Here is a 58,497-nt window from a genome sequence, read left to right as displayed (position 1 = left end):
CCTCTTTTTTTTGGAGGGTTTGCAAATCTTGTCCTATCAAACTAGAGGCACCCTTCCACAGTCAGAGCTGCCTTCCCATAAAAAGTTTCTACACAGAGCTTCCACCTGATGAATGACTCCTTTTGAGAGTGCGAATCTCCTACATAAGATAATTTCCTACTCCTTAGTCCATGTATTCACTACTACAAATACAGGCAACCACAACGGCCCTTTAACAACGCTTATTCACGAAAATCATCAAAACACGTTGTAGAATTTATTCCGCGAATTTTACCAAACTTAATTACAACGGTTATGTGTTGTTAACCGTTGTTATTGGTTTTAACAACGGGTCATACTTAAACAACGTTTGTTAATGAAAAAACTAATAACAACGGTTAAATTTTAACCGTTGTTAATGGTTTGGCGCCAAATTAGTGAAAAGTAATCACAACGGTTATATTAGAACCCGTTTTTAATACGTTTTAACAACGGTTGTAGACTCAATAACCGTTGTTATTAATATTATGAAAATCTTAAGAACAACATATTGCTTTATTCTCGCTATACGCTACAAACACAAACACAAGCTAATCTCGCTACTATATCATCCTCCATTCCTCCCTGATCGTCTCTCTGTCTTCATCTCCGTCACTGTTGTCACGTCTTCTCTCCCTCATCGCGCGTGTTTATCAATCAGGTATATATATGTTTCTTAGCAACGCTTATAACTAGATATAGGATTTTTTGGGTTATTATCTAATTTGTTGATAATTTAGCTTAATTGCTTTCCTGAATTTCGTTTATTTGTTTGCCTATTATTGTATTTTCTGAATTAGTTGGCTATTATTACGAATGTAGAATAATGACTCGAACTTGGATGATTAATGCAAATATGAGTGACCGCACCTACAAGGATGGTTTAACTGAATTTTATGAATTCGTTTCGAACAATTTGAAAGGTTCTTCTAGTATTGCATGTCCTTGTGAAAGATGTGGTAATATTAGCTATATGGCTTTTCCGGACGTTAAAATACACCTAGAAAAGTGGAGATTTAGTCGATCCTATACACTTTGGATTTTTCATGGGGAATCATTAGAGGAAGAGAATAACTCTGAAGAAGATGATGTTGAGGTACACGAAAGGCTAACTGATGATCCTGAGTTTGCCGAGTTTTTTGAGTTGGAAGAGTTGGAAGTAGAGAAGTTGAATGTTGGGTCTATAGATAATGAAGAGAATGATGATGAGTCCATTGCTTTTGAAGATGTAGGTGATGACACTAGTAATTGGGATGACTTTAACAACATGTATGAGAAGTTGTGTGAGTCTGAAGCACCTCTTTATCCTGGTTGTAAGTTCACAAAAATGTCGGGTGTGGTGAAGTTGTATAATATCAAGGGGGCAAATGGGGTGAGTGACACGTGTTTCACTAGTTTTTAGCCTTGATAAAGGAGTTGCTTCCAGATGGTAATGTTCTACAAGTTAAGACATATGAGGCGAAAAAACTAATAAGAGGAGTGGGTATGAAATATGAGAAAATACATGCATGTCCAAATGATTGCATATTGTATCGGAAATTATATCAAAACTTAACCAATTGCCCTAAATGTTTGGAGTGGCGTTATAAGGATAAGGAAGGGATCCGGCTAAGGTGTTGTGGTATTTTCCATTGATACCAAGAGTCATAAGGATTTATGCGAATCCCGATGATGCAAAAATGTTAACTTGGCATGAAACCAGAAGAATAAATGATGGAAAGCTAAGACACCCGGCAGATGGTAAGCAATGGAAATCGTTCGACGCTAAGTATCCCGAGTTCGGCAATGAACCTAGAAACTTACGTCTAGCGCTGTCCACCGATGGAATGAACCCACACGGAAACATGAGTAGCCAACATAGTACTTGGCCAGTAGTGTTGGCTATTTATAACTTACCTCCATATGTGTGCATGAAAAGAAAGTATTTGATGTTGTCGTTGTTAATTTCCGACCCTAAACAACCTGGAAATGATATAGATGTATATTTGGAACCTCTTCTAGATGATTTGCGATTGTTGTGGGATAGTGGGATAGAAGTATTTGATGCATATAAGAACGAAACTTTCAATTTGAGAGCGATGTTATTGTGTACAATAACTGACTATCCGGCTTATGGCGACCTTTCTGGGCACACAGTTCATGGGAAAGAGGCTTGTCCATTGTGTGGGGAGGATATCGAGTCTGAATACTTGAAGTCTTCTCGTAAGTATGTGTATATGGGAAATAGGAGGTTCTTGTCTCATGACCATTGTTATCGCAAGATGCAAAAAGCATTCAATGGAAGACAAGAACTTCGTCAACCTCCTAGAATTTTGAGTAGGCATGAAGTTTATCGAAAGTAAAGCATATTGAGATAGATTATGGGAAGAAGAGCGGCTCTAAATTGTCTACTCGTGGGTATAAGAAAAGATCCATATTTTTTGATAAACTTCCATATTGGCCGACACAAGGTCGCATTGCCTCGATTTCATGCACATTGAGAAAAATGTCCGTGATAATATTATCAATACCCTTCGAATGTTCCTGGTAAAACAAAGGATAACGCCAAACTAGGTAAGATATGAAAATGATGGGTATTAGGCTAGAGTTGGCACCACGAAAGAGAGGTAATCGTACATTTTTACCGCCAGCACTTTTACCCTTTCACGGAATGAGAGAAAAGAGTTACAGGCATGCTTGAATGGAATTAAAGTGCCACATGGTTATTCGTCGAACATCAAAAGCCTAGTGTCGATGCAAGACCTAAAACTCACCGGGTTAAAGTCACATGATTGTCACACTTTGATGCAACAATTACTACCTGTGGCTATTCGTTCCATTTTACCCGAAAAGGTAAGATATGCTATAACTAGATTCTGTCTCTTCTTCCAGTCCATATGCGAAAAAGTCATCGATCCCGATGACGCGGATTCATTGCAGGACCTCGTTGTAACCTCTCTTTGTCGGTTGGAAATGTATTTTCCACCCTCTTTCTTCACTATCATGATTCATCCGACCATTCACTTGGTTAGGGAGATTTTGTACCTTGGGCCCGTGTACTTGAGATACCAGTATCCTTTCGAAAAATTGATGAAAGTCTACAAGGACTATACATCTAATCGGTATCGTTCGGAAGGTTGTATTCTTTGAACGCGCTATTTTAGACGAAGTTCTTTCATATTGTTACGCTCATCTCTCCCCTGAGGAGTTGATTGGCGTTTCTAAGAATCGTCATAGTGACTGGATGACCGGAAAAGGTATTAGGGGCCGGGTTGAAAAAATTGTGACACGTGAAATGTTGCATTTAGCACACATGTATGTGCTAAACAACGAAGATGAGGTGCAACCTTATATTCAAAAACACAAAGATGAGCTCAAATACGATCACCAAAACAAGACCGAGAAGTGGATTGCGAACGAGCATACGAAGACGTTTCCAGTGGTTTAGGAATATTGTCTTACATGTCTTGATCAAACTGGTGATGACATCTCTCCTAGGTTACTACGTCTTGGTTTAGGTCCAAATGCCCGGGTCACCTTTTACAACAGTTTTGCCATTAATGGATATACTTTTTACACCCGCGAGCAAGATGAGGTGAGCACAATGCAAAATAGTGGTGTGAGTTCTGAATTTGAGGCAATGCACTTTGCTACTTCAAAAGATAAAAAGCCTATTTGGGAAAATGCCTTTATTATGGTGTTATTCAAGAAATATTGGTACTAGATTACATTGATTTCACACTGCCTTTGTTTCGATGTAACCGGGTTGATAACAACATCCATTGTGTCCGAAAGGATAAGATGGGATTTACGTTGGTCAATCTGGGTAAGGTTGGCAATAATAAGGATGATCCTTTCATAATGGCATCCCAAGCTAAACAAGTGTTCTATGTCACCGATCCTATGGATAAGAAGTGGTCCATTGTCTTGTCTATAAGGAAAAGAAGGAGTAGTCCATCCGATAATGATGATGATGATCGGGATGTCGTTTTTGAGGGAATGGATCGCCTCTACCACCGTATCTTATTTCGACGATGTTGACACTGATCATGAGGACACCGAAAGCATCTATATGCGTGATGACCATGGTGAAGGTATTTGGGTTAACGAAGAAACTATGACATCCAAGAAACGTCCCCGATCCTGAGATAGTTCATCAGGACACATACATGCATGCATCTTTGGTGTAAGTTGTCTTATTTTCTTGATCTTATTATTAGATGTGGATGCTGGTGTTGAAATTGCTTTGAATAATGTTGCGGTATGTATTGTTACAGAGTTTAGACCAGTAATGGAATTACTGATAATTTTAAAAAAAAAGAGGTTCAACAATAACAATGGTTATATTTAAATTACCCGTTGTTAATACTTTCAACAACGGGTGTAGTACCTCTACCCGTTGTAATTATTTTTTTTGACATATTTCATTTTGGCGCAAATTTGGTGAAAATATATTACAACGGGTATATTTTAACCGTTGTAATAAACTTTTGACAACGGTTTACTTTTATTGACCCGTTGTTATTAACATATAACAACGGTTCTTCTTTGAGCACCCGTTGTCAATAGTTTGTCTTAATAAAAAACTAATATAGAAACCCATACAACATGTCATACACAAACACACACAACATTATTATTAGTTCAACCGTTGGTATCCTGAGTTAATTCTCTTCTCTTACTCGCTTTTTACATTCTCGTCGCCGGCCGTCGCCCAGTTTCCGAAGCCCAGATTCCGTTGCCTTCCCTTATCATCCTGCTCGTTCTCTTTATCATCATCATCAACAGGTATGTTCACTTTAATTTTGTGTTTCGTCATTAGGGTTTTAAGACGATCATCTTGTTTCTTTTTCATGCATCTGTTTGTTTTTCGTCTTCTTTGTTATCTTTATCATCCCGCATCATCTACTTCACTCCTCTTATTCGGGTTTAGGATTTTAGAAGCTCAATCTGTTGTTTTAAATTTTCATTCCTATTAGGGTTTAGGGTTTTAGATAATACTCTGCATGTACGTTGTTAAGTTGTTCATTTCCAGCTATATCATTCATATTTGGGTTTTAGGATTATCATGGGTGAAAAACGTAAAAGAAGTCAAAAGAATAATGAGCCTGGTGATAATAAGCCTGGTGAGAGGGGTGCTACGAAGTGCAAGAAAGTCCTTGCGACTATAGCCGCTAAACAGTAGTTCCAAATAACATGGAGTGAGATGGGTTTCCCTCTGGTCCAAATGCGGGTCTTTTCTCCAGTTGGATTGGTGCTTGCACAAGACAGTTTGTGCCTATCCATTTAGATGATGTTAGAACTTTGAATCCAAAATTGGCGGAGTTATACTTGGCTCGTGTAAAGGAAGGCTTTATTATACCCGATAAAAGCCATGATGAGTATTTAATGCATAAGGCGGCGGATGTCCACGGCGGTGGAAGTGTGGCGTTGCTAGGGATTGGTTGTATGTGGACAAGGCAACGAGGGAGATGCGTAAGAGCCCACCGGAAAACAAGTGTCCCACCATCAAGCAGGAAGAATGAGATCTTTTCAAAAGATGAGAACTACGAGAAGTTTCAGTTAAATATCCTCGCCTTTTAACGATTTACCTATCATTTTTTTAATTAATGAGTCCTTTATATAATCTTTTTATTATCTCATCTACTTGCGCTTTTATATAATTATTTGAAGGCCGTTAGCAAAAGAAATCGTGCTAATATTTCATGCAAGAAGGGGAAATTCTATGGTTCTCGAGGCGATTCTGAGAAAGATAGAAGAGGACCTCGTAAGTAGCATGCATTATTCCTCAGCCTGTGAGACTTTATTTTTTTAATCACACTTGGACTTGCATTGATACACATTTACGTGTATAAATGTTACCATGTTAATGTGTAGGTGGCAAAGGGAGTGAAAGAGGTGGATCGGCATGTAACTTATAAACATGGGCACACGCCTAAAGGATCCCGATCGTCGCATGACAAATACGATGAGGAAGTTTTGGCCAACATAGTAAGCATTATTTTATTAAGACGAGTTCATTACTAACTTTATTATTTTAGTCACAAATATAATTTGAAGTTTATTTAATATATTATAGGATAACGTATTGAAAGAGGTAGAAGAAGGGAAATTCACTCCCGGTGGTCGTAATGACGTTCTTGCTAGAGCGATCGGCCGACCGAACATCCAGTCGTTTGGGGCGTCCCGTTACAGGTTGGAGTAACGAAATATTATGGGAAAACCGCCGAGATAAAGAAGAAAAGGAAGACTAAGTCCGAGAACGCCGACATGGTAACATTTATTCTATTATTTTCATTTAAGTTCAATTCACATGTTATTGTTGGGATAAAAATTGCTGACACATTACATTCTTGGCAAGCGACTTGATTAATGGCATCCGTACTACTAAAGTTGAATCTTTGGAGGTAAGCTTTCCGAAGAAGAAGTGAAGATGATGGAGGATGTCATTTCTAAAGGGGTAATAATAAGGTACAACAGATTGGTGAAGAGGCCGCTACTACCTTGGCAATACATGAGAAGGAAGTATCGGTCAACGAGATTCAGAAAGATCAGGTACCTAATAATGCTTCTGAAATTGTAACAACTAAAGCCGATCAGGTACCTAATACTTCCTTATTTTTTTTTTTGTTTTTTTTTTTTGGTAAGATCGGGGGTGTGTTCACTTTGCCAACTTCGACATGGTGCCATTGAATTGGTTAATTTTATTAGGTAAATAATGGGTCTGAAAAGGAGATGCAACTTGATGAGAAGACGGCTGATGGAAAATAAAGATACATCCCCTTCAAGTCAATTCCTGTTTTTGATAAGGTATGCATGAAGTGTTTAATTAGTTAAATTTATATGAATGCTGAAGTTTGTGCAAAAATCGGCCTGAGACAGAAAGCGTTTTTGCAAAATCTTTTGAATGCTGAAGCGTTTTTGCAAAGATATAATAATGTATGTGTATATTCTTCAGGCCGTAAACAAGAGGCCGATTATTCTTGCTTGACCCTAATAGAATCGAAAAGCCACATGTGCGTGTTGGCCGGGGTCTCGTAGAAAACAAATCTGCAGCGAGCGAAATGTAGTTCATGGCGAAAAACTTTTGCCGAATCATAGAATAGTAGAGATAACTACATCAATCCAGGCCATGAAAACTTTCAACCGCATGTCCCGATTCGTGACGACATTACCATTCTGGGAGATGCGCTTGGAAGTTTCATCCAATGGCCTGATACTCACATCTACTTGGCGAAGATATCTCCGCCGCCTGAGCAGCGGAAAGCAGTTGGGGTTAGAAGAAATACCTTTATATATATATATATGTGTTACATTTTTAATTGTTGAATGTTTTTATATGTTAAATTTATATGTTATTTTTTTTTTTTTGTAGGGAACAAAAAAGGCGGCTTTGGCGGATAAGCCTAAGTCCACAGACATGCCAACGACCTCGACTTCACAACAACTTGATGAGGTATGTATTTAATTAACTTCTCCATTTTTTTAAAAATTAACCTCGCTCCCTTTATTTATATTTTGTCTGTATTTATAAAAAGCATGGTAATTTTGTGTAGGGGACAAAATCAAAGACTCATTCTTTCCCGGACCAGAAAGTTATTAGGACTTTAAACTCCACACAATATAAAGGGAAGGATTACATGCAAAAAGTAAGAACGGTGACGATGAAGAGACTGCATGAGGAGGCTGGCCATCGCATAGCCACCGAGCAATTGATAGTTATTCCGCTCGAAGAGGATATTCTAGGGCCGAGCGCCAAGCACATGTATCATGGGATGTGCTAGCCGTATGGGCTGCCTAGACCAGTTGATGTCCAACACATATTTGTTTGGATGAAGTAAGTTTCTTAATAAATAATTTCATAGTCTAATATTCCGACTACTAGATAGTGTTTTAAATACCGGAATTAATACCGTAATAATGTAGGATATTGAAATTGAGAGTGATCCCAGAAGAATATTCCATCCGATCTATACTGGATTCTGTGCCCCTATGTTTTATCTTTATTTATTCCGGATTTCACGTTCGAACAACGGGTAAATTATATTGCTCGGAATTGGCGACAACCAAGAAGCCGATTTTTGGCGCTTATAATGAAAAAGGGTAATAAACAAATTAATATTACGTTTCCCCCTACAATTGCATTTTCATACCTAATATATGTACTTGTTATTAATAATGATGATGTCTCTTGATGTAGGACTCATTGGGTGCTAGCGGCCATCATGCCGACAAGGAATAAAGTTTTCTAGTTGGACTCTTTACATCATCAACCAAGCGAGACTTTTAAGCACTTGATTAATATGTAAGTTTATAATACTGATTTATTTATAATAACATTTTCATTTTTTATTTATAGGAAAAAGCTCTTTCATATTTTTGCCCCTAAAAAAATTAGTTTCTGCCTCCTTTTTTATTTTTTTTAAAAAAGGGCCTTTAAGAAGAAAAGAGCAAACGAGCGGATCAATCCACGGAAGATTCGATGTTGGCCCCGATTTTATTACGATAACAGGGGTACGTGCTCAAATACAATAACATTAAGTGCAAAATCTGTGTTTAATACTAATTAATACAATACCTAAAGTTCAAGATTCTGATGTGAGCCTTCTCTCGTCTGTTTTTTATGTAATAATAGGCCCCTCGCCAGCCAGATAGCATACAATGTGGATACTACGCTTGTCGGTTCATGTTGGAGATTATTAGGCGAAGATATCTCGTTATTCCAGACAAGGTTAGTAATAATTTAAACATGTGTTTATTACTTTTTTTAAATTAGAGCTAATGTTGTCTTGCTTTTGCTTTGCTATATATACCATAATGTTGCTAATGTTGTCTTGCTTTATTATATATACCATAATGTCTTCTCTTTGTTTTTTCCGATGTCATGCAATCAACCCGTCACAATTTCAAAGAGGTACTCAAGTGTAGATATAGACGAGGTAAGAGACATGTGGGGCAACTACGTCTTAGAATATATTTAGAAATGCATGATACTCAGAGTTTAGATCAACTTATTAGTAAATTTTTTGTTGAAGTTAGGGAATGATTATTAGTTCATGTAAATTCAACTCCTTGTAAGTATATATATATATGATGCAAATTTCTTTTCTTTTTTGTGGTTGAATTGAATCTATTGAGTTCGATGAACCCAACCGTGATTTATCTTTGTCTTTGGTGGTATATGGTGTCACGACATATGCAGGTTTTTGAATGACATGAAACAAATTTATTTTTTCAAAACATTAGGAGTTTGTAATAAAAACGGTTACTAAAAAAAACCGTTGTGAATACCTTTCACAACGGTTAATAAAAATAACACCGTTGTGAATGACATTCACAAATACCCGCGCATAATATTCAACAACGGGTATTAAACAAAGAACCGTGGTTAAAAGTCTTCACAATTTTGGAGGTAAAATTACAACAACGGGTATTAAACATAGAACCGTTGTTACAAAAAATTTCAACAACGGGTATGTACCATAAACCCGTTGTCAAAAGACTTCACAATTTTGGAGGAAAAGTTACAACAACGGTTATACATACGACAACCGTTGTTATATTATTCCCTCCAAAATTTTGAAACACTTTCCACAACGGAGAACACCCAACAACAACGGCTTTTAACCGTGGTGAATACTTTAGACAACGGTTTCACTAAATAAGCAAACCGTTGTAAATACCTTCTACAACGGCCGCTTTAACAACGTCCGCTTTTTTATTTTACAACGGTTTTTACCCGTTGTTATAGGCTGTATCTGTAGTAGTGATTATTTTGGTAGTCATGTCAACCAAACACAGACAATCCTTTTCTGTTAAGCCTAGTATGTTGTATAGGCATTCCTAAGTATTTGAAAGGAAGGCTCCATTCCACAAAACCAGAAATAGCTAGGATGTCCTCCTTAATAATAGCCTTAACTTCATTGATATAGGCATTAGATTTTGAGACACTCACCTTAAGACATGACGTTTTGGAGAAAGTAGAGAATGCCCTTAACAAAGTCATCATGAAATGTGCATCTCCCTTACATAAAAGGAGAACATCATCACCAAACATAAGATTGGTTAATTTGAGGCCCCCACACATAGGTGGTACCTGAATTGACTTTTTCAGTAGCATTGCTCAGTGTCTTAGTTAGGTAATTTATACACATTGTAAATGTGACACCCTTGATATTTAGCGTTATCTAATTACTTAAATGCGTAATTTCTACAGAAAAACTGGTAGGATATGTTTGTAAATGGTTCAACTAGTCCAAAAACCTGCAATTTCAAAAATTTTCTAACTAAACCATTCACAACCAATTCCAACTCAGGAAGAGTGTCAAAAACCCTGCAACAACTGATAAATTAATTTACATACATAGCTTAAGACGCGGAAATATAAAGATACAAACCAAAAATAGAAAGGGAGACATATGTCCCTTCAAATTATATACAAACCAAGAGTGTAAAAGGTTTACTAATAGAATAGCTAAAACTAGGTCCAAGGTTCCTTGCTCACTAGCCGCCGTGACCCCAACTAAGCATCAACAACCAGTCAATCGCATTTTATACAAACACGAAAGCCACAATTCAGGTGGGGAGTAACTTGAGTCCTCCCGGCCACGAATCGTCAAAATTAATGTAACATGTAGTGTAACATGTAAACAATTTGATAAACCATTTACTTATCATGTATTCTAACAAATGACCCCTAAACTGACCCAACTAACTATCATGTGAATCATATAACAAGTTGTAATCCAAACTCTATCAACCATAGCCGGCTTGCATCTCACCTTCTATGATTCATAGAATCATCAAACAAGAAAGGGCAATATATCAAAGACAGGCATAAGTTCTTAGTACGGTCAATAGTCACTTTGTAACTCAAGTCTATACCACGAGGTAGGGAAGGTAATCGAACCGGTATCTTGGCTCGGCGGTTACTATTAAGAAAACATGGCCAAGAGACAACACAACCCTAGCCTAAAATCTGCAGAACCTAGACATGCGGATACACACCACCGCACCCAAGACTCACAACTTTTTTTTAAAAACAAAGTGAAGTGAGTACCCTAAGGACACCACCGAAGGGTCGGCTAGTACTTAAGCTGACCCCATACTATCAAAATTAGTACCTGAGGTCATGCCCCAACTTGGATAAACATCCACTAGTCAGGAACACAAAGGCTATCAAGCAGTGAACATATACTCGTCAGAGACTACAAAGACCTATCTATGATGAAGGCCGAAATACTCACCTAGGACCTAGTCACACTAGTCCCGGCTTGAATATTTTAGCCCACACCACCCAAAACTCACCACATAAGTCAAGTAAGACACCCACTTAACCTTAAGAGGGCAAAAAGTCCTACTTACCAACATAAATTCTAACTTTCTATCATGTGAAAGCTATATAAATGTCTATCTACAGCATACAATCCCAACAGTTCCTCAATAAGAATTCAATACTAATTTCCAATCCTAGCAATTATAACAATATAAAAGGCTTTAGGGGAAACTAGGGCCATTACTACAAAATAAGAAGCTATTTAAATTCAACTAACTAAATAAGAAACTATTTAAATTCAACTAATTACACATGTGAAATAGAGATATAATAAATGGCCTAAAACAAGAAAAAGGCCGATTATCTAATTCATTCAACCGAATTTTTACCCGAACCCCACTGCGGCAGTGCGGGTCAAATTGCGGCCGACCAATCACTCAATTAATCGACATCGCATCGATCCAAAGGGACTAAGGCTCAGTTTTCGGCACAATCAACAAAACATTTCATTTATAGCTATAAAATTCACTTTGAGCCTATTAATTACAAATTTTCTTTTGTAAACTACCCTAACATGTGATAATTGTCAATATAACATAATTTTTCTACCATTAGCATAATTTTTAGCTACTTTTGTGATTCTCTTAACAACTTTAACCATGTATACTCATTCTATTTATATCCGTGATGAACCTAAAATGACGGACAAAGCATGGAAAACCGCGAATCAAGCAACGGACCGACCGGCCAACCCCAAGACCGGGGCTGCTGTGGGCACTGCATTCTGCTTGCCAGCACGCCGCACCATTTCTTCTCTTTTTTTTTTCATTTTTATACATTATAAGACCGTCTGAAAATTAATTAATCGTCCCCAATTCAATTTTGATAATTTAAACTACCAAAAGGCACAAATTAAGCTTGCATGCAACTAAGTTTAACATGTGAAAAATTACTACCCAACAAAAATTCACCAAACATACAAAAATCAAAAACATGTGACGATAATTCGTCGAGTAGCTCGAAATATGTTACCTTAAGCTAGAAAATGAGCAATTAGTCCTCAAAATCGAAACCCTAACCACAACTAACCGCTATCCTCTACAATATACGAGTCCCCGAACTCGTCTTCTAATCCTTCACCTAAATAAACAATTAAAACACAATAAATAAGCATCAAAACCGAAAATACCGAAATATAGTCTTAAAATAACTTAATGAAAACTGAAATTAGAACATACTAAGTCGTAGATCGTGGCGAGAGGATTCCGGAAAGGTAAATTTCGCGAAAAACGGACAAGAAACGAAGAATTTAGGGCGATTTTTGTTTAAAAAGGGACAAAAATGGTGTTTGGTAAGGTTTGATGTTGATGATGATAATGATAGAACAAAGAAACCAGAAAAAAGAATAAGGGGAAGGGGCTATCACGCGTGAGAGAAGAAAGAAAGGAGGAAAAGTACGTACGGAATTTTTAGTCGGGATTTTTAACGAGTCGGTTTTGACTCGTTTCAATAATAGTTAAAATTATATTTCTTTAAATTATTTTTACTTTAAATACTTAATTATCACTTTTATTTTGATTAATAAATTATTTCTGAAATATATTAACGGTCCGAAATTTACGGGGCGTTACAGTAAAAATCAAAGGAGATAAAAAAATCTCCTTATCTAAATCCCCTTTTATTGTTTAATCCTGTTTTACTACGGAAAAACCCAAAATTGTATCTCCATTAAGAGAAAACTGTAATACATTACATTACCATTTCTTTATTGCACAAATTTTTTTAAGGCATTCGATATTTTAGCCACAAAGGAAGATTCAACAATGTCATGTGCCTTTTGCAGGTCTATTTTAAATAGACATCTGGGTGAACAGTAGGCCTTTTATATAATCTTATATTCTTATTAAGTCTTGGCAAATTAAAACATTTTCCAATATGCTCCTTCCCTTATATAACCCTTAGCGGAAAAGTTACGTCGTTCATTTTCTATCAATTTGGTAAGGTCGTCAACATCTTACCTTAAGGAACTTGACTAAACAATGGTGTTTCCATAATTTGATTCATTGTTTGCTTATTTGTCTTAATAATTATTGTTGACTTGCTAGGTTTAATCATTGAATGATTTAATTATTATTACATTTGCATTGTTGTAAGTGATCGATTGTTCTAATTATAATATCCTCATACACCAAGGTGCCTTATCAAGATCACACAACACATGAAAGTGCTACCATTTCGGTTACCAGAAGCAGTGTATATCAAATTGACCATACAAGAACGTACTTTAAATAGATAAGCTTAAAGTGATTACATAACAAAATTCAAAACTGTAAAACTGTGATACAACTGTTCCAAATCCAAAAACCAACTAATGTAAATATAAAGTTCGACATAACAGCGGAAGACTTCTAAATGACTCGTGATGACTCAAGCCCAGTTATCCATCGCGCATCCGTATCATACCTTCTCAATAACTGCTCACCATCCCCGAATGGATCGCCACAGTTTTTAAAACAATTAAACGGGGTCAGTTACTGCTTACATAATATAAACCAAAACCACAGTAAAACACAACACATCACAATTCCCCAACACCATCACATCACCAATCACCTGACTAGCCCGAAGGTCTAGTCCTGCCAGATTAGCAGTCGCAACCAGTAATCCACTCCGCCAGTCGGGGACCGCAACCGTTCCCACCTAAGCCTCGCTCATCATTACCGAGCAAAACCCATGTTCCTTAATGTGCACATCCCCTCTTGTGGCGGGTTCCACAAGAGGCGAATCAAGGGCGTGAAGTCAGTCCCGCAAGTGACTCCACTCAGCCGAGTGCCCACCTCGCGAACCACAGACAACAACAACCAACCACAACATCAACAATACCAATTCCAATTACGATATAAACAATTGCCATTAACCATAACCAACAACTAACAATTACCACATGATCATGTAAACAATAACTGAGTAGGAAATCCTACCTGGAAATGCAATCACCACAACCGACACAATCATCAAATCAAAAGTACTCCTCTACGAAATCACCTCCTATCATCATATAATCATACTATCACAATCCATAATCACAATACTCCCAAAAACCCCCAATCAACCCAATTAGGGTCTAACCAAAATTAAAGAATCAATATAAAAAAACTATACTAGGATCTTAACCACAATACGACGGTCTCAACGGTGTAAAGAACTCTCGAATGCGACGACTCAAGTCCTTGGATTTGATAGCAATGCGAGAGAGGAAAGCTGCGTAACTTGTTCTCTTGTGTAAATATTTAGAATAGGGTAAAAAGTATAAAGAAACCGCCGAAAATTATTTTTAAAATATCATTCCCGCGTTGCTATCAAAACCCAGCCAAAAACCCGTAAAATCCAACGCACTCGATCGAGTAAGTGAGGTACTCGATCGAGTGGCCCCTACTCGATCGAGTACCCATCAAACAAAACAGTGTTTCGTACGCAAAACTGACTTACTCGACAGAGTATGCCTTACTCGATAGAGTACCCAACAGCTCGTAAAACCGTAGTATTACACTAATAATGTCTTCACCGTGTATGTCTATGCTTGGTGGTCATGAATCATGATGCTAGAGTAATTAATTTGTTACATGGTGATTATTATTCCTTTTGCCTCCCTTAATAATTTACATGTTAGTAGATTACTAACATTACACTTGCTTTATTTTCCTCTTAAAAAATAAAGTAAGTGTAAAAAATAAAGTAAGTGTAAAGCTCTAAACTATTCACTGAGACAAAGGTAAGATATAATAAACCGACCGGTTGCTTGTATATGGATGAATTGCTATTAAGTGGTGAGAGGGAATCTCTTTGTTTGTAGTGGAGTTATTATAAGGAAAAATTACAAATAACTACCATGTATTTACGTATTTTTACAAATAACCACCATGTATTTCTATTTTTACAAATAACCCCCAACCTTTTATGTATACTCCCCAATCACCACCGTATATTTGACCCGAACTCGTTTTTTATATTTTCCGACTCATTAATCAACGATTTATCTGAAATACCCAAGTTACCCTTATGAACTTATACAATCCAAGATTAACAAAACATTTCTATTTCTATCTCTATCTTTTTCTATTTCCTTGAAGACCCAAATCAATTAAAATTCATCTGGAAACCCTAAATCCCCCCAAATCAATTGATTTATCTGAAAACCTTAAATCCCCAAAATCCTCCCACATTTCACCAACACTCATCTCCATTCTCTACCATGCCGAATTCCGGTCACAAAGAACAACCCGATTCTGCGCTCAATTAAGCAACCAACAACGGCATTACCATCACAGCATTTGTGTGGGAGAATGTCGTTGCTGCCGCGAACATTGCACACGAGCAGGTTCAAGAGACGACAGTTGTCTCAATGACCATTAACATGAGGCCGCGAACAAACCCGCCACTTCCTAGAGACTCAATGGGAAATTGCGTGTTTGACATTCAAACAAAGGCAACGAGACAAGGGATGGCGTTCCAAGAGCTTGTCTGGGAAATCCATGGCTCCGTTTCGGAAACCAAATCCATAGTTGAAAAGTTTCAAGGAGTAAATGGAGCAGAAATGATACGTGAATATCGAATGGTCGCAAAGCAAAATGATAAAGAATGTCATTCGAATGTGTATGATGTATCGCGTTTGGATTGGATTGAATGAGGCCGATTTCGGGTTTGGGAAACTGAATTTGATGATACCAGTTGCTGGGAAAGCTCCAAAGACACTTAGGAATAAAATCGCCTTTAGGGATTATGATGATGATTTAAATGGTGAAGGAATTGAAATGTGGCTGTTCTTGGAGGAGAAAGAGATGCAAGTTTTACTGACTAATCCAAGGTTCCTTGAATTTGCTTCACCTAGTTAATTTACTGGTCTCTTTAAAGTTGGATTAACGATCTTGTGAGTATGAGCTGAACCTGAATTTATGTGAATGGGTCCAAGAATTATAGAAAATCACAAAGGGGTCATTTCAGATGAATTGTAAAGAAAAATTGTAAAGCATATTGGATCAATTGATTTAAGGGATTTAGGATTTCCATATGAATTAATTGATTTGGGTCTTCATGAGGAAATCAAGAAAGATAGAAATGTTATGTTAATTTGGGATTGTGTAAGTTGATAAGGGTAATATGGGTATTTCAAATAGCTTGTTAATTAACTAGTCGGAAAAAATAAAAAACGAGTCTCGGGTCATATATACGGTGGTAATTGAGGAGTATACGTGAAAATATGGGGGTTATTTGTAAAAATAGAAATACATGGTGGTAATTTGTAAAAACACGTAAATACGTGGTGGTTATTTGTAATTTTTTCTTATTATAATGTGGCAATATTAGTTGTCGGCTCTATAAAGTGGATGTAAATGAAGTCTTCTTGGTTTGATACTCGGAAAAGTAGAATTGAGCGATATCATAAGGGTGCTTCTATGGCTCATGTTATGTAATACTACTATGCTTGTTCTCAAATTTTACATTATATACTGGACCATGTTCATTTATGTTAATATATAATTCCGATTTACTTACGATTAGCATTTTGACAAATTAGAGCACCATGCCTGATAGAGCATGGTGCAACAACCAGTTATTAAAGGTTTAGGACTTGAATTACAAATTTGGTGGTTAAGCGGTACTTCCTTAGTTCCTTGTAATCTGATGCTGTATTATTGTGGGTGCTATACTACTATATGTTGTGTTATACGCTCAGAGCCTCAGAGACTTTAGTGTTTTACCGGTGAATACGTATTTCCTCGCTTCACCCAACTCTTACTTGGCTCTTTCTTTTCAGCGCATTGCGGTTCGGCCAAAATAGGCTCTTTTTGGTCATTCGGCGTAGTGTCAATTTTGGTGGAGTTAACCAAGCAACCCATGAACAGAAGTAGAGTTGACAACAAGAACTAAAAGTAGAATTAAGAAAACCAGCAACCAAGTGACATGATAATTGAACCAACAATTAGTCGATATTTGACCTGTCTACATCTAAAGTGAGAATTTATGTTTAGCAAACAAGAAACAAATACAACAAAGGTAGTATTTCCTAAGAAAAGCAGCAACCAAGTCAAAGTTGAAATCACTTGTACGATGTTGAGTTAATGCCATTCTCAGGAATAGAAGACTAGGTTGTTGAGCCATAGATAATAGAGAATTGAATGTGAGATCTTTTGTGTTTTATTTTTGATGATCTGATTTTACAAACATAGAGGTGTATATACATCTAAATTCTAGTTAATAACCAATGGACAACTAGGCTAGTCTTAATCTACTTTACAGCATTGTACTTCTTGTCTGCTGTCATCCAACTGCTTCCCTTTTTGTTCTTTGATGCTTGCTTTGCACTGTTGGACAATAACCACGCTTACTTGACTGTTTGCTTGGTTCTCTACACTCCCCCTCAAGATGAGAGTGGAGAGTGGACGAAACTCCCATCTTGGACATTAGGTATTGGTGCTGGGAGATTGAACAAGATTTGGTGAGAATGTCAGCTACCCGATCTTTAGTATTAACATAGGAAGTAGTGAGCAGTCCCTGTTGTATCTTTTCTCTAATGAAGTGGCAATCCACTTCTATGTGTTTAGTACGCTCATGATAAACAGGATTAGCTGCAATAGCCAAAGCTGCCTGGTTATCACATTTGAGATGAGCTGGACCCAGATGTTGCAAACCTAAATCCTGGAGAAGTTGAAAAAGCCAAGTGACTTCACATGTAGTCATAGCCAGGGCTCTGTACTCTGCCTCTGCAGACGACCTGGAAACCACGGATTGTTTCTTGGATTTCCAGGAAATGGGAGAGTGACCAAAGAGAATGCAATAGCCAGTGGTGGATTTGCGACTGAAAGCACAAGAAGCCCAGTTAGAGTCACAGTAAGCTGTGAGCTTTGCAGCAGACGCACTGGCAAAAAGAACACCTTGTCCAGGAGCAAATTTGAGGTATTTAAGAACTCTCCTTGCTGCTTGCATGTGGTCAGAGGTAGGAGCTTGTAGAAATTGGCTCAATAAGTGAACTGAGAAGGCAATATCTGGCCTGGTGATAGTGAGATAAATGAGTTTTCCTACAAGCTTCCTGTATAGTTCAGGCTGTGGTAGAGGAGTCCTTTTGCCTGGTTCTAATTTAATAACTGGGTTAACAAGTAATTTCAAGGTCTTACACTTATCCATGTTGAAAAATTTGTGAAGATCCAAGGTATACTTTCTTTGAGAGATGAAGATGCCAGCTGTACTTCGTTCAACCTCGAGGCCCAAGAAATATTTCAAAGGTCCTAGATCTTTCATATGGAAGAAGGAGTTCAAGTGTTCTTTGAGTGCTTGAATGGCAGAGGGGTCATCTCCTGCAATGACCATGTCATCTACGTAGATGAGTACAATTGTGGTGCTTCCATGATGTTGTCTAATGAATAGTGAATGGTCTGCATGTGATTGTCTGAAGTTGTATTGAAGCAAGACCTGAGAGAGCTTGGAAAACCACTGTCGTGGTGCTTACTTAAGTCCATAGAGGGATTTGAGCAACTTGCAGACTTTGTCTCCCATAGTAGAACCACACTCCCCTTGTCCACTAGGAAGCACCTTTCCATCACAGTATCTAGGTGGGGGCTTCATGTAAACATCCTCTTCTAGGTCTCCATGAAGAAAAGCATTGGCTACATCCATTTGACATGTAGTCCATTTTTTCATGGAGATCACAGCTAGGAGGGCCCTCACTGTGGACATTTTAGCCACGGGAGCAAATTTCTCCTCATAATCTAAGCCATATCTTTGTCTGAAACCTTGGATGACCAACCTGGCCTTGTGTCTTTCAATGGAACCATCTGGATTATACTTGGTTTTGTAAATTCATTTGCTGCCTATGGCTTTCCTACCCTTGGGTAAGTCAGTTAGAACCCAGGTGTTGTTGACAGCCAATGCTTGTAATTCAGAGTTCATGACATCAACCCATTTCTGATCTTGAATAGCTTCATGAAAATGAGTTGGGTCTGGAGTGAAGCTGTCAAGAGTGGCAGCCCCAGCAAATGATCTAGCCATGTGAAGCTGTGCCACATTGACAACAGTAGCAGGGGCCATGACAAGGTTGTCACATTCATAGTCCTTGGTCCATTCTGGTGCTTTTCTGTGTCTCAATGGCCTTACAGAGGGATCTGCAACTGCGGTAGTAAGAGTGGCCTCCTCAGCAGCTGGGATTTCTGGCATGGTGGAGGGAGGCAGGACTGGCTCTTCTGCATATAGTTCCTGTCTTGGAAGAGGCATTTGTTCAGACTGTAGAGTGGACATCTGTTGACCAAAGTGTTTAACCTTGCAGGGAAACATAGACTCAAAGAATTTGACATCCCTAGAAACAAATACAGTTTTCTTGACCATATCATAAACTTTGTAACCTTTTTGTGACAAATGGTAACCTATAAAGATGTAAGGGATGCCTCTAGGCTAAAATTTATCCTTGTATCTGGTTGGGTTATAGACCATGGCTAGACACCCAAAGACTCTAAGCATATCATACTTGGGTGGTTGTTTGAACAATAGTTCATATGGTGTCAAGTTGTTGAGAACTTTGGTAGGAAGCCTGTTGATGATATAGTCAGCTATGAGGACACAATCCCCCCAAAAAGAGAGAGGTAGGCCTGAATTGAACCTGATAGCTCTGCTAATTTCTAGCAAATGTCTATGTTTCCTCTCCACAACTCCATTTTGTTGTGGTCTGTCAACACATCTGGTCTGTTTCCAGATCCCTGTGGAAAGCAAAAATTTCTTGCTGGCTCCCTCAACAAGTTCAAGAGCATTGTCTGATCTGAATATTTTATGCATTTATCAAATTGAGTTTTAACAAAAGCATGAAACTGAACTAACAATTATGGGACTTCAGATTTATGTTTCATGAGGTAAACCCAATTAGCTCTTGAGTGGTCATCAACAAGAGTTAGGAAATATTTATGTTTATTTCTTGTTTCCTTTCTATAGGGTCCCCAAACATCCACATGAACAAGATCAAAAATTTGAGGTTTTCTGGTTGTTCTAGTAGGAAAGGGGAGCTTGGCTTGTTTGGCCATGGAGCAGGTAATGCAAGCAGTATTAAAATGTTTTAGATCAGTTGATGTAATGCAAGAAATATGTTTTAGTTTTCCAAGGCTAGCATGACCCAACCTGAGATGCCAAACACTACCATTGTTCTCATTAAAACTAGTCAGTTCATTACATTGACTGTCAGAGGTAGTACAAGGATTGCATAAAATACCCTCTGAATCCTTCAAGCCACTGTTGGCAACAAAATAAGATTTACCCTTACATGAGTTAAACTCGGTGATACTACCACAAACTCTAGGTGACCTAGGGCTATCATTATTTAATAAGTAGTAGATGCCCTTATCTTCCCTGCCAAATGCCTTAATCCTCCTGGTACGTGAGTCCTGTATGACACACATATGCTCATAAAATGTCACAACACATTTTTCATCTTTAACGAGTTTTTGTACTGACAAAAGATTGTGTTTAAATGTGGGGACATAGAAAACTTTGTGCAGTGTCATACCATTCTGAAGTTGGAAGGTACCACAGTGGGACACAACAGATGAGACTCCATTTGGTAAGTTGATTTTTGGTTTAGTAATCAAAGGTTTGCAGTTTTGTAAGAGTTCAAAGTCAGATATCATGTGATCTGAGGCGCCTGAATCTATTATCCACTCAAGTGATTTATTGTTCAGACAGTTTGAAGTAGAGAGGGCCATACCTGCAAAGTTTGCTTCCATCTCTTTTTCAGTGTTAGGATAGGCTATGTCCTTTCCCTTCTGATTTTTCATCAATTGATCAAATTGAGCAGTAGTCAGAGTGATTGCCCCAGTCATATCCTCATTTCCTCCAGAAGTCATAGTTGTAGCAGCCATCTTGCCTCTGTTCCCTCTGGTTGGGTGTTTCTGAGACCTTCCTCTCTGCATTCCAGATCTGTAACCTCTAGATGCACCTGCTGCCTGGCCTCCTGTTGGCTTCTCAGAGTTCTGAGAGTTCTGAGGTGCTGGGAAATACTGATGCATTGGATGTCCAACAGGATACCCAACAATCCTCCAGCAGCTGCTCAGTGGGTGCCCTTTCTGCTGACATTTATTGCAGAATGGAATGTTATCTTCATTCCTTTGACTGGCATAGAACGCAGAGTTGTCAACATCCATGTTTGCACTACTCTTATAATTTTTCCTCTGTGCTTCTTCCTGTTGCAGAATGGCAGCAACTTCCTCTACAATTGGAAGAGGAGTCATCATGAGGATATTGCTCCTCAGGGTGGAGTAAGATGGGTGCAGGTTATTGAGAAATTGAAACAACTTCCTTTCATCCTGCTCCTTGAGATGAGCTTCCAACCAAGCATTGATTTCAGCTGTCATTTGAGTGATTGGTGGCCAATCATTCATGAGCTCAATGTTCTGCCACAGGATCCTCAGTTCTGTGAAGTATTCACAAATACTTTTGTCTCCTTGTTCCAGATTCTCCAGCTCTTTGTTGAGTCTGAATTTTCGAGCACCATTGCTCACAGAGAACTGCCTCTGAAGGTAATCCTAGATTTCTTTTGCAGTGCTGAAATACATCACAGACTTCCTGATCTGTTGCTCCACATTGTGAAGAATCCAAGAAATGAGCTGACTGTTGTAGGTGATCCAAGCAGCTCTCTCAGTGGATCATTTTTGGGTTTCTTCACCACTCCTGTCAACATTCCCAGCTTCCTCTTGATACAGATGACAATCTCCATTTGACGTTTCCACTCAAAGTAGTTGTCAATCCCAGTGAGTTTGGTGTCCACCACTATGGGGTGAGCACTCTCAGCTGGGTGCAAGTACAGTGGGTCAGAAGAATCAAGGATGGCACTGGCAGAAGGTACATCATTACCAGAAGAGTTTAATATGATGTTGTCTTCTGGGTTTTCAAGGATTATTGTGTTGTTAAGATTTGCCATTTTGATGACTAAGATAAATTTTTAGAAAAGGAGAGGATTAGATGTGATTTCTCTTAACCACAAGCTCAGTTTATATAAGCTGAGTGAATTAAATGCTCAACAAGAACGATTGTGAGTCTCCTTAACTCTCATGGCTCTGATACCACGTTGAGTTAATGTCATTGTCAGGAATAGAAGACTAGGTTGTTGAGCCATAGATAATAGAGAATTGAATGTGAGATCTTTTGTTTTATTTTTGATGATCTGATTTTACAAACATAGAGGTGTATATACACCTAAATTCTAGTTAATAACCAATGGACAACTAGGCTAGTCTTATTCTACTTTACATACTTCTTGCCTGCTGTCATCCAACTGCTTCTCTTTTTCTTCTTTGATGCTTGTTTTGCACTGTTGGACAATAACCACGCTTACTTGACTGTTTGCTTGGTTCTCTACATACGAGCTTTCCCATTTTGCCTTCCTAGCAGCAATCTCTTTCCTATCTGAACGAAATAGCCACTCACTGCGAATGAATAGCTAGTTCATTAGAGACACAGCTTAATTCAATTGAGTATAATTTAACTAACATTAATAATAAGTCACCATACTTAATTAAAATTAATTTAATTCGACAATTTATTTTTAAACAGTCCTTTAGCCATAAACAAATCACCGGAACTGAGGAATTATAATTGACATTTGACACTAAAGTAAACAAATGGAACATTATTCAATCAAAGTTGGCTAAAGTAAACAAAATAGTAAGGGATATTCACTCGTGTACCCCTCAACTTTTTCATTTTCTATAATATACCCCTCTTTTTATGCAAAAAAGCTTTGACCGTCAATAACTCAAAAAAAAATCACTGACGTCTCAACTCGTAGTCGGGAATTATGGTCGGTCAAAATTTATTCGTTAAAAAATGTTTGACCAACCATAACTACCGGATATGAGTTTAAAATGAATTTTTTTAAATTGAAGGCCTTGACGAGATAGTTGGTTTGGAAAAAAAAAAATTTACCGTTTTCTGAACTCGTAATAGAGAATCATTGTCGGTCAAAGTTTTTTTGCGAAAAACGAGGGGTACACCATAGAAAACGAAAAAGTTCAAGGATATACGAGAGAAAATCCCAAAAAGTAACTTAAAAACCTAGATACAGTATTTATTATTATTATTATTATTAGCAAGGTAAAGAGAGGGAGAATTACTCACGACATCTTTAGAGTAGCAAGAGTTAACAATGTACAGGATACAAATAACTTGGTGCGAGCAAAAGGGGGCCGGTTGCACGTCTGCATCTCCATCGCCATAGAGACAGAGAAAGAGAGACACCAGTTTGGTCCTGACTCCTGAAAAAGCATGCGAGAATACAAATTAGGTTTAAAAATTAAAAAAAATGTATGCATGCATGCATAACAGAATATAACTATGTCTTAGTCTAGTGGTTAAGATGGAGGTATTGTGGATAATAGGTCTCATATTCGAATCCCCTTTCCTTTATTGTAATTCGATTATTTGCGCGCTTCGTGAGAAAAAAAAAAAACGAGAATATAACATCATCCAAATAAACTATACGGAGTATCAAGTAAACCATGAAAAATCCTGAACCCATGAGATGAATGGGGCTGAATTAAACTAATTAATTATAACTAGGAATAGAAATAATCAAATCAATTTCACCCAAATACGAGAGAAAGATTACTGGTAAACAAATAATCAACAAAAATACAACCGAAATTAATTAGTTAATTAATTAATTAACGCTAAAATAATCTCAAAACGCACAACAAATCTGATGGGGATGAAATTAATTAACTTGAAAACAAAAGTAAAATTAATCAATCAATAATTTGAAACAATCAAATCAATTTCACCCAAATAATATAAAGAGACGGCCGAAGGAGAAGAAGAATATTACCGGATATTTTTACGGTTTGGATGACTTTTGGTGCAATTTACCTAAATCAATTTTTATTTTATTTATTTGCCTGATGTTTCAATTTATACCATTTTTTTAATAATAATTATGGTCATGGACCAACCTACCCCTATCAAAACCTAATTACTCTAACCCGCATTACTGGATGATGATTGTGTGGTTCACACGACTATACCAGGTAAAAAAATGAAATTCTCCCATTGTATTCGTTTCGTCGAGACAAGCGATTTGAAAAAAAATCATCAAAAATGGACACACAAGCAAAAAGTTATGACTGTTTTAGGTTTTTTTTTTTTTTTTAAATCGTTATTATTTATCGTTCGTGTTATCAATTATTAGACAATAAATATTGTGTGAATATTTTTGTGTATGTTTTACATATCTTGTATCGGTTATTATGAGTAGTTGTATCATTTATATTAGGCTAGTATATCGTCTTACTCCTATATATACTCTTCGTATTATTCAATAATACTCAAGCATTACATTCTTACTAGGGGTGATCAGAAATATACGATACGGTTTTATAATAATACGGATATGATACGATATATGCAATTAAGATCCTCTCCATTTCTTTATCTCCATTTCCTCTCACAAACCCATTTAATAATACTTTCCCCTCTACACCCTATTAAACCTTTATTTCCTTACATAAATCGTGAACCGCTCGATATTAATAAGATGCAATCCGATCCGTTGATAGGAAATGGCCTCTCCATTTCTTTTTAGGAAATGGAGAGGATCTTGACTCCGATATATGGTTTGAGTTATACGGATTTCCGTATATACGATACGAAAATCCATATATAAAACTGTATCGTATATGGGTCGGGCAAAAACAAAACCGTATATACGATTTTCAACATGGTTTGAAGTTTTTGTATAAGAAAATTAAAAAAAAAACGTAAAGTTCCTCTTTCAACTTTCACTCCTAATGTTGTTGTAACTTATTTTACTAACTTATCTCAATAAATAAAATTTAGCCTTTAATCAAAGTTAGTCATGTTACGCTACAGGTAATTATCGCATCGGATAATGATACGGCGCCACCCTTTCACATGCATCCTTTATTATTAGGGTCCTAGTTATTTTATGGGTTTTATCCATTATTTTGGGGGTCCATATTTATTGCTTGTGAGAGGGTGGCGCCGAGATTGGGTGTCACCGGGTGGCGCTAACTCATTTTCCTTATCGCAATAGCTTGAGCAAACGAGCAATAACAACAAACCGATAAAAAGTTTTCCAAACGAGGGTTTACTCTCTCCTAGAGACTCCTAGGGTTTACTCTATCATTCTCTTAGATTCTTCCTCTTTCTCGAGGTCCTTTCCTTCGATTTTGATCGTAGGAAATAGGATTTTGCTTTGTTTTCTTTTGTGCTTTTGTTTTGCTATGCAGGGTCAGGATAATAGTTCGATGCGAGGCCTTATTCGGGACAGGAAACGGCCGATGGGAGAGGTTACGGAGGGCGAGGGTGGAATCTTTGAATGGGAAGAAGGCTTTGACGAGGAGAAGGGTAAGGAAAAGCTGATTCTTGTTGGGAAAATATGGGCTTCCAAATCAATCAACGCGAAGGCTGCCATCGAATCGATGACTCGAATTTGGAACCCTACTAAACCAATGGCAGGAAATATCATCGATGCGAAGGAGAAAGTGTTTGTTTTTCGATTTGGGTGCGAGCGCGACAAAGCTAGGGTTTTAGAGGGACAACCATGGCACTTCGACAAGTTCCTATGGTGCTTTAATGAACCAAATTGCGAAGGTAAGATTACTGATGTTCCGCTCTCTTTCTTTCCAATTTGGTCGAGGGTCTATGATTTACCCATTGTGGGGAGATCAAGTGAGGCAAACATACAGAAGATTGGTGCCATGTTAGGGACCTATATTGCAATGGAAACAGACCCAAATAACGAACTTGATAGGGCTGTTCGGATACGAGTGCTGCGAGATGTTCATGCTCCGTTGAAACCATCAGTGCCTATTAAAATGAAGGGGGGCAGGGTTATTGAATTTGATGTAAAATATGAACGACTTCCTTTATACTGCTACAGTTGCGGACACATTGGGCATGGTGAGAAAGACTGTGACGAGGGGCCATATGAGGATGGGGAATTGCGTTTTGGTGATTGGTTGCGAGCATCTCCATGGAAGGTAACAAAAACATCTACGGAGGGTCCGGGTCGAGCACGGAGGGATCTAAGTGCTGAATTCAAAACTGAAAGGCAGCGGGCAAGCGAATTGGATATTGCGAAGATGATTGACAAACTACAAGCGATTGCTATAGACCTGAAATTGAAGAAGACTAGTAATCCTGTGGGAAATAAGACAAGTGGAATTCACGGAGAGGGAGGGACGAGGTCACCAGAGGCAAAGCAGGGGGAGGGGGACGAGATGGCTCTAGACGCGGGGGTGCTTATAGAGAATGAGACTGAAGCAAGCAGGGAGGAGGTGGCAACGAGGAGTAATGTGCTAGGGGGGAAGGAGGTGGATGATATAAGAGGGACTAATCAGGGGGGGTGGAACAAGAAGGGGATGCGAGTGAAAAGGAAGGAATGCAGGGAATGAGGAGTATGCGTGCGGATATAGAAGGGGCTGGGAATAACATGGCGGAGAAGGGGTCTGGGAAATGGACGAGATTGGCAAGAGGGGTTATTGAAATGAACAGAGGCAGTGGGAAGGGAGAAATAGGGAAAATGATGCGGGATGAGGGGGTGGTCGATGAAGGCAGCAAGAAACTCAAACTTACTACAGACGGGGACGTCTTGATATCTGAGGCGGAGGTTGAGAGAGCTCAACCCCGCCGGGCCCAATGAATCTCCTTAGTCTCAATTGTCGGGGCTTGGGCAACCCCGACGCTGTAAATAATCTTCGTGCTCTTGTACGAAGGGAGGCCCCGGCCATACTTTTTTTGTGTGAGACTAAGTTGTGTGGTCGTGAGATGAGGAAGGTGAGGGAGAAGTTGGAGGGATACTATGGGGTTGAAGTTGACAGTATGGGAAGGGCAGGCGGGCTTGCTCTTATGTGAAAGAAGGAAGTTGATTGTACGCTGATGACGGCTTCGCTTCATCATATCGATGTGACGGTGAGGGAAGGAGAGAGGGAGTGGCGGGTTACAGGTTTTTATGGATGGCCCTCTGTTTCAGATAGACACCTATCTTGGGAGTTACTTCGACTTCTGGGTAGGCAGTCTGATCTTCCGTGGCTATGCATAGGTGACTTCAATGAGATTTTGTACTCTACTGAGATGAAAGGAGGGAGTAGAGCGCAGTGGCAGATGAATAATTTCCAATCAGCTGTGGATGAGTGTGGGCTAAAAGACATTGGATGGGAGGGTTACCAATTTACTTGGGATAATGGGCAAGCGGGAGAATCTAATAGGCAGAGTATGATTGATAGGGCGATGTGTACAACCTCGTGGCTGGATATATTCCCTTATGCAAAACTAATCCACTTAACGCGGGAATGGTCCGATCACGCGCCTATCAAATTGCTCCTTGATAACCGAGAGGGGGCAACGGCTGTTAGACGAAGTTTCAAGTTCGAGCAAATTTGGATTGGGGAGGAGGGATGTAAAGAGGCAGTGCGGCGAGGTGTCGATAAAGGGCGAGGTGTTTTGGGTGAAACTATCAGGGCCTGCACCCGTGAGCTACAACTTTGGAAGAAGTCGAGCATTAAGAAAATCGGGTATATGATTGAGCGTAAAAGTAGACAGTTGGCTCGGTTAGCTGATGGAAGCCGGTCTGAGGAGGAGGTTCGAAGTAGGAGGAAACTTGTAGCTGAGATTGCCACTCTTAGACGGGAAGAAGAACAATATTGGCGACAACGTTCGAGGGCGCTTTGGCTAGCAGAAGGTGACCGTAACACTAAGTTCTTTCATTCTAGGGCGGGGGAGAGAAAAAGGAAGAACCATATCGGCATGCTCATAGATGATAATGGGTTGGAACGTGCAGGACAGGATGAGGTCGCGGAGGTAGCCACGTCATATTTCCGGCATTTATTCTCATCATCACAGCCGCGTGATTTTGATGCAGTGTTGACAGGGTTTGAAGGACGGGTTTTGGAGCGTATGAATCTAACATTGAGACATGAATACCGCGAGGATGAAGTGGTCGAAGCCTTGAATCAAATGCACCCTCTTAAAGCGCCAGGACCGGATGGTATGAATGCTTTATTCTTTCAATCTTATTGGCATATTATTGGGCCGGATGTCATTGCTACGGTGTTGGGAATCTTACGAGGAGAGCTGGACCCGAAAGAATATAATGAGACAAATATTGTCTTGATCCCCAAAAATAAAGCGCCGGATAAAATTCGAGATTTTCGACCTATTAGCTTGTGTAACGTGGTGTATAAGCTTGTCTCAAAAGTGCTAGCAAATCGCCTCAAAGTCTTTCTGGGGGAGATTGTGTCCGAAAATCAGAGTGCTTTTACCCCAGGTCGTCTTATCACGGACAATGTGCTTATAGCCATATGAAGTGTTCGAACCAGGCTGAGGGTCATATGGCCATCAAATTGGACATGGCTAAGGCCTATGATAGGATCGAATGGCAATTTCTGCGACGGGTTTTGGAGATTATGGGCTTTGACCTCGGGTGGATTAGCCGTGTTATGGGGTGCGTATCATCAGTCTCCTTCTCGGTCCTCATCAATGGCAATCGGACGGAGGGTTTTAGACCAGAGCGGGGACTAAGGCAAGGTGATCCGTTGTCACCATACCTTTTTATCTTGTGCGCGGAGGCCTTATCTAATCTGATGCGTAGGGCTATTGAGCACGGTTCTCTTCACGGGCTTCGTATTGCGGCCACTGCTCCGACTATCTCACATTTATTCTTTGCGAATGACAGTATCTTCTTTGTTAAAGCAATGAAAGATGAAGCGGAAGTGGTGAGTGACATACTGCGAAGATACGAAGCTGCTTCGGGGCAACTAGTAAGTTTGGACAAGACCACTGTGTCCTTTAGTCGAGGTGTTTCACGACGGAGAAGGGATGGGGTGGTTCGTAAGTTGGGTGTGAGCGAGGTGGAGGTCCAGAAGTGGTACTTAGGCTTGCCTACGGTTGTTGGGATGTCCAAAAAGGTTCTTACTTATATCATTCGTGACAAGTTAAGTAAGCGGTTACAAGGTTGGCGTGGGAAAACATTGTCTAGGGCTGGTAGGGAGGTACTTATAAAGGCAGTTGCCAATTCACTTCATACCTATGTGATGAGTGTATTCAAAATCCCGGCGAATTTTTGTAACGAGCTCCGATCGATGGTTTCTCGCTTCTGGTGGGGACATGGGGAAGGGAAGAGAGGTATCTCGTGGGTCTCGTGGAAGCAGCTTTGTCGTCCGAAATGTGAAGGAGGGATGGGATTCCGCGATTTCGAGCTTTTCAATGATGCTCTCCTAGGGAAGCAGGCGTGGCGGCTTTTAGCGAAACCCGAATGTTTATGGGCCCGCGTAATGAAGGCTCGATACTACCACACAGGAGACTTTATGAGTGCGAATTTGGGCCAAAGGCCGAGCTATACCTGGAGGAGCGTGATGGGTGCACAGAGTGTTTTGGAGCGGGGTCTGAGAAGACGTATTGGTGACGGAAGGGATACGAGAATTTGGGGGCAGGCATGGGTTGCGGGGACGCATAGTGGGAAGATTATTTCACCATGTGGACCGGGTAATGAATTGATGACAGTGGCGGAGCTGCTTGATCCGAATGGGAAGGAATGGAATGAGACGATGCTAAACCATTTTTTCCTCCCGTTCGAAGTCAAGAGAATCCTTAATATTCGCATCAGTCCTAATGTGCCAAAGGATATGTGGTTTTGGAGTCTGGAAAGGGAGGGGGAGTATACAGTTAAGACGGCTTATGCGAGTATTGTTGGAGACATTCATGCTGCGGGTGGTCCGTCGAATTGGGAGAGAGAACGGTGGCTTTGGAATCGGCTGTGGAAAGTTCGGGTTTGGCCTCGCATCAAGCTTTTCTTCTGGCAGCTGTGCAGTGGAGCTTTGGCTATATTTGTTCCTTTCCCCTTGTTATTTTTGTTCGTCTAACCCTGAGTCTTCTTTACATCTCTTTCGAGATTGCAGTGTGGCTAGATGGGTTTGGGATGCGTTAGGGGTGGACTGGCAGGATGCGGGGATGGAGCGGGGAGTGTGGGGGAAGTGCGTGAATGGGTGGAGTGTCTTTGGAGGGGTTTGGAGATAGCGGAGTATGATAAGTGCATGGTTGGGTGTTGGGCAATATGGGAGCACAGGAACAAGGTGATTTTCGAAAATGAAGTGATGGACCCGGCACGGATTGTTCAACGTACTCGTGATATTCTCGCTGAATTAGCCACATGTGGAGTTGAGGGACAAAGCAAGGTGGGCAGGCGAGGGGTTGACAGACGGGATCGAGGAAACAATGGATGGAGGCCGGCTATGGGAGGTGTTGTTAAAATTAATGTGGATGCAGGAGTAAAGGAGGGAGAAGGGGTGTGTACGGGGGTGGTGTGTCGAGATGATCTTGGGACTGTGCTGTGGGGGCTTACGGTGGCTCGGGAGGCGGATTGGGATCCCAGATATGCAGAGGCGATGGCGGTATACGACGGGCTCGAGGAGGCAAAGAGTCGTGGCCTTCGAGAAGTGGTGGTAGAGAGTGACTGTCTGCAAGTTGTTGATGCGCTCAAGGAGAGATACAGCGGGAGGAGTCTTTTTTCTCTTTTAGTTGACGACATTTTATTGCTTTGTAGTAGTTTTCAGTCGGTAGTGTGGTCTCATACAAGTCGTATTAATAACTCTGTAGCACATGCGTTAGCACATGTCGTTCCTAGGACAATCGGTAAAACTGTGTGGTCAGCTATGTTACCTCCGTGTGCAAACTCGGCAGCGGTCTATGATTTATCATTAATGCATTAATACCCTTTGGGGTGTTTTCTTCAAAAAAAATAACAACAAACCGATTTAAAAGTTTTTAAGCAACAACCGCGCAGTTGACTGATAATTAAACACAATAAGTAATTAAGCAAACAAGAAACAACGACAACTGAAAAACAAGGAGTCGACGACAATCCATTGGTTATCGATCCTCCTTACGGTTGGCAGCGGCTGTCCATTTGGTTATCTTCTCTTTGGCTACCTTCTGAGTCCACGGAATAACTTTTCCGCTGCGAACGAAGTGAAGAATCACATAAGATAAGAGGGATAAGAGGGAGTATTACTTACTCAAAACGGTAAATACAGGGAGAATTACGAATTACTGACTTAAGATAGTGACCAGCCCAAAAGGAAGCTACACCAATTATAAATAGCTCCGGACGACTGAATTTAACGTCTGTAAAGGAGGCGGCCATTGAGAGATCAACAACTGGATGGGGTTCTGAAACCAAATAGCTAACCAATTATTTAGGGATACAAACAATCTAATTAAATCAATTGAAACCTTAATTAATTAATTAACCCTAAATTATCTCAAAACCCCCAGAACTAATCTGATGGGGATGAAAGTAATGCATGCATGCATACGACGAGAATACAACAGTAAAATTAATCAATCAATCTCAATAATTAGAAACAATAATCAAATCAATTTCACCCAAATAATATAAAGAGACGGCCAAAGGAAAAACACAAGAATATTACCGGAATTTTTTTACGGTTTGGATGGATGACTTCTTGTGCAATTTACCTCGATCAATTTTATTTTATTTATTTGCTTGATCTTTCTATTTATTACCCTGTTTTAACCATTTAGTTTTGGGGTTTTTCTAACCTATGGCCTATGGGTTATGCCTAGACCTGTCAAATAGGTCAAACGGGCGAGTTACGGGTTCGGGTAAAATACAGGTAGATTTATTTAGGGTTTGAAAAATACGTGTTTATATGGAATTCGGGTTGGGATTTAGGGTCAGAACGGGTTAGATTAAAGCTTTATAAAAAAAATCATTTTCTTTAATTCTGCTTATAAACATATAATTATTCTTAAATTTTTATTATTATCTAATTTAATATAGGATATTAGTAAGATTAAACATTTTTTGCTTAATATTTTTAATATCACACCATTATACGAACGGGACGATATGGGTTTTGGGTCGGGTTCGGATAAAAAAACGAGTCGATCAACATTTTTTTTTTATCATTTTTTGAAAATCTTTTTTATATCGTAATTTCTACCATTTATACGTTTTTCCTCTTCTTGACCGTGTTAGTCAACTTAATTGTCACCATTCTCGCAATCACCACCTCGTCATCCTCATCATTACCCTCACCAACTCGCTAAGTACGACAGTGAGACTCAATAAGATGACAATGCTGATGTGGCATGTGACCTAAGGTGATGAGGTGACAGTGCTGAAGTGGAGTGCAGTTACACGCAATACGATGAAAATGACGGTGTGGGACACACTTTGAAGTGATGACATGGCATGTGATGTAGGTGATGACGTGGCAGCGTTGACATGGAATGCTGTTCGATGTAACACGGTGAAAGTAATTGCGCGACACACACTTCAAGCTGATGACATGGCATGTTGCCTGAAATGATGACATAGCAGTGCTGACGTAAAATACGGATCGACCTAATATGTTGAAAGTGACGGCGTGGCACACACTTTGATATGTTCAAGGTGATGACGTGGCCTTCTGTATATATATACGTATCTTTCCTTAAAATTTTATAAGTCAATACATATTTGACATTTTGACATTATCAATTTTAAGGAAGGTATGTTGCCTTGACCCAACGGTTAACCCGTCACGGGTCGGGTTTCGACCCGATATTTATGGTTATTTTTCGGGTTCGGGTTGAAAAAACTGGGTTATTTACGGGTCGGGTTAAGGTCGGTTTTCGGGTCGGGTCAGATTTTGACAGGTACTTATGCCCAATGAGCACAGGATAAGAAACTAAAACAATTTTATGGTAAAGAGAAGTAAAAGTGATGGAATATTTCAATTTTTCATAAAAATCGTTTTGGTTTGGTCATGAACCAACCTACCCCTATCACAATCTGATTTTTTCGTTCTTAATCATGAAAACGGACACCTGAGCGTAAAGTTATGACCATTTTAAGTTTTTTCTTTCTTAGTCGTCAATTTTTTTGTCCCACTTTTTAATCATCAATTTTATTGTCCTAATTTAAATCGTTATTATTTATTGTTCGTGTTATCAATCATTGTCAAATAAGGGCATTTGAGGAAGTACATATATTTAGGACCGTCATACGAATTTAATTAGTTATTTTAAAAAATCGTCTCCAAAAATCATTTACTATAAAATGATATTTAAGGTTTTACAAAATACTTTGCAATGTATAAATGGCGTAATTGGAAAAATAAATAAATTAGAGGACGTAATAAGTAAAATAGGGAGCGGGATATAGCAGTTCTCAACAGAAAACGATGTGTGTATTGTGTGTGAGGACTGAGGAGTTGGTTGCGTCGTTCGTGTTATAGATGCATTTTTAAGTATGTCATGATAAATTAATAAGATGATGGTCTAAGTGATGTAGAGAAATGTTCAATGCCAAAACATTGTTCAAGATCGATCATATTTATTGTGAAGCTAATGCGTGTGCAGATTGGTTAGCTAACCAAGGGGTGCTTCTGTCACAACAATTGATCGCATTTGATCTCTCAAATATGTCGAATAACTTTTCCGACTAGCTCAACAAGACATGGGTGGTGTTGTTTGGCCTCGCATCATCCCATTTTATGCATTTTAATTTCTTTCTTTTAGTTTGTATTTCGCTGTTGGGTTAATCCCGCTCCTTTCTACCCAAAAAAAAAAAAAAAAAAAAACTCATACTCAGTTTCAACCATCTTGTCGATATACAAGGTTATATGGTAGTAACTAGTAGACTAGTACATCGTCGTTTAGAAATTAGTCGCGATTTCATGGTAAAATGACTACTTTTTAACCCCAAACGCAACCGCGTGTTCTTATAATGTCCTTGGGTTTACATGAGCATCGTGCATTGTTCACCGGAGTACAATTTACAGTATACAGAAAACCGCCAAAAACAGACCTACAAGGATATTAATTCTTCGGTTTTTGCCTTGAATCTCGACAAACTCATTAATACGGAGTACAACAACAACGTCGTCATGTACAAATCATACACCTTGCTTTCTGAAGCAGACCCTTGTGCAAAACTTGGAAAGAAAAGAAACATGAAGCCGAGGTGAATGCAGTTAACTCTTGAGTCATCAGCTAATAGAAAATGAACCCTCTACTACTAGACTATTAGGCTTGGTTCTTGGTTTACTTCAGCAAAAATGTCGTCGTAGTTTAGACTTCTTGCAGTGTCAAAAAAATGAGCAACAGCTTCTTCTGGTGTTCCTACTAGAACTCCATGTCCTAGATTTAAAATGTGGCCTTTAGGCCCGGCACATCTCACAACCCTGCAAAAAATAAGAATGTCAAAATTTTAACTCGCTGTTTCGAAAAAAATATGTTTTCTTCTCCAGTGGACGCAAAGACTTGCAATTTTTTTGCCTTTTGAGTTTCGAGTACAATGTGATGTGTATCATGGTTAGCAAATTATTTATACTTATGCTATAATTTTCATCATGAATCATCTTGAAACATCATCTACATCAACACCTCTTACCTTGTCATCGGCTGGAGCCTTTGCAGCACTAATTAGTCTCACTATAGACGGATATACCCGTCTAAAGTGAAAGACGGGTCAAATATGCTTAAAGTGGTGAGATTTTTGGGCCCCACCATACAACTTGTTGCTTGTCTTATGCTTAAAGTGGGTGGATATTTGGCCCGTCTATCTATAGACGAATATCTCCGTCTATAATGAGAATTTGTGTTGAAGGACAAGAATAATGTTGTTAGGAAAAGATATACAAACTGTGATGCTAATAAAGGGAATTTACGGTTGGTTTGACAAGACTACATGAAGGACGGAATTTCAATCAGTTTTTGCATAAATTTAGTAGGAATTCTCCATTTAAATTTTCTTAGCTATGCTAGTAAATTAGTAATCTAGTCCGTATTATGCAGTTTGTCACACGTTTTTGATTCGATACAAAATGACAAACCTGTGAATCTCATCAGTCAAAGCTGGAAGAGTTGAGAATAAATAAGCAGGATCAACATTTCCCTGCACACTAATTTGTGGTCCCAGCCGTGACCTTCCATCAGCCATATCTACAGTCCAATCAAGCCCAATCACGTCAACCCCTACGTCTTTCATCCTCTCTAGTAAACCACCATTTCCATTGATGTAAAGAACAAGCGGTGTGCCAGGGCATCTTTTCCTTACTGCATCTACTATCTACAGGCAGAAAACACCAAATGAGCATACATGATCAAACCACGATAGATCTAGCGCAGCTCTTCATAGCGCGCAAAAAAGGCAGGAATGAAAAGAACAACCATAATTAGATCAACTACTCCTGGCAACAATAAAAAAAAAAAAAGGGTTTTTCTACGTGGTACCCTTGTACTTCTTCGAATTCTACGTGGTACCCTTCGCTTTTCAAAAATATCAGAGGTACCTCTAAACTTAATGAGAACATCTTACAATACCCAAACATCTCTAATTCGCCTCTTTTAAATGCTTAGTTTATGCATTTTTTATTGATTTTTCGACAATAATTTGTCATGCCATTAACATAAACCTAGTTTACTCAATCGTAAACATATTCATTACAAAATTTAACTTATTAAAAACGTAATTTTTAGTAGTTTGGGTATTTTAGGAACATTTTACCAAGTTTAAGGGTATCATTGATGTTTTCAAAAACGTAGGGGTACCACGCAGAATTCGAAAAAACACAGGGGTACCACGTAGAAAAACCCAAAAAAAAATTATGTTAGCTGAGTGACAGTATAATAGCATTGTAGATTTGTAGTCTCACTGCAACCATCTTTCTTCAAGTGGGAAGAATATAGCTTAGCATTCAGACTGCAGTAGCAGAAACTTCAAAATTCTAGACCCAACAGTCAGCAAGTTAGATATCACACAAGACGAACATCATACAAAGTTAATGCTTCATTATCATGAAAGACAAACGAAACATAAGGTCAGATGCTATACTACTAGCATATTGACTAACAAGTCAAAAGATCAGACTCACCTGTTTAATATAAGGCTTAGACCAGCGCTCCCACATATTAGGTGGAAGTTGCCCGCCCCATGAATCAAATATTTGAATACAATGAGCGCCGGATTGCACTTGAAAAACAATGTACTCAGTAATAGCTTCCGTTAAATGTGAGAGAAGTTTTTGAAGCACGAGAGGTGAAGTGTGGCACATTCTCTTTATCGTAGTATAGGTACGAGTAGTTCCTCCTTCCACTATGTATGTCGCAATAGTCCAAGGTGCACCCACAAAACCAAGAACTGCAGCCTTGTCTCCAACCTAAGGAAGTAGAAATGAGTGAGATTCATAAGTCATAAAGCATGTGATTTTCAGGCAAGGACGATTTGTGTTGCTTCGACTCTTTACTACTAAGGTTGTACCCATGATTGACAGGACACTCAAGAATATGGTTATGAAATGTGTACCCGAACCTTAACAACCCGACACTTAGCCTAGAAAAGCCAAAAAGGGAGGCCCAAGTGATAAAAGCAGAGGAAGAGACTTAACATAAAGACTTCGGTATAATATTAAAAATTTCAAGACTGATTTCTCAAACATCTCCCTATTTCATTATGGAAAAAGAAAAATATTTTAAATTTGAAATATACTTTGTTTTGAAAACGTGTTATCATAGCATCCATATTTTCATTTTAGGAAACAGTTCCCATGACCCAACTACTCAAGTGACCGACACTTGGATATGTACCCGTATCTGACAATCGTACCAGAGTCCAAGTAAAAATGGAACTCGTAGAAAGTAGTAGTCACCTCGTGTCGCAAAATTTTAAGAGATTCGCCAACAAAACTTAGTTTCTCCAAATCAATTGCATGCAAAGCTTTCAAAGCATCTTCATCCCGAATTGGAGATTGAATGACAGGACCTCTCACTTCTTCTATGTCAAAAGGAACTCCAAAGGCAGGAAGAGGGGTAAGTATGTCAGAAAAGATGATGACTCCATCGGGGTGAAATGCTTCCCAAGGTTGCAAAGAAATTTCTACAATGAGATCAGTTTTCTCTGATCTTTCTCTGAAGGACGGGTGTTTCTCTGCAAGCTTTCTGTAAATAGCCATATACCTTCCAGCCTGGCGCATCATCCATGCTGGGGGCCTACTAACAGGTTCCCCTCTTGCCGCCTTAACTAATAATGGTTCTGAATCTTCAAAAGAAAAACAAAGTACAAGAGAGCAGTCAGTTGTTACGCACTCAAAACTCAAAAGCACCGACAAGAATTAAACCATCAAAATAGCTTTCTTGCTTTTGATTCAAAATTTATTAACAAACAAGAGCTTATAACCAACGGAACTGCCTAGAAACTTCTCAAAGTCTCTTGTGTCTTGCACTGATGACAATTAGCCTAATTACTTTGTGCCCACTTGAGTTAAGGTTAAAGATCACTGATCATACATGTGCATGCTCACATTGAATGGTTCAATGCACCATCAATAATATGATAACAATCTTGGGTTACGCATAGTCATTAATAACCACGACTATCATTCATATCCATTCACAACTCTCACTGAAGTCTCCAAATGGTAGTGACAATAAGATGGAACTGCATTCAGTCTCGCATGTTACTAATATCAACATGATCCTTAAAAAAAAGGATTTTCTGCAACTACCAATTACCAAACCATCTTTGATTGAGGATCAGACCATTTCCATAATTCCATTAGCTGAGATCAAAGATTTTAGCCATAGCCGCTCGACTCAGAATATCATACTAGCCCTTAACTGAAAACGTTTACCAACGACCCATGGTCTATAATGATCTAACCCAAGTTGCTTCAAATTTTGGGGTGAAAAAGAGGCAAATAGGGCATCTGCATATTTGAACGAGTAATTACAAGTATAAAATTAGCAAATTTAGCAAAGACTGACTGGCCAGTTCTCAGGTTTGCAGTTAACTGTGCCAAAAATCCCCCTACAAAAAAACCGACAGGATAAATTCCCCAACAAAACTAGGTACCTTTATTCGTTCATGAATCCGACCTTAGAAGGCTATTAAATCACAAAATTCAAAAGATCAACAATACTAAAAATTTTTAAAAAAAATAGGGGCGGAGCTAGAATTGAATTTTCGGTAGTAAACTGTAAACTTTCCTCTTATTGTTTTATACTCCGTAATATTTATGCTAAGGACTCATGTTCGGAGATTTTGGCTAGCAAAAATCGATAACCTTAACTGATTTTTTGGGGTTTGGGGTAGCGAGTGGTACCCCTTGCTACACAAGCTAGCTCCACCCTCCGTAAATCACCAGCATTTCATTTCCTTCATATACAAACCCAAAAAAAATCAACTGACTACAATCAAAACATCAACATTTTACAGAAAACTACACAAAGAGGCTGTTTCCGAATGACCCAAGATGAAAATTGCGTCAAGAACTGCATCAAATGACTAATGTGCTTCACAATAAAAGGAATTGAAGCGAGTTTAGTGAGCCATTTTGCTCACAACATGAACATTTTACAGAAACTAAACAACCCATCAACAAAAGATGAAAACTTTACACCAACAAAACAAAATTAACAGAATTTGCAAAGGGAGAAATTGAGAGAGATACCAGAGGAAGCACGAGGGCAAAATGGGAAATTGAGCTTGGTGATATGAGAATTAATGGGTTTATGATGAGATTTGGGAAGAAAAGAGTGGAGTCCAGAGAATAAACTTGAAGAATTCCAACCAAATGTGTTACACCCACTGTTAAATCAAATGTTTAATCGCCATAATTGAGATTAATGAGAATGCGAAAGTAATTAGAGAAGATTGAAAAGGAAGAAAACTAGCCTGGTGAGGGAAGATAAACTCATCTCTTTCTTCCTCTTATCTTCTTCAATGTCCTGTCTTTTGCTGTGGGACGAAATTTGGAGTCTCACGAAACTTGAGCACAGTTTATGAGTTTGACTTCTTGTACGGGCTTAAAATCGAGACGTAAATAAATGACATCGTTTTTTTTTTTTTTTTTTTTTTGGTACATAACAGGGGCAAAGCCCGAAACTAACTAGAAACAATATGTGGAAAAGAGACGCATGAAAACAATAAATCGTGATAGACTTGCAAACGATTGTATACAATTTTTCTTCGGTAGCGGAGGGTGTAGTGTCGTCTGGAATTCAAGTCCCTCTTTCATTATGATGTATTTTTATTTACGTCTTTCGAGTATTTACAATTAATAATCGACTTTCGAGTCCGTTCTTTTGGGTGGAGGGGGGTTTCAAATGAGCGACATAAGTATTTACAATTAATAATCGACTTTCAAGTCCGTTCTTTTGGGGGGAGGGGGGTTTCAAATGAGTGAACTATGTCGCATGAGATGAGAATCAACACCCAACTTCATAATTGGGATAAGAGAAGCTTTCTTACCACTGAATCGCTTCTTATTCTCAGTTCTTTACATTTTTTAGTAAATGTGTCTCAATCATTCATTTACATAGACGCGTTTTTGCTATACCAATTAATTGCGAGTCCTGACATAAAGAACCCATACTCTTAGGCCTTAGCAAATTTATTTTAAATCTTACAAAAAAAAAAGTCGGATAAGAGTCAAGTTCCGATAGTGGAATAAATAAACAAACAAAAAAAGGAGAATTCATAATTAATGGCTATGTTAGCCTGGTTCTCAAATCTGATACAATTAATGCTTACACAAACTCGTAAAGACGAAGAAAATGAAGGAAATATGGTTACACCCCAAATCTTTTACAACCAAATGAATGCCCATTGATTATGCATCAAATATGAGATCACAGTTCCGTCCTGGTTATGGACGGAGCACATTATGTACATAAAAAGCAAGTGGAGAGAGATGACACGAAGCATACAACAGGCAAAGACAAATTCAGGTCTCCTACTCTTGAAGAAACTCGGGATTAAATGCAAGAGCCTCACGGTAGATCAGTTCCCTCATTTGCTCTTCGGATAAAGCGTGTTGCTCAAAATCAAAACTAAAAGGAGTCATGCATATTGGTTCATCACTGATGTCATGAAGCGAATTCAGGTAGGGATGTGCTAGTGCATCTTCAACTGAAAACATGAACAATATAAATATCAGAAAACTAGAAAAGATTAGTTGAGTAGAGGCGCGTGAACAAGTGATTTGCGGCCGCCACAATTAATATGTGAGACCAGCCCAACATTTGTTATGTAGTCCTAGTCCTCGTTTAGTTATAGGGTTAGTAAATGCTTCTTGACCACAAACAACATAATCTCCATGCCTCGAAGAATAGTCTGTGATGGTCATTGTTTTGATTAAAAAAAAAAAAAAAAAAAAAACAATATTGATCATGGGAAAAACTCTCAATAAACAAGAAAAACTCTCACCAACTATGAGAATTGCGAAGAGGGGGTTAAACTTTAGAGAGGGCTCTCCTCACTCGAAAAAATAGGTTATATCCTGGAGAATTTGCCCCCTGGAGATATTTGATGAATTGTTTTCCCTTTTTCTTTTTTATCAATATATATACAAGTATTACAAAGTACTGTGTATTACTTGTTCAATATTGTAACAAGATAGAAACCAAATTTATGTTTATCAATCTATTCTTTCAGTGTTCAACAGCAATAATTGCAGTATCTCAATTCTGTCAACTACGGCATGCACTGACACTGTTTTGCCAGGCAAACATGCTTATACCAAGGAGAAACAATTTACATAGAACCGTGCTATAGGGTTACCTAGCTCTAACAAAACCATCTACTCAACCACGTTAGCACTAGGTACTTTGCTAAAAGCACTACGACCATTCAAGATTACATAGAACCGTTCTATAGGGTTACCTAGCTATAACAAGACTAACTATTCATTCAACTTAGCACTAGGCAGTTTGCTACAGCCATCGAGACTACAAACTCCCAAATTCACTTCAGAATTATCTTCGTAAAAAAAAGCTTTCTCCAATAATCTATGCCTAGTTCACCCCCTTATATCCCCTTCAATCACCATCTCGATTCTCTCAGATAATACTGCACTTTTCTCATGCATTCAGTCTGTTTCATTTACCTAAAACTAGTTCGTTGTATCGAGGAACAAAGAAAAAGACAGAGATGGGCTAACACTCTAGCACGGTAGCACCTCAATAACACAAGTCCCATTTCATTGGGTCGCTAAATTTTTCTCATGGCGTGAGAATTGAGGCTACAACAATGAGTAATTCATAGTTTCATACTTAATGCTATACGCATGAGAAAAATGTCTATTGATAGTCCTTTTGCTTCTGTAAACCATCATCAGCTGAGAAATAGAGTTTACCTGTTAGTCTCTGTCTGGGATCAAATGTGAGCATTTTTTCAACAAGATCAATAGCTGCAGGGTGAACATTTGGAAACTTCTCACCAAGAGACTGCCTTCGATATGGAGGTAGTTGTCGAATATATCTTTTAGCATTTTCATTGAGAAATCCTAGATCATGTTCTGAAGGGGTGCCAATCAGCTGCAATTCCAATGACAAATCTATTAGACACAAAAAAATAACAAAAAACAATAATAACGGACCAACATGCACAGAGAGCCAAGACTACGTCAAATAGAAGATAATCTAACACAGAAGGGTAAAAGCCCGCTATTTAATCCGCAATTTGAATCATAACTTCACTTTGTTTAATAAGGATATCCAAAAAATTGTCTCCAAACAAACTAGTTGAAAGCAAAATAAAGGTCTCCCAACAATCCAACAGTGAGTTGAAACGAAAAATGTGTCTCCCAAGTCCCAACACAACATATATATTTTTAAACATCCAGTACGATAGAGATTTAAAGATACATTCATTTTTCAGCAGAAAGAAGCTGTCATGCAAGACGAATTCTAAAATCGCACAACATGTAGTTTAATGTCATTGCAAATATACCTCCATAAGCAGACGCAGCTGGTGGACATGATCTCTTCCCGGGAAAAGAGGCTTACGGTCCATCAACTCCATAAAGATACATCCCACAGACCATACATCAATAGCAGCAGTATAATCTGAAGAATTTAGCAGCAGCTCTGGTGCTCTATACCACCTAGTCACCACATACTCGGTCATAAAATCCGATTCCGATGTCACACGAGCTAGTCCAAAATCACAGATTTTCAGATCACAATTTGCATTAAGCAGGAGATTACTAGGCTTTAGATCCCTGTGAAGAACATTGGCAGAATGTATATACTTCAATCCTCGAAGTATCTGGTAGAGGAAATACTGCAAGTAACATTCATTACCCATATTAGCGTAAAACTAAATCATGGATTGTGATATATATCTTGTTTTTTAGAACAGCAACATCATCATCATCAGTCCACCACCGCAAGGCATATTGTGAGGTAAAAAGAGGTGGCTGTACGTAGCCTTACCAGAGAGGCTGTTTTTGTAGAACACAAACGTACGAAAAGTGGCAACACGAGACAAGAAAATTGCCCAGATTTTTCATGAAGCAGTTCATAAAACATTCAGACTTTGTCTGAGATGGGTATTCATTGTGATTGAAAGAATTTATCATGGAACCAAGACTAAAAGCTTTATAGCATGATCAGAGGTCGTGGTCAGATGTTTAGAAAAACTCAAACCACATTTTCAATCATACAAAAACGTGTCTGACTCATCAGCAGCATCAACTACATTACCCTAGTTTTTAGGGGCTCCCGTAAATGGCGAGGGAGGGGGGAGGGGTGGTTGGATGCACACAGGCATACCGCTATTTTAGCAACAAAACAAAATGACTGCAATTATTAAGTATGCTATGAACAATAAGAACCTAATTCATGCTCAGTACAAAGCAGCTTTCATTACCAAATACTTATAAACAGAAGAAGGGTCAAAGACAATCCTCATCTGGGGCCCTTTCTATCTATATGCTACCACAGTCAGCGAGGACACTCAAATACACACAAATTCTATACATGCTAGGGAATAATATAAGATATGATAAATAGCCCACAAGGACTGAAGGACATCAACAACCAACTAATATGCAGATACATAGAATGAACCATCTTTCAGTTATAGATCTTAGCTAAGACCGAGTATTATTAGTCTAGTACCTGGCAGTGCTCTTCCGATAACCCCTGGTTAGAACGAATAATTTGATGAAGATCAGTGTCCATAAGCTCATAAGCAATATATACATCATTAAACGCATCCCTTTTGGGCGGTGGTATAATATCTCTAATGGCAACAACCTACAAGACAAGTGCAAGGCCCATTAAAATGATGGATGTAAGAAATAGAGCCACAAAATAATCTGAAGAACCCATGTTTCCTTCACTGAGGTAATCACTAAGTGAAGGTACATAGAAAACAACAATAAGATGGCAATCGGTGTACAGATAAAAAACTTCGAAGACAAAGTAGCACACTAATGGCTGTAAATCCATATAAAAACCAAAAATGGCATGGATGCACCTTAGGCCAGAGCATTAAGCGAGTAAAAAGGTCAAGATTAACTAGATTAGAATGATCCAAACAACAGGTTTTCGACCTCTTGCTGTAAACAACAAACACAAGAGCAGACAAAGACCAAATGCGAAGTGTTTTTTATCATATTAATATTTCAAAGAAAACCAACTAAACACTACTGAGATCTAAAAAGGGTAATTAATGGCTATCTAAAATTACAGTTACTAAAAGCTTTTAAAAGTTGAGTTGATTTGAGTTTTCAAATTTTCTCTCTAAATACTCCATATGCAAATAGCCAACAGCAATACATTCATCTCAACTTCTTTTCTCCAACTAATAATACTAAATACAGAAATAATAATACCTAACTTTAACCTAACTCCAATTTAACAGAGTTTATACTCATTCAAGATTCTTGCGAATTGCGTTTAAATCCAAAAATGTTTAAACATAGATTGAAGAGAATAACAAATATTCGAGTACACCTCAAGTCCTCAAGCACTAAAGTGAAAAAAAAAATATCTGACTTCTCGAATTTTCGCCTCTTGAACTTAAGCACTATGTCTACTTTATTTCTAAATCAAGCTGGATTTAGGTCAAGGAACAAGTAACTTATCACTAAATATGGATAAATCATGCATTTATTACACTATTAAAAAACATTAATTCAGCCTTAAACCTACAATACTACTCTATTTATCACTAATTGCAAATAAATGAAACAATAGAATCCAAATATTAAGTATAGAACAAATTAATCACTCACTAAATATGATTAATCCACTAAAATGATTGCAAATTAATGAGCTCAGATCAAAACCTAACTAGATAAAGTTTACATATCAAAATAATTGCAAATAAATGAAAGAATAACATCCAAAATTTAACTATAGAATAAATAAATCACTCACTAAATGATTGCAAATTAATGAATTACGATCAAAACCTAACTAAACTTCGCATATCAAAATAATTACAAAAAATAACAATAAATGCAATCATTACTCACTAACATTTTCATGATCTATATGACGAAGTAACTTGATCTCACGCAATGTCCGCTTCGCATCCACCTTATTATCAAACGCATTCGCAATCTTCTTGATCGCAACATGCTCATTCGTGTCGGAATTCAACGCCGAACTAAATCAATCAATCAATCAATCAATCAACCAATCAATCAAACTATGCAACTATAACCTCCAAAATTCACACAATAAGATCAAAAATGAAGGTAATATACCATACGATCCCATACGCGCCTTTTCCGATAGGCATAATAGGAGGTTTATACTTAGCGGTAACCTCAAAAACGTTGCCGAAAATGTTGTATTGAATGAATCGACCGTTATGGCTGAGTGTCGCCGGAATACTGACTTGTTGTTGGGGTGGAGGTTGTTGATCTGATGGCGGTGGTTGTAAGGCGTCCGACATCTCGGAATCGGGAGGTGGAGCTGCGGAGGTCATATCCATGGCGGAATGAAACCCTAGAATTTGGGGGAAAAGGATTGATTGTTGGAGATGTTTGTTTGTTTTATTTGGGGAACTGGAAGTGTTGGGATGTGATTTGTTAATGGTAAATACGGTGTATTTAGGATTATGAGTAAGATTAGATTAATGATTATGATTAATGATGAAATGAGTACCATCTACGAGTAGTATTTTAATGTGTACGGAGTATTTAAGCCTTTCTTTTTCAACTTAATTTCGATTGATTGATTGATTCATTCCATTCCATTCGATTCGATTCGTTAATTCAAATTTCAATTGATTCGATTCCCTAATTGTTTACGGCTTAATTATTTTTTTATTTTTGATAAATACTCAGAATAAATGGAGTATAAATTAGAAGAATAACAGTCTATACCTATGTTACTAAATTATATTCTGTATTGGTTTGAAAGTGTAACATGTAACTCGAACAAATTAAAACACTCAAAATAAACATAAAAGAATTACAATAGACAAATTTAAAAGAACATTAATGATATGCTATAACATTAGTTCATGTAGAGTTAACATATACGAAGTACTATCCTTTAATTGGTACTCCCTCTCATTTTTACAAGTTGCTCGATTTAATTTTGCACAATGATTAAGGAATCAAGTTAGCGTGAGTTGGTACTTGGTAGGAGTCTCAACTCTCACCATCTCGATGATGAATTTTAGTCACACAAACTATAGTCAAGTAAGAAATGGGACGATTTTATAAAATAGATCAAAAGTAGAAAATGAGACATTGTTTGAGAATTAGGTGTAATAATTAAGATATTAAACGACAAACTGATATAATTCTTAAGCCTATGAATATTTCACATCTTTTAATCATAAAAATATATGTTGACTTACACTTCCGTTTCATCTCTCATAATATCATCTTTATACCTGTACTAGTATAGTTCCCCTGCTACAGCACGGTATTTTTTAGATTTGTTTTATAAAGAAAAATTCTTATTAAATTAATTGTATAAATTAACTATACTTGGAGTTTAATGTTATAATGTACGGAATACTAAATATAATCTTAGTAAGAGGTAGAAAACGAAAGTTTACTACCATTAAAAGACACTTTAAATTAAGTTATTTTTGTCTGAAACTGTTTTTACTTTGATGGGGCATATTCTGCACCGCTGACCAAGTCAACATATTGAGCAAGGTCGAAGATGTCCACAGCAAGTCAACAACTTAGATAGCCTAGCCGATGCGGCCCATCGACTGCAACACTGGTCCCGCATGACAACCCGCCACCGGGACACATATCCGCGTACTCATATCCAAGACCCCTCGGCGGGTCACCAGCGCGCCCGGCCACCATAGGTCCCTCGGCCGAGGGGTAGATCGCTTTTCCACCGCTAGCCACTTGGCCACTTGGCCACTACGTGACAAAAGGTGAAGTCTATAAATACTCCTCAACCTTCATTGAGGAAAGGATCATCCAATCCAGAAATACACAACTTGACCTAAATACACTATTCATCTGGTATAATCTTCCTTATCTCTCTACAATATATTCCTAGCCAATTAGCACACAACTTATACATCTAAGTTTACTGACTTGGGCGTCGGAGTGGGTACGCTTGGCTCAAAGCCAAGCCCTCAGTTCGTTTATTGTTGCAGAAGAGGCCGAGAGGAACGATTAAGACCAAGGGAGAATTCAACTCAAGACATCATTCAACAAGCCACGGTGGTAACTATACTTGCTCGGAATTACACCCGAACAATTGGCGCCGTCTCTGGGGGAAGCATACTAGAAGCTAATAAAATCCCTCAAAAACACAAAACAAAAACCCACCCAAAAAGTCGAGAAGATGTCGAAAAAGAAGAGGTGTTCGTAATCGACGAGCCCTCCACCCGGATGATACCTTCAACAATTGAGTCATGCGCCCTCCACCGCGGAGTAATCCAACCGGAGTTCGGGATGCCAATAACACCAGATGCGCCGCTACCCGCCAACCAAGTCACCCTCATGGGACATGTGGTGGACGTGGCATTACTGAAGCAACTTCTGGATCTCATTGGTAGTACGTCGGCTCACACTGTCACACCGACAAGAGCGGCGGAACCCGCACAAGAGACCAGGGCCCGGAATGTGACTCCAAGAGACTTGGATAGAGCACTAGAAGAAGTTGGCCCCACAAAACGCCTAAGAGCCCGAATGCAAGTGGTGGACATAAGTCCCGACCGCGCTCGCGGGAGGACAAAGCGTCACCGCAGCGCCCACGAGGCCCGCCCGGAGGAATGAAAGAAGTCCGACTCATCAGAGTCGGAGAAGAAGAAGCCCGACTCACCAGAGTCAGGGAAGAAGCCCTTCTCGCCACGAGGGGAGGAGCCGAACTAGGGACGTGAGGAGCCGATCGCCGCGTGCCGTTCGACACGTGGTCAGACAGCCCCTCAGCGACTACGTCCTAGAAATCCCGGTACCAACTAAGCTGAAGTTGCCACCCATATCGTACTCAGGAGAAGGCGACCCATCCGACCACGCGGAGGCTTTCGAGTCCCACATGTCGGTATGGGAACAAACTGATGAGGTCTGTGCCGTGTCTTCCCAACGACCTTGCATGGGATGGCACAAAGTCGGTACAAAGGACTCCCGACGGATCGATATACGGGTATGGCGACCGAGAGAAAGATTTTTGGCCCAAATATTCCCGCAATAAGAGGAGGGCCGTCGAAACATCGGATCTCCCGACTATCAAGCGGGGAGGGAGGCGAGACTCTCCGAAGCTATGTGAAGAGGTTCGACGCCAAGGTTCAGCGAGTTCGGGATCCGAACAAATGAAATGGCCGCCGCCTTCGCCGATGAAAGGTCTCCCAAGAGGGGACTTAAAAAATGAGCTCATCAAGTGCGGCGGCCAAAGGTTAGACTCCGCCAGGAAGATGGCCGACCAAGCCATTAAGGTGGAGGACTACCACAAGACCTGGGTAGGCCCCAGCGAGGCCGAGCACTCAGAAAAGAAGAGCCGCCGGGAGGAAAACCCGGATGAAAGACGCCGTGACAACAATGGGTCACGGTCCGATGAACGACGCCGTGAGAATAATAGGTCACGATCTGATAAATCTGCCAGGAAACAGGACTCGGCGGGCCGGGTGGAGTTCGGGAACGTACCACCAGAGGCGGTATGATAATAAGACCCCTCTCGTTGTGTCAGCCGCTGAAGTCTTCGCCCTGAGCAAAAACGAAGGCCAGAAGTGAGAGAGACCCCCCAAGACGAAGAGTGACGGTGACACGAGCCAGTACTGTGAGTACCACGGCCACACCGGCCATTTAACCAACGACTGCCGACATCTGAAGAATGCCATTGAAGAGCTGATCCGGAAAGGGAGCCTCGGCAAGTACGTCGCCAAAGACCAAAAGACCGATGCCAGCAGTTCAGATAGGAAATCCGTCTTCGAACGGATAGGAGTGATCCACGTTGTCATCGGGGGTAATAAGAACGGAGGGTCCGCTCACGGGTACAAGCGGCACTTGAACGAACTGTACCAGGCCATCAACTTCGTGCCCAGCACAGCGACCCCCGCCTCCAACATCCCCGATATGACTATCGGAAGGAAGGACTACGAGGGAGTCGTCTCTCCTCATAGCGACCCGCTGGTAGTCAATTTGGACATATCCAACCACCTGGTCAAGAGATGCCTGATTGACACGGGTGCCTACACGAACATCATGTCCAGGGAGTGCTTCCTCAGCCTCGGTCTGAAGGTCAAAGACTTAAGCCCCTGCACCAGTCCACTGTACAGCTTCTCTGGGGCCGGCCTAGTACCGCTCGGGTCAATCAGGCTGCCGATGATGTTCGGCCGAGGGAATGCGGCCAAAAATCTCCTAGCGGAGTTCGTGGTCATTGACGGCTCGTCCGCCTACAACGCCCTCATAGGCCGAGTCACCCTGAGCGAGGCTGACGCAGTGATGTCTATCCTGCACCGCACCGATGTATGTCTCGACCGGGGAAGCGCATAAGCTCGTATCCAAAGACGAGAATGACGAGGTGGTCAACGTCCGGATAGGCCGCCGAGGATGCAACATGCAATCCCTCAAAGTGGCAAAGAAATCAGAGAAGGGGAAAAGTCCATCCTTACAACAGGAGGGCGACCCCATGGATGCAACTAGCAGCTGACTGGGAAGGTGAGCCCTTGAGGAGCCATTAAAACACTGGGAATCTCGGATGTAATTCTTGTAGCGGCGGAGGTGTCCGAAACAAACAGGGCACCCCCCGACGCATGTTTTCATCTGAATAAAAATTGCCCAAGTCTTTCGTCGAAGAAATCGCTCTCCCCACGGTCGCTAGAGAACAAACGGACGCCGACTCACACTGTCATATCGACAAGAGCGGCAGTCCCTATCAGCAAACAGACGTCGACTCACACTGTCATATCGACAAGAGCGGCAGTCTCCTTCAAGAAACAGGCACCGTCGCAGTCACTCCAAGTAGTAGACGCCACGGGAGTCTCCTTCAAGAAACAGGCACCGTCGCAGTCACTCCAAGTAGTAGACGCCACGGCAGTCACCCCAAGAGGTGTGACGCCGTCGCAGTCACTCCAAGTAGTAGACGCCACGGGAGTCTCCTTCAAGAAACAGGCACCGTCGCAGTCACTCCAAGTAGTAGACGCCACGGCAGTCACCCCAAGAGGTGTGACGCCGTCGCAGATCCTCCAAGTAGTAGACGCCACGGGAGTCTCCTTCAAGAAACAGCACGATCGCGATCACTCCAAGTAGTAGACGCCACGGCAGCCACCCCAAGAGGTGTGACGCCGTCGCAGTCACTCCAAGTAGTAGACGCCACGGAGTCTCCTTCAAGAAACAGCACCGTCGCAGCACTCCAAGTAGTAGACGCCACGGCGGTCACCCCAAGAGGTGTGACGCCGTCGCAGCCACTCCAAGTAGTAGACGCCACGGAGTCTCCTTCAAGAAATGCAGCACCGTCGCAGTCACTCCAAGTAGTAGACGCCACGGCGGTCACCCCAAGAGGTGTGACGCCGTCGCAGTCACTCCAAGTAGTAGACGCCACGGCAGTCTCCTTCAAGAAACAGGCACCGTCGCAGTCACTCCAAGTAGTAGACGCCACGGCAGTCACCCCAAGAGGTGTGACGCCGTCGCAGTCACTCCAAGTAGTAGACGCCACGGGAGTCCCCTTCAAGAAACAGGCACCGTCGCAGTCACTCCAAGTAGTAGACGCCACGGCAGACGACGGCTCACACTGTCATACCGACAAGAGCGGCATGCACCCTAAGGAAGCAGACACTGCGACGGTTATAACCAGCGCGGTTGATACTCGCTGAAACGATCAAGATGCCTTGGAAGCGTTAACACAATTAAGACACGCACTCTAGACTGCCTCGGCCAAGCCGAGGCGGGAACATAAGAGATACTCAATTAATAACGGAAGGAGACAACCCGGACAAAGACGGAGACGCTAAAAGGACAGTCGAAGCTCGAATACTAGCGCAAGGAAAAGAAGTGAAGTAAAAACGAACTCTTATTAAATATATTCAACGAATCACAAGAAATTACAAGGATGAGCCGAAAAGACAAACGATTCTGAGATGTTATCTCCCTATGTCCGTTGTTGCTCGCCATCGCGCAGCCGCACTTTCTTCGATGGGTACCCCAAGCTCCTCCTCCCGACCTCGGCTTCAGCGGCCTCGGCTTTAGCCTCGGCGGCCTCGGCCGCCTTTGCCCGCTTGGCTTCCTCCCGGGCCTCCTTAGCCTTCTCGGCCCGGCTGCCTTCTCGGCGGCCGCCTCCTTCTCTCGCTTCGCCCTCACCGCCTCTTTAGCCTTCTCCGCCACGGCTTTCTCCTTGGCTTCGAGCTTGTCATCAAGCGACTTGTCATAGCTGTCCCACGGAAAGGAACCATCAAGAGGGAAGAGCTCCTCAATCACTTCCCTAGCGACTCCTTCGGCTAAATCCCGGAATTCAAAGACACATGTTAGGGAGCATGACGGTTTGGAGCATCTCAATGTCCTTCTCCTTTTGCCTAATGACGACATCTCCGATCCGAACCACCTCCGCCCGGGCCTTAAACAGTCCCCTGGATTCATTCCTCTGCTGGAGGTAGAGGTCGGCGTGCCTCGAACAAGTGTACACTTCCCCGGCGACTTAGCGGCTTCGGCCGCCGCGCAGCCTCGGCCTTGGCTCTCTCAAGAAGGACCTCCTTTTCAACGTCCCCGCCTAAGTTTTCTTTCGCCAAGAGCGCCCTCTCGGATCCCCCCGAGCCTCGCTCGTTGAGAAGATCCTGCTTTGCCTTCACGGCCACCTTCTTAATGGCATTAAGCTCAAAAGCGGATTGAGCCAAGGCCTTCTCCTGCTCTACGATACGAGCACCGGTAAGACCGTTCCACCTCGCCAGCTCCTTGATAAGCTCCGTGCCTTCATCTATGAGCTGGGAGAAGGAAACCTTCTGGGATGGACAGTGGTGACATTTTGATCACCGGCCTGCAGATGGGGGAGGAAAACCTTCTGGGATGGAGAGTTCACGGTGACGTGTTGATCACCAGCCCGCACAGAACTCCCCTCCACTTGCTGCCCAACAGGAGCGGCGGACGACTGCGGCCGATCTACAAAATTTAAAGTAAGCATAAGTATCGACATACGCAGACATGCCGAAGAGCCTGTCACAGGCAGCGCCTAAGGAACCGGCTAAATCTGAAGCCACAGAAAGAACAATACCGTGCTTGGCCTTCTTGGCCGAAACGCGCGTCTCCTCGTCAGCAGCAGAATCAACGGTCGCGGTAAAGGCCGTCTGCTTTCTTTTACGGACGAGGGGCGACCCCTCCTCCTCGTCGGAGTCATCTCCGTTAGAGATACAAATGATCTCCACCGTCTCCTTCTGAACAGGGGGGATGGAAGGCGGAGCCGATGTCGACGCCACCACCGCCGAGGACTTCGTTTTTCGCGTGTGGCGCGGCACGTTACTAACAACCTTCGCCTGGGTCTCCACCGCACTCAAGCTCTTCACCCATTTGCTCTATGAGATCGGTCGGCGACCTCCTGCGGTCATTGGGGAGAGCTTTGGGATGTAAGTTAGCAACGGTCTTATCTTTGTTCACCCCATTCTCCGGAGGATATCCTCGATGTCCGGTCCAAAATGGTCTGCGAAGGAAACGAAGCAAGAGTTAAGTAGAAGAAATAAATCAAAGTTCAAAGACACAACGAGAACGGTGATGGGCCTCACACCGACCCCACTCACCCCGCGCTAGGGCCGGTATGAGGCCGACATGGCAAAGCGGCTCATCCCGAAGAATGATCTCGCGTTGGAGGAATCCATCTTTTCGGCAGCCCCACCCTTGTCTACCTCAAAAAGCCGCATTGCCGGCCTCTCGTCCTCCGAGAGAAGAACCCCGCCAAAGATCCATTTTGAGTTTCTTCCGGGAGACCCATCTATCATGCTCCGCCTTAGTCTCACACCGCAAGTTAACTTGATGCTTTGAAAAGAGCGAGGCGGCGGATAGTCATCCCAAGACCTTAACGTACACCCACCGACCCCCGGCCCTTGCAAGAGGAAAGTTTGTCGGAAGAGACATAACCCTTCTCCGTGTGCACACCGAACCACCGGCGCGGCCGGAGTGACGGCCGGAGGTAGTGAAGTCGGCGAAATAAGTTCACCGTTGGGGCCTCCCCCTTGAAGAGACACGACCCGGACAAACCCGATTATGGTCCTCATAGCCAACGGGTGCAATTGGGCAACGGCAACGTTCATGGCCTTAAGGATGGCCACAACATACCCATTCAGCGGAAACCGGAGCCCGTACTCCAAATGTCGCATATATACGCCAGTGTGGCCCGGTGGAGGGCAACAGACGGCCTGGCCCTCCTCAGGGATAACAATCTTGTATCCCCTGCCGAAGAAGAAGTGGCCCTCGAAAAATTTCTCACCGGAACAGCTGGCCAACTTATGGGTCCAAACTCGGTCAACGCGTGCCTTACAGGCGAGGCCGTGATCCATAACGTACCGCCTCACGGTATTAGGACGAGCCTCCTCAGCATCATCACCAAAATCGTCCGCGTCATCATCGACATCAGAATCATCCTCCCATTCCTCCAGAATCCGAGGATCGACTTCGGGAGAAGGAGACCTAGGGCCCGGCTTACTAGGCCCGGCGTCGGCAGAAGACATGTTTACAATGAACTTACAAAATTAGAAATTGGAAAGTTTGTTTGTTTACCTTGAAGAAAGCGCTCGCCGGAGTAACAACTCTGGAAATTAGAAGACAAAGAAACCCTTGGAAGTTTAGAGAGAAGAAAATTTTGGAGAATGAAATTGGTGGCCAATTTTTCGGAGCAATTACCCTATTTATAGGGAAAAGCCCATGAAGCAGGACCAATCAGCAAACAGCCCATGAAGCGTCAACCAATCAGCGTGCAGACACGTGTCGGACATGCAACCACGGGATGTCAATCGTTGCAACAGTTGTGTCAATCAATGCAACAGTGACGAAACGTCTTCAACACGCCTATTCAAATCTCTCCGCCTGTTCACCTTCCTCAAACAAATTCCCATGCATCTGCTCTCCGCCGGCCACACGATCGACCAAGCCAGACACCGCCGGCCGGGGGCAATCAAAAATAACCGGCAGTCTCAACCCCGGTCTCGGCCAGCGTCCCTTTCTTATCCACATCGGATGCCCAATACACATCCATGTGGAGGGGGGATATGGTACGGCCTAAGAAAGACCAGGCAGAGGCAAAAGAAGCCGCCGCAGAAGAAGCCGATGTAGAAAATTTTCTACAAACTACTTGCGCAGAATATACGCTCAGACGTACATCGAAGCCCATACCACGGCATAGACTACGCTGGGGGCAAATTGATGGGGCATATTCTGCACCGCTGACCAAGTCAACATATTGAGCAAGGTCGAAGATGTCCACAGCAAGTCAACAACTTAGATAGCCTAGCCGATGCGGCCCATCGGCCTGCCAACCTGGGTCCCGGCATGACAACCTGCCAACCGGGACACATATCCGCGTACTCATATCCAAGACCCCTCGGCGGCGGGTCACTAGCGCCCGCCGGCCAGCCATAGGTCCCTCGGCCGAGGGGTAGATCAGTCTTTCCACCTGCTAGCCACTTGGCCACTTGGCCACTACGTGACAAAAGGTGAAGTCTATAAATACTCCTCAACCTTCATTGAGGAAAGGATCATCCAATCCAGAAATACACAACTTGACCTAAATACACTATTCATCTGGTATAATCTTCCTTATCTCTCTACAATATATTTCTAGCCAATTAGCACACAACTTATACATCTAAGTTTACTGACTTGGGCGTCGGAGTGGGTACGCTTGGCTCAAAGCCAAGCCCTCAGTTCGTTCATTGTTGCAGGAGAGGCCGAGAGGAACGATTAAGACCAAGGGAGAATTCAACTCAAGACATCATTCAACAAGCCACGGGTGGTAACTATACTTGCTCTGGAATTACACCCGGAACATACTTTACTGTTAAAAATAACACTATAATGTTATATCGTTATATGATATGACATAAAATAAAATTAAGTGATGTAAGATCTAATTAAATGCGTATTACCTTATAACGAAAACAGGTAAAAACAGTATACTACGCATTTAAAAAGACAAATTACAAATAATTAACTAGTGGAGTATTTTTTATTTTTATTTTTTATTTTTAATAAAGAAAATACATAAAAATTTGTTACGTCATTTAGAAAGCCATATTTTGAGTTTAACTGATGAAGGATAATATTATAAAAAGAAAATTTGCGTAATTTTAGAGTGTAACTGATGAAGGATAACATTTATGGAAATGATTATATACTAATAAATTAGGGATAATAATTGTTTTTTGTAAAAGAGGTAATTATAAATGTAATATTGTTTCCGTATATAGTTTTGAGAGTTATTTTCTTAGGCGGGAAAACTACTAAGAGTTTTTATTCTCTTAGTAGTAGGGGGATGCCTATATTGAATACCTTTAACTCAAAAATTCACAGTAAACCACCATATTAATATTCATGTGTCATATCCATGTAAAATAGTCTTTAATATAGGCATATTGTGCTCCTCCGATGGGTTCAAAAAGTTATTCATATATATGTGAGTAACTATATTAAAATAATTTGAGATTATTACTCTTTAAATGATAGCAATACCAATAATTTGATAAGTGTCGAAATACATTGTAAATCACATAATACAGCAAATAACTTTTACTTTGTATTCGCTATTCTTTCACAGTTTAATATTCCATTCTTCTCGATCATTAGTTTTTATGTTTGGAAAATATATCACAAAAAAGACAGTAGATAACTAATTATCTATTCAATGAGGATAAGTGAAGTTTAATGTACACAAATGCATGTAAACTTAAGATTTCATGACAAAAAGAAAAAGTAGACAAAAGAATTCGATTTGTGCCTTATAAATTAAATCACTTTAAAATTAGATCAATAGACATAAAACATCTATTTATCTATAAACTTTACTTAATACGGAGTAGTTAATAATGAGCTTTAACGCATTTCATAGCACATTTAAATTTGTTTGTTCTGACTAACAATACAATGGGATTAATACACGAACTACTAGCACAGAATGACATCTAGTCAACCTACATGTCTAGCCTAATCCAGCCCGCGTAAACACTTGAAGCCTGGTCCAATCTAGACTCCTTTAGTACTCTGGCCTAGCTCATCTGGCACGAGTGCACGACCTGATAACCACCTTCAAACCCAATTTCGGGCTACATAGCCTACATTTGACTTTTGAGTGTCTTCCAGTCTCCCACATAGACCTGACAAATGAGTCATTTGGATCGACTTATTTTCGGGTCTCGAATCAGGTAAGTTTTGCCAGATCTAGTAGTCCTACTCCCACACACCCAGCTCAACTTAATGGCCACCTATATAATTCTTGCAAAACGAATCTACATCACAAAAATACTCCCTCCAATTTCTTATCATATTCCTTCTTTCATTTTTTCACACAAGTTTGATTATCTTCTCTCTTTTTTTTTTAGAAAATGAGATAGTAACACCCGTTGTAACCCAAACTCGGTAACACCCAGGGTATTTTTGTAAATTAGCTGCATTTTTTAGTTTATTTTTAAACTTTTTAAAATTTGAACATTTTAATAAGTAAAGGGTAGTTTCGTAAAAAAATTGCAAGTTTCAACACCATATATACTTCTAAATTAATTGAAAGCTTACAAAATCGATTCATAGTTTTAGAAATTCGATTTGTTGATGAAAATTTTTATATAATCTGTTCATTTGTTCAATAGATTATCCAGTATATATTTTTTTTCTATCGTAGGACAATAGTTTGTTATATATTCATCTTCATTGTGTGTATTTAATAGTCCTGATTTTGCTGAAAGGGAACATAATGGTTGATACTTGATAGTGAAGAAATCAATAGTAGTACGCAGTTTTCCAGTTCTCCTCCTTGAATTTGATGATATTGCAGAAGCTTGTTAAATTCACCATCAATTGATTGATGAGATTAATCCCTTTTTTTGTATAAAAATCAAATTAAAATTACGGTTATAGCCATCAAAGTTTGGCGCAAAAATTAACCCCAATTTCACACATTAAATTTTTTTTCCATTTTTTTATTACGGTGTTACCGAAACTCGGTAACACCCGGTGTCGCCCTAGCACTTCCCTTCTTTTTTTGGTAAGTTTCATTCATTTTTTTATTAATTTCTCTCTCCTAAAAAATCAACAACTCCTATTACTTTATCTATTCTTTATTCATTATTCATTCTTTATTATTCTCTCTCCTCTATAAACTTCACAACTTACAATACTTTATTCCTTCTTTCTTTCCCTTTCTTAATTTTTGTGCCCAAAAGAAAGGGGAAGATAATAGGAAATTGGATGGAGTATTAACTCAATAACAACCCAAATCAAACCAATCCAACCAAACACAGTAAGAGGATTATACATCTGATGTGCTACCTCTAATTCTATAGTTTTTGAGCATTATAATAAAGATTTTGAGTTTTGTTTTAAAGTTTCTAAGTTTCACTATGAAGTTTCTGAGTTTATTCACTTAAATATTAAGCTCTAAAAAATACCAATAAAACTCAAAAATATTACATATAAGTTTAGTTAAATTTGAGTTTTGATGGAAAAAATATTAAAATCTAACTTAAAAACTTTATTATGCTAAAAAAAATACATATATGCTCAAAAACAAATAATGTTTGAGGTAATAAGCTAAAAAAACATACATATATGCTCAAAAAACAAAAAAGTTGGAGATAGTACATCCGATGTATGTTCCTTTTTCTGAACCAAACCCGACCTCACCAAATTATCCTCCAAATTTAATTGCCTCACGCCCTCACCTAAATGACCAAATCTAAAGTTATGATCCGACTAGTCGGCTAGTGTTCAATCTTCACCCGACCCTCGTAGCTAATTCCACATATCCTCATTTCAAGCCGCCATTTATACACTCTTCCTTCTTCCTCCATTAAACCTCCCCAAAAACCTTCCACAAATCTCCAACAATGGCGACCACAACAACAATCCCCACCATCTCCAAACTCTCCTCTTCTTCCTTCTCCTCACCTCACAAACCAACCACTCTTCTTCCCAAAACACCCTTCATCTCTTTCCCTTCCTCATCCCAATCCCCATCCTTCTCTCACCTCTCTCTCTCCTCCACCTCATCCTCCCTTACTCCACCTCACTGCAACCCGACCCCACCGCCACCTCCACCAACCCGACCCGAATACCACCCCGCCTCCATCTCCGACCCGAATTACATCCGAATATTCGACACCACTCTCCGCGACGGCGAACAATCCCCCGGCGCATCAATGACTCCTAATCAAAAACTCGATATCGCTCGCCTTCTCTCTCGCCTCCGCGTCGACATTATCGAAGCCGGTTTCCCTGCCGCCTCTAATGCCGACCTTGACGCCGTCAAGGCAATCGCGCTCGAGGTCGGTAATTCTGTTGACGTGGACGGATACGTGCCGGTGATTTGTGGACTGTCGAGGTGTAATAAGGCGGATATTGATGCTGCTTGGGAAGCTGTTAAGTGTGCTAAGAGGCCGCGAATTCATACTTTTATTGCTACCAGTGATATTCATTTATTGCATAAGTTGAATAAAACCCGAACCGAGGTTATCGAAATTGCTACGAGTATGGTGAGATATGCACGGAGTTTGGGGTGTGATGATGTTGAGTTTAGTCCTGAGGATGCTGGCAGGTATACCGCCTTTTTATTTAAATATATGAGACGGTCTTACATGTGAAACCGACTTTATTTATGTTATTGTGTTTGATTACAGGTTGGATAGAGAGTTTTTCATTTAATGAGACGGTTTTACACGTGAAACTGGCTCAATTTTATTATGTTTTTGTTGTGTTTGTTTGATGACAGGTCGGATAGAGTTTTTCAGTTAATGAGACGGTTTTACATGGGGGGTAAACTAGCCCCTTAAGTTT

The 58,497-nt window shown here is 40.2% G+C and overlaps 5 protein-coding genes and 2 long non-coding RNA genes across 7 annotated transcripts in view; 2 read left to right on the top strand and 5 right to left on the bottom strand.

The window, feature by feature from the left end:
- Positions 1-19,126: 19,126 nt before the first annotated feature.
- On the bottom strand, positions 19,127-22,223 carry LOC141620915 (uncharacterized). Its single transcript, XM_074437661.1, has 4 exons — positions 21,915-22,223; positions 20,429-21,828; positions 19,920-20,075; positions 19,127-19,619 (listed from the first exon to the last, which is right to left on the bottom strand). The coding sequence occupies exons 1-4, from the start codon at positions 22,221-22,223 to the stop codon at positions 19,127-19,129; spliced, it is 2,358 nt and encodes a 785-aa protein (XP_074293762.1).
- A 186-nt stretch (positions 22,224-22,409) lies between these two features.
- Positions 22,410-24,208, bottom strand: LOC141622357 (uncharacterized). Its single transcript, XR_012532941.1, has 3 exons — positions 24,126-24,208; positions 23,420-23,556; positions 22,410-22,728 (listed from the first exon to the last, which is right to left on the bottom strand). It is a non-coding gene; the product is annotated as an uncharacterized LOC141622357 (long non-coding RNA).
- A 6,014-nt stretch (positions 24,209-30,222) lies between these two features.
- Positions 30,223-31,023, top strand: LOC141620914 (uncharacterized). The gene has a single exon (XM_074437660.1). It carries the CDS (start codon positions 30,223-30,225, stop codon positions 31,021-31,023), a length of 801 nt encoding a protein of 266 aa, XP_074293761.1.
- A 39-nt stretch (positions 31,024-31,062) lies between these two features.
- On the bottom strand, positions 31,063-31,832 carry LOC141622356 (uncharacterized). Its single transcript, XR_012532940.1, has 3 exons — positions 31,747-31,832; positions 31,369-31,483; positions 31,063-31,271 (listed from the first exon to the last, which is right to left on the bottom strand). It is a non-coding gene; the product is annotated as an uncharacterized LOC141622356 (long non-coding RNA).
- Positions 31,833-34,137: 2,305 nt separating this feature from the next.
- On the bottom strand, positions 34,138-39,182 carry LOC141618863 (uroporphyrinogen decarboxylase 1, chloroplastic). Its single transcript, XM_074435927.1, has 6 exons — positions 38,997-39,182; positions 38,773-38,909; positions 36,973-37,361; positions 36,199-36,483; positions 35,158-35,393; positions 34,138-34,506 (listed from the first exon to the last, which is right to left on the bottom strand). Exons 1-6 carry the CDS (start codon positions 39,017-39,019, stop codon positions 34,341-34,343), a joined length of 1,236 nt encoding a protein of 411 aa, XP_074292028.1. The 5' UTR covers positions 39,020-39,182; the 3' UTR covers positions 34,138-34,340.
- A 593-nt stretch (positions 39,183-39,775) lies between these two features.
- LOC141618859 (mitogen-activated protein kinase homolog MMK1) lies at positions 39,776-45,208 on the bottom strand. The gene is made up of 6 exons (XM_074435924.1): positions 44,824-45,208; positions 44,594-44,723; positions 43,226-43,363; positions 42,054-42,386; positions 41,458-41,638; positions 39,776-40,232 (listed from the first exon to the last, which is right to left on the bottom strand). The coding sequence occupies exons 1-6, from the start codon at positions 45,051-45,053 to the stop codon at positions 40,057-40,059; spliced, it is 1,188 nt and encodes a 395-aa protein (XP_074292025.1). The 5' UTR covers positions 45,054-45,208; the 3' UTR covers positions 39,776-40,056.
- A 12,168-nt stretch (positions 45,209-57,376) lies between these two features.
- The window catches only part of LOC141618855 (2-isopropylmalate synthase A-like), a 6,198-nt gene continuing 5,077 nt past the window's right edge, over positions 57,377-58,497 (top strand). Inside the window, exon 1 of the mRNA XM_074435920.1 lies at positions 57,377-58,258. Within this exon, the coding sequence (XP_074292021.1) occupies positions 57,552-58,258 (707 nt within the window). The 5' untranslated portion in view covers positions 57,377-57,551. The remainder of the gene's footprint in view (positions 58,259-58,497) is intronic.

The sequence above is a fragment of the Silene latifolia genome, chromosome X (assembly GCF_048544455.1).
Source record: "Silene latifolia isolate original U9 population chromosome X, ASM4854445v1, whole genome shotgun sequence".
Lineage (NCBI taxonomy): Eukaryota > Viridiplantae > Streptophyta > Magnoliopsida > Caryophyllales > Caryophyllaceae > Silene > Silene latifolia.
The sequence above is the reverse complement of the archived record's forward strand: the minus strand, read 5'-3'. Positions and strand labels throughout refer to the sequence as shown.

Bases quoted from the DNA above. Each gene is read 5' to 3' on its own strand.
- LOC141620915 (XM_074437661.1), bottom strand. From the start codon at position 22,223: ATGGCAAATCTTAACAACACAATAATCCTTGAAAACCCAGAAGACAAC. The intron at 20,076-20,428 runs GTTGGGTCATGC...TAAAATATTCAG, and splicing joins GGTAGTGTTTGGCATCTCAG to ATCAGACAATGCTCTTGAAC. The intron at 19,620-19,919 runs GTTCAATTCAGG...ATTTGTTTCTAG, and splicing joins GAAATTAGCAGAGCTATCAG to GGATGTCAAATTCTTTGAGT.
- LOC141620914 (XM_074437660.1), top strand. From the start codon at position 30,223: ATGGGTTTGGGATGCGTTAGGGGTGGACTGGCAGGATGCGGGGATGGA.
- LOC141618863 (XM_074435927.1), bottom strand. From the start codon at position 39,019: ATGAGTTTATCTTCCCTCACCAG. The intron at 35,394-36,198 runs GTGAGTCTGATC...TTCTGCCTGTAG, and splicing joins CTAAGCCTTATATTAAACAG to ATAGTAGATGCAGTAAGGAA. The intron at 34,507-35,157 runs GTTTGTCATTTT...TATTTTTTGCAG, and splicing joins TTGACTGATGAGATTCACAG to GGTTGTGAGATGTGCCGGGC.
- LOC141618859 (XM_074435924.1), bottom strand. From the start codon at position 45,053: ATGGATATGACCTCCGCAGCTCCACCTCCCGATTCCGAGATGTCGGAC. The intron at 41,639-42,053 runs GTATATTTGCAA...TTGGAATTGCAG, and splicing joins AGCTGCGTCTGCTTATGGAG to CTGATTGGCACCCCTTCAGA. The intron at 40,233-41,457 runs GTAAACTCTATT...TCATGTTTTCAG, and splicing joins TCCCAGACAGAGACTAACAG to TTGAAGATGCACTAGCACAT.